This window comes from Clupea harengus, chromosome 17 (genome assembly GCF_900700415.2).
Source record: "Clupea harengus chromosome 17, Ch_v2.0.2, whole genome shotgun sequence".
Lineage (NCBI taxonomy): Eukaryota > Metazoa > Chordata > Actinopteri > Clupeiformes > Clupeidae > Clupea > Clupea harengus.
This window is the reverse complement of record NC_045168.1, coordinates 11,097,265-11,169,353: the sequence shown is the minus strand read 5'-3', so window position 1 is coordinate 11,169,353 and position 72,089 is coordinate 11,097,265. Positions and strand designations below refer to the sequence as shown.

The following is a 72,089-nucleotide window of genomic DNA, read 5'->3' as shown; positions in this document are numbered from 1 at the left end:
TAGAGTGATATGGAGTAATCCTTCCAAACTCTTTTTCAGAGTCAAGACACTGTGTGAGAGCCTGAAACAGAGTGCAAAAGCCTGAGCATGACACCAAAAGCCTGGTTACCCTGCACTGAATAGGTAGTAAGCTACCGCTAGCATATTGATTCTGTTAGCCCTCCCCTAGGCTGTGGTGAGGCATTCAAGACAGTTTTGTGTTCTAGCAGCAGTAACACAGAGCAGTCCAATCAGCATAGCATGTTTAAAAAAAAAAAAATCTGAGAATGGGCTCAGCTGCAATGCCTCATTGATCGTATATTTACATCTACTATCTACAATAACTATCCAACCTCTTGGTATCCTACTCACTATCACATATCATGCCACCTGTCAGAAGTGCCACTGTTTACCTTGGGGATTTTGGTGCTTGTGTTCGATGTCAGACAGCCACAATCTCCAATATGAGCACATTAGTGAATTAAGATTGTTATGACAACAAAAAACAATGAATAACCTGTGGATAGTCACTGTTAGCACAATGACTGCTTTAAGATAGAGTTCAGTGAAGGGTCTATTGACCCTTTTCTGGACCATATTCCAGGAAAAACTGATCTAAATGATCAACAAATATTAGGGTTCTGGAGCAGTATTTAGTACCAAAGAAAAACAATCATGATTATTATTATTGTTGTCGTCGTTGTTGTTGTTGTTGTTGTTGTTGTTGTTATTTGACTTCACCTCAGAAATAGACTGATTGTATTTCCATTGTTATGCCGATAACTTCCAGTCATGTGTATTCATATTCATTCAGAACTGATGTTACAATTCTTCTTCATATTTGTATGGCCTGGAAGGCATGGTCCTTCACACAAAGGGTACAGGCATTCTGGTTATTACTGAGAGAGACAGAGTGTGCAGAGGTAGACAGACCCTACTCTTGAGGACTTTTCCTGTGGAATAATCTCACTAATTCTACTTGAGAAAGGGGGAGGCTTTTCTTTTCTGTCTAGAATTAAACCTGTCCACTTTAATAAATCCTCTGGTGCAGGTCTCATTCCCGAGTCTCTTGTGGAAAGGCCTGTGTGCTTGCTTTGCTTTTCTGCCTCACTGGCATTTGTTTGGGTAGAAGTAGCTTCAAGCAGCATCCCCTCGTGATAGTGTTAGAACCAGAACCCCAGGTGTGGATCTGATGGCCCAGTCTGCTAAGACAGGTCACATGTATGATGCTAGCTCAGACAGATGGATAGATTGATTGCCATACACTGAAAAATTGAACAACCTTAGAGGAGAAAAAAGAAGGATTTCAGTGAGCAGTAATTATTTCCATGAGAGAAAGATACATCTTCTTAATACTCTGGAATAAACAGCTCCATTCTCACAGGGTCCCTTGTGTGTGTTAGTCTGTCTGTGTGTGTCTGTGTATGTGTGTGTGTGTGTGTGTGTGTGTGGGGGGGGGGGGGTAATCTATATCCGGACATGTGCCAGTGGCTGTCTATTCATGTTTGTGTGGCTCTCTCAGCTTCCAGAAATGCCAGTCTCATAATTCATGTCACCTGTCTGAATAATTAATTATGTGTTCTTTTCTTTCAGACCCTAGAGACAGACAGATGGTGAAATTAATCAGTAATAAACCCTCCGATGAGCATTATTCTCCAAATTATTTATGAAGCCTCCATGTTCAGGCATCTGCATATTCGGATGTAAACTGCACAATTCTGTTCCCTTTCGTGCCTGAACATAAAAAAATAACAGCTATTAGCAAACACCGTTGTTTGACACAGCACTGTAACAAGATTCACAGTCCACTAAAGCTAAACATGTTATTACAAAACGGGGAACCAGAGCTCCTGATCACAGGTCCGGAGATGTAAGCTCTCCTTTTCTTGGCAGAGTACCGGTGCGAAAAAGATTTTAAAAAAAACAAGAACTTCTTTGCTGGTATTTCAACTGAAGTGAAATATCAGTAAGCTGCACTGAGCTGAGATGGTGGTGGCAATTACTCCGCTGAGGTCATGTGACATTCTCACACACCAAAAAAAAAAAAGGTTTGGGCTTTGATGGCAACCGTGAAGAGGCCTCTGAGGTTTGGTGACGAGGCTTCACAGGGAGGAGAGGGATTCTAGTGATGTTTTAAGAGTGGCAGAGGTACCGTTTCCCAAGTAAATGAATGGAACATCAAACAAATGGGCTTAGGCTTTGGATTGGTGCTGAGGAGAGATAAAGCAGAGGGGCTTGAAGGGGATTTGCATTGATATCAGTGATGTGTTTGGCAAACAAATGAAGCACTTGTAAAGGAGTGTGTCTGAGTGCCCATGAAAAAGATAATCTTAATTTAGTCCTAATCAAAGGAATTTATATAGTACATATGTGCAGTATCTAACTGTATATCTACCTACCTATCTACCTATCTATCTATCTATCTATCTATCTATCTATCTATCTATCTATCTATTTATCTATCTATCTATCTAGAGATATATGGAGAGATCGAGTGGGGTAGTCAGTCAGGGGGCAAGATGACCTGTAGTATCTGGGCAAACATACATCATTTTTGTCATGTGACCCTAAATTTAGTTTGCATTCTTTGTTATATATAACTTTTATCCCCTGTATATTATATTTCTTCCTGAAAAATAAGTAACATTTTTTCAGTATAAAGCTCTGGTATTAGTCAAAAACAATAGCCATCAATATCAAGAGAACTTTGTGCAAACAGGACACCATCAGGGCTGACTTGCAGTGAAATACAAATCTGACGTGTAGTGCCAGTTACATGACCGCTTTACCATTAACCCATACAGCAAGGTTTTACACCTTAGGAAAGAGACCAAGGCAAGACAAAGGAACAAAAATGATCCAGGTCTCCCTCATATACTGAAGGAATCTGTACGATACCTTAGGTACCCTGAGGATGAACAAGTAGCATGCGTGGGCACCCTCCATTTGCACAGGGAGAGAAATAAACAGCCCGTATTATATGTAATATGATGCTCGAGGCTGTTTCACTGTTGTTGCACACTGCTGGTAATGTTGCAGATAAGGAATTATCCACCCGTACACAATGATAAATTGAGACATATGCTGTGAGATATTTGTTGAGATAAACACTTTCTAAAGACAGAGCACATTTGAAGGAACTTCTTTTCTTCACAAACTTCACAAACTCACACAAAATCTGTTCATAAAAAATCCAAGGCATGGTGAAATGTAAAACAGTCACATGCTATTAGAATTCCTGCTCTGCTGTCACCTTTATACAAGTCTGTATGATTTCCATCAAGCGCAGTTTCCACTGAATGGATCCACTCACGTTTGCAGTAGCCATGGACAAAAATACATGGAAGCTTTGTTAGACCTCTGGGTCCATTTCTGCATGAACCATCCCACAACTCATTATGCATGACCTATATATATGTAAATACGTTTGTATGTACTGTATGCGTGTGAGTGTTGCTGGAGCAGAGACTGCCATAACAGTAATGAGTGTAATGCGTTATCACATACTGTATTGTGCTGTGAAATGCCAAAAGGTAGGCCTGGATATTGCCCCTGAAATTCCAAGGTTCTCTAAACCTGGCTTAAGAGGTAGCATGGTGAGATAGGAAGTAGAAGCATTTTTATACCATAATTATGTCGGAAGCCTAGCTTTTTTTTCTTAACCTTGTCTGAAGGGTAATTAGCAGAAGAAACGTTGAAAGTGGGATGAGGAGGTTAGGGAGAGGACGACTGAAATGATGAATCGATACGACCACCGATTAAAATAACTGAGCAGACGAACAAATTAGTGAGCAAAGCTTCTTAAGCAATCCAGTCAGCATTGACGTCTTACCACCCCCCTCCACCGCAACATATCGGTCAGCAGCCATGGAGGCCTGTCGTCTGCATCTCGCTGTCTCTCTCCACTACTCCCTCTCGCTTTACTTCCCTAATTTTTCTTCGCTAACTTATTTTCCCTCTCGTATGCCTCTTTCTTACCTTTCACCTGGCGAAACCTTCTTTCATCATCCAAAGTCTGGAGTTTGTCAGAGTTTTTTTTTTTCTATCTCTCTCTCTCCCTCTTCACTGTCAGAGCTGAAAGATGTAGATAGGATCAGAGACTGAAAATTGACCTAACAACTGTAATTGGGTGCTCCGTAATGAAAGAGATGAAAATGCAACAGTCCAGGCTCACGCTTAATCGTAATAAATTGGATTGCCCCACATTGACCCAGAGAATGAAATCAAATATTCAGCAACTTAATTTGAGAATTTCTCACAAGCATTTCTTCCCCTCCATCTTTTACTTATTAATATAAAATGTTGCTGGAAGGAAGAGAAGAGATTTATCAGGATTGAACAGCCGCAGTTCTCCAGGCTATGTGAATGAACCGCACACTTCATCTTTATGCAGGCTAAGAATAGTGATGTACTCCCCATCAACAGACACCCGTGGATTTGCATGAAACCCCTCTTTATTTGTTTGCTCCCAGTCTGAACATTTCCTTCTCTTCTCTCATTTTTCTCTCTTTCTTTCATGAACTGATGATGCTCATTATTTAGGTGCCGTGGTCTTTTTTTTGTCATGTTTTGGGTTGAGGGGAGCATTATAGTTTTCAACAAAAGTGAAAGCAAGCTGAGTAAACCATCTCTAAATTGTTGAAATTGGTCTATTGACTTCACAATTATGTTCCAATCCAGAGTCTCCTGTCCCCCCCTGATTCAAAGCTATAGAGGAGGACATAATTCCACTGTAAGCACTCCTGCTGAGTTTACAGCTTTGAAGTTTTTTTTTCTTTTGAGTATTTACACCCAATTTGAAAAGAGAGTGAGAGAGAGAGAGAGAGAGAGAGAGAGAGAGAGACGGACAGAAAAGAGAGCTAGTCTGAAAGTGTGTTAACTACCTGTACAAGAAATGTTTCTGTAAAATATCCATTCCATCAACCAAAAGGGATCTGAGACACCATGTCCCTGGTGGTGTCATGCTTTCATATTAATTTATATATTTGTTCGGCAATGTTATCACACTACTCTCAAAACAAACACACACACACACACACACAGAGAGAGGAAGAGAGAGAGAGAGAGAGAGAAGAGAGAGATCAAAAAGTGCTTTCTTTATTTGCTGTTGCTGCAAAAGAAAAACATGAATTTAAAAAAATCCCATCTATCTCAATTTTCCCACATCCTATCTCAGCCCAGCAGGAATCATTAGTGGCCTACAGCAAGCAGCAAGCAATTGGCACAGAGTTCCAAAGCCGTCCACACGGTTACTGCAGACCACCCTGGGCCCTCAAACACTCCCATATCCCATCACTGCTGGGCCAGCCCTCGGTTTGAGGTGCTGTTCAAACAAAGGTATACGTCAGCGATATCTTAGAAAGAAAAAAGTGTATTGAGAGAACCAAAGTGAGAGAGAGAGGGGAGGCATAAAGATGGAGTGGGGCATGCCAAAACAAAGTAGACTAGGCCACGTCTCCATTGTCCAGGGTGAAAGGAACCTGTTGCCTTCTCTGTTTGTCTGACATGTCAACGTTGTGCTTTTGCTTCTCTCACGAGTGTCTTTATGCTGTGTTCCATTTTCCTCTTAACAACACACTGCGCAGTATTTAGTGCATACAAACACCCTAGCAACATGTCCAATTTCCAACTGTGAACTCAAACATTTCGACTTCCCAGTTCAAATGGAACGCACCATTAAAGGTAAAAAGTTAGAGGACCGAAGTGACGTACAGACACCCGGCAGCGATCGGGAATCGAACCTGGGTCAACCCCACTAACCCTTGCACCCTATTAATAGGGAAGCATAAAACATCATGGTATCATGTTTTAATTATAACTAGTCTTGTTTAGGTTGTGATAACGCATATGTAGATCTTAAGGGTGCCGTCTGTGACTCTAATCCAACACCCAGTGAGTTGCTCCTCACTCTGGCACAATCTTGTGGCTGTGTCTGCCTTCTGAAATAATCTGTTTTGTCACGTCCGCTGTGCATCACCATCCTATTTTGGTCTTTCTCCCCCTCTTTCCCTCCATCTCTTTTAGACAGCCCCCAAATCTTTCATTCACCCTCCCACCCTCTCTCCCTCCTACCCTCCTTCCCCCTCCCTTTCTTTTTTAATGCATCTTGTCAGATTGAGGTGTCACACGGGCACATCTCCCATGCTGTTGGATTATGGAGTCCTTGAGGGGTAGGGGGTTGATGATGATGGGGTTTGCAGTAGGGGAAGGGAGGTTTTGCTGGTTTTCACTTCTCGTTTCTCTCTCTCTCTCTCTCTCTCTCTCTCAATCCCTTTCTCTCTCTCCCTCTGTCTTACTCCATCTCTCTGAAGTCTTCCACATCTCTGCGACTCTAAGCCTCTTATCCAGCCTGGCCCATCTTCCCCCTTCTGGTCCACTGATTGGAGTGAGGAAGTCTGGTGGTGACTTACAGTGGCATCCATCTGTCGGCCCCTTTGGCCCCCGTCGCTTGCCCTCGCTCAGCTGGCACTGATGGGTCCTCACCGTACCTGACCCACAGACAGGGTGGCGGTGGTGGTGGTTGGCACCCAGGAATGTCACCCATCATCCATCCATCCATCCATCCATCCATCCATCCATCCATCCATCCCACGTGCATTCTCTTCCAGGCCTGCCACCTTGGAGTCTTGGCAGAGAGGTCCCGGCAGCTCTGTGCCTTTACCAACGCCAGGAGCCAGAGAGCTGGCCTCTTTGCTTGGTAGTGTCAAGTGGAAACACAAATGAGTCATAATTCGAAGGAAAAATACTGCCACGCTTACTCATATGCCCTCTCTCAAACACACACACACACACACACACAAATACAAGGAGGAATGGTGTATTTTAGACCTCCTACAGATTATGCTTATGACCCATTGTGGCCTCGTTTTGGTAAGACCAGCATGGCATCAAGTGCCCTCCCACTAATGCACATTTGTGTATAAGCATGGCCTAGGTTTGTTTGCCAGTCATTATAATGGCTTTGAATGGCATGGGGTGGTGGGATTTTAATTCTATTAGTTTGTTGTTTAGTTTGGACAGAGAGCCTGATCCAATGGACTGGCATCCCTGTTATAATGATTTGGAGCGGTACAACAAATTAAGTCTCTTGGAAATGTCACTTGCATCACACATCCCTCATCAGTTGATGCATCTGGGCAGGAAAGATGAGCCAATTACATTGAAGGCCAAATCTAAGCCACTCTGTTCAACATCTGTCCAGTGTGATAATAGTGAAGACATATTGATTGGGCTCATTTATATTATTATATTGTGAATGTAATTTACATTTACTAGTACTTCTGTTTATATATATAAATGTGTGTGCGTGTGTGTGTGTGTGTGTGTGTGTGTATGTATGTGTGTTGGTAGCACTACGCATCTGTTGTTTATTTCAAGAACACCACTGGGATGAAAAGGGAGATTCCCCCTTCCTCCTCCTCCTCCTCCTCCTCCTCTTCTCCTCCCTCCATCCAGATCCAGACTCCCTGCCGCGTCTGGGATGTGCGGTGAGGTCTTTTCCACACAACCCTGCTCATTAAACTCATTACGGCTCTTTGCCAGCGAGCGTGTGTGTGTGTGTGTGTGTGGGGGGGGGGTCGCCAATCCGACACGTTGTTTTCTTTTTATTACTATTATCTCCACATTTCCAGATCCAGAGCACCCGAGTTATTCAAACTTACATCAACATAATCCACTTTCTCCTGACAAGCAGAACCGACAATATGCCTCCAAACCCTCTTCCCAGGCCAAGCTATCATTTCACTCCGAGTGAAAACTATAAATAACAAACAAGCAAGAGGGGTTATGAAATTTAAATAACGCATGCCGGGCAAAATCTTCCCAATTACAAATTAAAATTTTCACTTGGTGAGATGCAAAGGATTTACCCCTGAGGCTCTATGGTGATCTGTGGTGATCTGTGGTGTTACCAGTGGAAATCTCACCTCCCTTACTTGTATGATGAACCCTGCATAGCGTCACCTGATCACTTCCAGATTGCTCATTCCTTCCGAGTGCAGTGACACTAAAGTGAAGCAGCAGGCTAACTAAGAAGAAGAAGTCACGGTGGAGATAATGAGGCGTGCGTGTGTGTGGGCTCCCCACCGCAAAACTGGTATAATTTCCTTCACAGGAACAAGTCACAACTCATCACCCAGAACAAGCGTGAAATCTCCACTGAAAATGGCATACACTTGTACTGATTCCAATCAGAATGCGCACATATCAGCCGGCAGAGAACGCACAGTCAAGAAGAAATTAAAACAGCTCAGCTAACCGACACCTCAGGCTTTTTCCATCCCGCGCCACTTTGAAATCACTTTTCCTGATTTCCAACGCTGGTGCAAACATGAGAGGAGTTGATTCTGTTGACGTCGAAACCAAATGCATTCAGCCTCCAACCCTTCGCCACCCCACACACACAAGCATCTCTTAACTTCTGTTCAAGAGCTGGCCAAGTGTCCCTCCCACGTTTGTGAGAATGTGTGGAATGTAATGCATAGTCTTGTACAAAATGGTTCACTTACTTGAAGCTTTTCCATTGACAGGCTGAGTGAGGACATGCTGTGCGTTCATGCCACTGGAATAAAGAAATAACCAGCTTGCAAAGTTCAGGCGTCAAGATCAAATTTGTCTATTTCAGCTCAAATATGATTTGAATAAAACGAAAGGGTTAGAATTTCAGAATGTAAAATATGCACAGTATGCGAGCTGAGAGGGAACAGTATCACCTCAGAACCAGATGAACTCCTGACTGATGACAGACAGAATCATTGTGAAAACTGCATAGTACAACCTGGCTCCATGGATGTGTTCTTTTTTCACTTTCCTACCTTCATAGCTTACGAAGGCCAAATGTGCAGACGTGTGTGTATCTTTGGGTCACAGTCCCAGGAGTTCACATCTCTGCAGGAAGTGCTCAGATGTCCCTGTTTTTCACAGGAAGCCCGTGCTGTCTCACGTGGCTTGATTGCGCTTTCAAATCCCGGCGTGAGAAAGCCCACTGTCATCTGACCCGACACAGGAAGCTCTCCCACCACACCGCAAACTCCTCCAGGCCCACATTACCTTGGAAACCCTGGCGGAGGGGAACATCAGAGCCGGTCAGGAACAGATAAGGAGGGCGCTGAGATCAACACTTCCCCTGGTGCTCACGGTTCACTCTCAGATCTCTCAGCGTGTGGTTTGGGAGGGCTGACGCCCCGACGGAACATCCTAGATTCAAAGAAAATCCATAGTCTGTTATATCTAAATACTTGACAAACTGATGTTAAAACACATCAGTGGCTTATTAAGGTGTATAAATATATAAATGTAGTTTATGGTTAGATGTGTGATTACAATCTCTCAGTGTCTCATTGTTGTTGTCTAGAACTTTTAGAACTATATTCTAGAGCTTTCATTGAAGTGTATTCAACTCAGTGTAGTAGTACAGTGTAGACATACAGTAGACGCATGTTTTTACTAACAAGCTTTTGAGCTGTGCTGGTGTGAGCTATTTCCAGGCTTCATGTCATAGTAGCCTAAGACAGATATAAACCCAAGGGGTATAAACAGGCCAATTTTATAGCTTTTTCTCCACGTGATGCTTAATATGTGGGGCCCTGGGGGCTGTTCTATATCTGCGTTTGGCAAGTGCCAGTGGCCCCTCGCCTCTCCCCCCGGCCCTCTCGCCGTGGGGCCACAAGAGCTCAGGAATTAATGTTGGCTCGGCGCCTGTATGTTCTCAACAAACACTTCCAGGCTCCGTGCATCAGGCAGAGGGAACAGATCAAATGTCCGTGACATTTGTTTTAAACATCGCAGGGTTTGAACACCACTCTCTTGTCTCTCTCTCTCTCTCTCTCTCTCTCTCTCTCTCTCTCTCTGTATGTTATCATTCTCTGTAGCTGGGCTCACACTCAAGAGGGGGGGATTAAGGAGCATGGGAAACGACTTGCCAGGAGCTCTTGAGGAGAACTGGGGGGTTGACCACTTAAACTTCAAGCCTTATCTGGCACTCCCAGCTCAAGCCCATTCCTTTTAATACGGTTGAAACCTTTGTGTGTAGGGCCGTGTAGCTCCCCTTTGGCTTCTCACCCTACTGTCGTATGTGTTTGAGTGAGCCAGCATGCATTAAAAAGGGATGTTTGGTCATGATGGTGTGTGTACATATCACTGTGTATGCGGCTGTTTTAGTTTAATTTACCTGTATGTTTGTGGGTGTTTGTGTGTGTTTGTGTGTGTGTGTGTGTGTGTGTGTGTGTGTGTGATCGCATGTGTACAGTGATGAGTAAGAGGAGACAGGTTTAAATACAGCGGTGTGCACGGTGTTTAATCTGCACTAGCATTATGGGTAATCCGCTTTAGCAAACTCTGACCCCCGGGGCTTACGACACAAGATTGGACACAGTGATCTTACGCTGATAATGGAATAATGGGAAATATCTCTAGCAGAACTATTTAGTATTCCAAGTCCATAAGAGGCAATTAAGAGCCATATAATGGCACTATGACATGCAGCGCTATTTGATCCGTGAATAATTATACCCTCCCGGTCTGTTCCTTTAAGATCCTGTGTAACTGAGGACTGCCATAACACAAACAAGAAGTACCCTATGGAAAAAAAAAGAATGAAGTGTCCACATGTCCTGCTGGGTCCATCCACTCATCTCTGATGTATCCGCAGCTGCGTGAGTGAGGAGATGTGTATCAGACAGACATGTGGGTCAAGTACGAGGCTCTGTTTAGAGTTGATCCCATCAGGTTAAGTGGGGGGTTTGAGTGCTTCCTGTCTCCGGCTCCGGCGCAGCCTGTACACGTAAGCTATATCATAGCTGGTGTGCAACGCCGTTATGACCCAGTCGTTTTTGTAGAAGCACTCACTGGCTGGTACTGAGAGCCTGTGGCTGACACAGCACAGCTCTCAGACACAAGGAGGTCTCTGTGCTGTGGCCTGTGTCCTACTTCTGAACACTGTGCATGGGTTTTTATAAAAGGCTGGATGAGTTTAACAGAGGGCTTCTGGATGTTCATTTTAAAGCTTTAAGGCCTCTCCCACTCAAAGCTATAGCTCTTCTGAAATCCTGCGTTGGCTTCCTCACCTTTGACCTTTGCTGTCGGAGCTCAGGCGGTTGGCTGAGAGGGACACTTAAGGCATGTGTTGCTGACCCAACGCGAGAAAAAATCCGGAGAAAGTCAAATGTCTGGGTATCTCCTCCTACCCCCTCGTTGACCAGAGCTCCTCCATTGGCCCAGGGAGAAAACAAGAGCCCCCGCTGCAGACAGATGGTGTCAGTGCGGGGCCATGACCCGGTGTGCCTCCTCGAGCTTGACCTCGGCCTGCCCTGGCCTCTCCCGACCCGTTGCCGTCAGAGTCAGTTACAAAAAGAAAGAAGGGCCCCTCCCCCTCCCCCTCCCCACTCCAGGGCTTGGCCGGTGTCCTTTCCATCTGGGCGTGACCCACATCTCCCTCCCAGCTAATCCTTTTGTTCCTGTGATCTCTGGAGCACCTCGCCTCGTCTAATCCGCTCGCATCCTCTTTTTCAGACTGTCCAGCAGGTCCGCCCACAAACACACACATACAGACACCCTACTGCTGTCCCCCTTGCCATACCAGGCAGGGGTGTCCACAGGATTCTCGTTCATTGTACGCACACTCAAGAAAGTTGTGCAAACAGAAGTGAATGAGGGCGCCTGGAGCATGGGACAGTGTGAAAAAGACTGCACCGCACAAAAAGCTACATTTGAAAATAAATCAGTTGATTGGAACATTATCTTGTTATATCACGTAGCCCACGCAATGGTAGTTTAAAGGACTGCTCCAGGCAAAACATGATTGGCTCTGATTTTGCCGTAGTTAGGAGTAAATAAACTAAACTGAAAGTTTTTTATAAACATTTCTCCGTTTTCATTCTGTTTTATGTCACTCAGATGCCAGCTAGCTAACTTGCTAACACTGAACCCAATGTTTGCAGGCCAGCACCCCCCGGTTTTGAAAGACATTTTGAAAGAAAGAATAAACGTCAATCAGATAAATAGATCTCCTGAAGCAAATGTGTTCCCTGGTCGCTAGCTTATAATGTGCATCAACAATAACCCAACCCTGGTTTTCCACACTCCTGTTAAAAGAAAAAAAGTTGGCCTACCTTACAATGAAAGACTGACCCTCCTAGCCCCTGTTGTGTCAACATCCCTCGAAACTCTCCCCGTACCACTTTCAATGTCTTTATGAATACTCACTGCAGCCAGTCTTGTCATTATAGCCGATGTCTCTGTCATACTTTTCCTTAGGTGTCTTTAAACGTCTCAAGTAGTCGAGTCAGACATCATCTGTAGATCATCTATGTTGGGAATGTTTGGGTACATGGCCACTGTCTGTTTCAGGATGGTATCAGATCAGAATCAGTTCCGTGCTGCATCACTGTTATGCGCCAGCTTGAGGTCCAGCTTGACATCTGCCAAGTCCAGACTGAGCAGAACCATCCTTACTCAGTGACGGCTAAGTTAGGCTCCTCCACCTGCTTGTTTTTTTTTGCGTTAAAAAACTTTAGTTAAATTACATCACTGTCTTTTTTGTATTTTAAATATTTCAACGTTATGTTAATTGGATTACATTCTGCTTCCGCAAATTCTGCTTCAAGTTCACTACTGCCTTCAGTGTGCTACTAATCAAAACAAAACAGTCCACCCTGTGCCACTGCTGGGGTACGCAGTGTGTGTATTTTGCGTACAGGTGGGGGCGCTACTGATACCAGGATTCACAGTTCTGAGCTGCGCTGAGTTGCTGTGGGTGACGTTTGCACGTTTTAAACTGTTTGTGAAAACCCAACATGGATTGCACCCCAGAGCGTTGATACGATTATCCACGGAAGCTTAAGACCATAGCGACGGAGAGAGAGCTGCGTTTTTTTAAGTTAAAAATACTCTTCTTGTGTGGATTCAGATCCAAAAAGAATGAGGGAAAACAACAGTCAGGGAGAAAGAGAGACAGGCAGAAAGAGAAAAAAAAGAAAGAAAAAATAGAGGAAAGGAAGAGAGAGAGTATTCAGTTGAGGACACTCGCACTGGGCGTGCAGGAGCAGCAGCCAGCCAGGCCGTCATCCCTTATTTAGAGGCTCCTGGGCAGCAGGGCTCATTCCAAGCGCTCAGCAGAGCTCCAGTGGCAGCTGACTGCAGGAGCAGAGGCCACTGCCCTCCATTCAGTCACAAAGCCTGGCTGAGAGAAAGAGGCTGAACAGAAGAAACAGTAGAGTCACACTGACAACAAGGTGTGACAAAGAACATGTCAGGTTACTAGACACTAACAAAAATACAATGTCAGACCACTAGACACAGGCTAACCTAAATGCTCACATGCTAACCTGAATCTGTAAAGAATGTTAGCGCCCTTGAGGGGACAGTAAAGAGCCTAGTTGCCCATGTGAACTCACCTGCTATCATACCGTATATTTGTCTCACACCCACGGTTGGAAATTTCAAAGACATAAAAAGCAGCATCTTCTGCCAGAGATGTAGTATATTCATGGGAGAACCCATACAAATGTAGTCTAGACAGTATCTCCATCAAAGAAGAATTTGATTTACCATAACTTAATTAAAATGCACACCTTTCAAGCATCTTCCCCACCGACTGTAATGTTAACTATGTCACATGGAGTGTCTTCCAAAGCCAGGAGAAAAGGCAGAAAAGACCTTGGGCCATGTCGAATCTCAAAGGATATAGGGTGCCGGAATGTTCTGACACTTAAAAATGCATTATTGTCTCGTAAGCTCGAAAGCGTTTATTTATCATTATTATTACTACGCTGTATCAATATTATTGCAATTACAGTGTTTACAGTGATATAGTAGCAAGGACAAATCATATTATACTCAGGGCGGGGGGTTCCTGACCCCCCCAGGGATTTCCGCCCCTGCTCACATCCTCTATTGCAGGTGGCTCTCGGCTGCTGTGAGACTACCCACAATACCGAACAGGTGTGTATTCACTTACAGAAGAGACTGGACCTTTGCCACAAGACATAGAGGGGAAAAGGCCCAAGGGCTTTGAAAGCAAACTGCAGCACTTTGTTTAACTTCCACTGTGCCTGTCACCTCCAACAGCAGTACACTAAACATTCATTCACCCCCCTCTGTCTCACACTTACAGAAAAGCTTTTAGCGGCCTCCTCACAGGAAGAGCTACGAACAAGATTTTTTTTTTTTTTTTAAGAGCCGATCGCCCTGATCGTTCAGGCCATTGAGGTGTCACAGAAGCAGGTGGTCAAAAAGGTGTAAAAAAGCCCCCAGCACTAACAGCTAATGTGTCTGCTGCTTCTGCCATTTCTGCTGCTGCTGCTGCTGCTGCTGTTTCTCAGAGGGGTCAGTGGGAGGGGGTGGACCTGGGGCAAAAGGGTCTGCGGCAGATGTGAAAGCATTTTAGTGGCACGTTCACACACACCCACGCATTCTGCACATGCCAGTTGAGGTCAAGCAAGAGTAAATATAGTGCCACAAAAAGAACCGCAAGGACATTCATAGGACCTGTATCTATCAGTGTGTGGTGTGTGTGTGTGTGTGTGTGTGTGTGTGTGTGTGTGTGTGTGTGTGTGTGTGTGAGTGACTGACTGTGACTGACAAAGCTGGAAAAAGCCAGTGTCTCACAGATTAAAAAAATTGCAGAAGGCCAATTGAAGGGTGAGTCACGGGCTTGTGTGTGTGTGTGTGTGTGTGTGTGTGTGTGTGTGTGTGAGTGTGTGGGGTGGGGTGGGTGGGGGTTGCTGGGCTTGGGGTTGCTTGCTGGGGCTGGCAGCTCAGTGTCAGCACTTTGCTCCCAGCATGAGGCAGCCCCCCTACCCTCATCACCCTTCCACCTCCAGCCCCTTTCCCCCAGTGTGTGGACACCCCCTCCTACCCCCTCCTACCCCCTCCTACCCCCACACTCTCTCCACACGCCACAGTCTCTCCTCACCACCCCTGAGCGTGTCTGTTCCATGCTGGGAACCGGAGAAGACATTATTGATCTTCAGCACAAAGTCCACTCAGACTGAGGCAAGAAAAAGCAACAATACTGTGGTCTCCCACTCCTCCCCCAGCCCCCTTTTCACAACACATTACCTCACCTGGATCATTCTGGCCCCCTTCAGTAGAAGAGCTTTTTTGTTGTTGTTGTGATCTGCCAATTATGGTCTGTACATCTCTTTGACGAGACAGCTTAGTGAGGTGCCTTGGTGTCTTGAACACTTCAGACATTTTTTCGGATGCTTGAATCCCGGACTGCTTGAGCTGAGCTGGCGTGCACGTCATCGGCCCATGTGTTCCGTGGGAATTAGAATGCTAGCGCCGCGCTCCACCGCCTGCTCTACAAGGCTGTCGGCAGGCTCGTTAAAACGGGATGTGTGGAGGTGGTAAATTGCAACCAAAAAAAAAGCCGACACAACCTGCTGGTGAGCTGGTGGTGCAAATGTAATTAAACGTGTCAGCTCACCTTTGGCTTGCATATGCCGTAGGGGCGTTCGGAGACAATCAATGCACGGCCCCTGCTCCCTTTTCCAAACGAGTGGTTGGACAGCACTGACAGTGTGCTCCGAGCTGTGTGCAGCCAATGCCGCATTTGTGTATGTGTTTGTGTGAGTGTGTATATGTGTGTGTTTGTGTGAGTGTGTATGTGTTTGTGTGAGTGTGTATGTGTGTGTGAGTGTGTATATGTGTGTGTGCTGAAGTGTGTGTGTGTGTGTGTGTGTGTGTGTGTGTTACCCATGTGTCGAATTAATAGTATGTTTTTAATCATGACCCAGGGTGCATGCTAAATGTGCCTGGGGAGAAGCGGGCAGGAGGAAATGGCGAGTGGGGGGGGCAGTTGGAATCATCTGTCCGTCTGTCTCTGCCCCCCTCTGGGGCGGATGATAATGTGGGTTTAAACTGTGGTGCGGGTGGGTAATGGGATTGTGCTCATGCGGCCCCCCCACACTCCCACCCCCCACTGGGTAAGCGCTCTGGATACCGCATTTGACCTCCCCCAGATGCACCACCAGCGGGCGGGGGGTATGAGGAGATATGAGGAGGGGAGAAGGATTGTTTGGGACGTGTTGTTGGGGGGTTGGGGACTGGATGTGTGTGCGGGGATGGGAGAGAGTGAGAGTAAATCCGGGGTGAATGGGGCAGGCTGTGGAGGGGGGTCACTGGGAATGGTGCTGAGCAGATGGGGGAGCCAGGCTTATAAGGAGCAGAGATTGGGAGGGAGATAGACTAAGGAGAGATTTGGCTTTTCAGTATAACACGCACTGAGAGTTACCTCTCCATTACGGTCTGGTTTGGACAACTGGCCTAAGAGGAAGGTTAAGACAACGTTGGTAACAAAATAAGATAACGTGACCAATGTTGCATAGCACATCTATAGAAAGCAAGCAAGCTAGCTTGATATTTATTTAACACATACTTTAACCTTTTCATAAGCACCATGCACTCCAAGCAGTGCGTGCTCTTCTAATTTACAGCAGCGTGTTATTGTCACTGCAGGCAAGGGCTTGATTAAGGTAGGGCGATTATGGTAGGATAACACTTATATAAATTAGTGGTCAGCAGTGACTGGTGATTTCTACTTCCTTGGTGGCTATTGAAAGACTGCTAGCCTGTTCTGACCTTGGCCCCTACAGTGAGCTTATCATTTTCTGGAGTCACGCCGTGATGCCCTTCACCAGTATCCCCCCCACCACCACACCTTCAGTCCAGTGGAGGCCTCCAACCCCCGACCCCAACCTCCGACATGCTTTCACTGCCTGCTCCCCCAGAACGACCAGGCAAAGCTGACCAAGCCTGAAGAATACGACCTGGTGTTATTTATCGTCTCAAGAGGAAGGCATCGGTCGGCCAGATTCACTTCCCTGTGAAAATATGAGCTATGGCGATTCTAAAAACAGGCCCACTGCTCTCCACCAGCCTGACAGCCCATGAAATAGACTTTTTTTAAGCAAGTTAACAGGGAAATAGGGAACTTGTGCAAAGTGTGTGTGTGTGTGCGGGGGATTATTATAGTCTGTCATTTATCTTCACTTCTCCCTTTCTTTCAAACTCATTGATAGACTCTGTGAAGTTCTGCCATGAAAGAGCCTCAATAAGATATCCAGGCCTATGGTACGCCTTGGCAGAGCCATCCCAAAGTCAACTGGTTTCTGTGTTGGTGGGTCTGGATGAAGGAGAGGAGTATGGCTCTATGACACCCAAGCATATCCACCCTCCCTCAAACAAGCCTCCCTGGCATGATAATTCCACAAACGGGTTGGATTTCAAAGGTGGATTTTTAAACAGGGTCGGCCAATGCAAGCAAGAACGGATAAAAAAAAACAAGTGAGGGACAGAACAATTACTGCTGAGCTGCTTGGTAATGCAGACCAGCCCCCCGATCCCCCAGAAACCATTAGGCAAGAAATATGCATAGCTGAGACACCAACATGAACCAGGAAGGCAAGAATTTAGATACTTTTCTCCCCTTTTTTCTTTCCTCCAGTCGGGATGTCAGCATTTTCTGCTTGCTGACAACAGAAGCTAAGACACTGTAGAAAAAAAGGAGGGATTTAAAAAAAAAAAAACGGGTATCATCTTAACTTGTCTCCCAAGGCCACGGGGGCTATTGGGATATGAAAAACATTATTCCAAATCGGGGTCACGTCTGTCAAGGACAAAATGGCCGTCCTCCCCCTGCAGTGTATGCTGTGATTAGCCGGGCTGCTGTCAGGGCAGCGGTAGGTTCATGTTTATTTAAATGAGAGGAAGCAGGGAGGCCTCAGGAGTCAGATTCTGTTTCTGTACCATTTCCAACTGCGGCCACACCATAGGTATTAATCAAGCCTGCAAAAGTACAAGGCAGGGGGCTGTGTGACTGAGTGTGTGTGTGTGTTTGTGTTTGTGTTTATGAGAGTGTATTGGGTGCCAATATACAATGCAAAACCACTGGGTGTGTCAGAAGAAGGAGACATACAATTATATAGATGGAAAAAAGTAGCTTCTCTCTCTCCTGCACAACAGACACACACTCTCTACGGAAGAGACCTGTAATTTCGCCTTGGGCTCGGGTGAGTAGTTCCCAGTTCCGCCTCTTGAACAGAGCACCTCTTGTGGTGCAATACACTCATAGATATACACAAACAAACACAAACGCACACGCACACGCACACGCACACGCACACACCTACACACCCACACACCCACACAGGTCCCTTAACATGTAACAGGTAACCATTTACTAAGAGTCAAAGGCACATCTATGGCAGCTGATTGCTGTGGTAATAATTTTTTTCCCTAATGGTGGGAATCAGTCAGAGTCACTCTTTTAGCGACTGAACAGGGACTCATTTGCAGGGGGCAGACGTGTCCTCACATTAGCCCAAACCTCCAAGCATCGGTGCGCCTGTCGGAGTGAAAAAAGACAGCGGGGGAAAGAAAACCAGAGGCCTGAAACGAAGGAATGAATCATGGGAAAGCACGGGGAGTAAGTGCTGGAGGAGAGCAACTGTGTCGATGGAAATTTACAGCCAATGAACGACAGATTGAGCATGAGGTATAGGGTACTTTCTTCCCCCTGGGCTGGCTTCATCCGCGGTGTACACATTAAACATTGCAAGAAAAAAAGTGCCCCATTGACATTTTACACTTTATTACCCTTCTAAGACACCCTATGAGAATGCCCTTATGAATGAGCCCAAAAGGCAGTCCCTTTCAACAGAAAAGCCAGCACGCATGAGGTAAGTGTGTATATAGTCATTTATTTTAATATTTAAACCCACTAAAAAGTTGTATAGACAACTTTTGAATGAAAGGCACAGTAAAATCAGACACTGCTGATATAATACTCAAATGAAAAACAAAAAAGTACAGTACAAAAGCAGACAGTTGTTCACGCACGTACAACCCCCCCACAACCCCACCCCACCTCCAGCTATTCGCTCCAGAGGACGGCTGAGGATCTCCATCCTGTTGGGAACTTTGACAACAGGCAACTCAAAACTCAGAAAAAAATGTGGAATTGGGGGGGAGGGAGAGAGAAACGACCAAACTTACATTTATTGCTTTTCCAACCCAAGAGGAGTTCTGAGATCTCACTGCAATCGGTTAAAAGACAGAAAAAGCAATAAAAACAAAGTTTGCTCATTTGTGTGAACCGAGAACAAAAGTTTCATTTTTGAAGCTTCCGTGTGTGGAGGTGTGAATGATTATCGGGCTATCTAGGGGCTTCCATCATGCTCCGCTGTCAACACCTTTCTACATAGCACAACCAGCTCACTTAGGATTCTGACTGCTTTAAGTATGAAACCCCTTTTAGCTCATTACCAAAATGTACACACACACGCGCGCACACGCACACATACGCACGCACACACACACACATAAATTTGAATTAATTCATTGGTTCACGAAGTGCAAAATCCAACCCTAATGTGCTAAATCATTAAGAAATTCAGGTCTGGCAGCTTGAAAGCTTGATGGCTGAAACTTCAAATGGAACTCGAGTGTGTGGGGGGACATTTGATGAATGTTTGATTAATTCAATTTGGGAGCTGTGAAATTAAAACGTAGCACAGACATTCAAGGTTTGGAGAACCCTATTTTGGAACACTCTCTTTTCTTTACACAAAAACACATTCCCTTTTCAGTGTCACTTAACGTTACCGCATCTGAGATGCGTGAAGGGAGAGAAGGGGCATTAATTATCATTAGCAGATAATGAATGGACTTCATTACCTCTGTGACTTGATAGCACTGGATGGTTTGGAGTCGTGTTGGATTGAGCCCAATTTAAAATAAAGAAATAAGTTACAACCGTCCAAAATGAGGCTCCACACACGTAGTTCTGCAGAAAGAAGCCGTTTGAACTGGGGTGAAACAGAGAGTTGGGGCAGCACTGCTTCTAAGGTTACGACCGAGTGGTACCATATTTCCTGACTCTTTGGTATATGCAAAACGTCTGCATTATGTAGTCCCTTTTCGTCTTTTTTTTTCCCCCTATGTACAAGTCTCTCATAACCATCTCAGCCTTTCCCCACAACCAAAAAAAAACAACGCTGATTGCCAAATTACAAGGGGGCTGGAAAAAAACAAAACAAAACATCAAATAATGTTTTTTCATGAACCGGTGACAGAAACTAAGACTTGTTTTCCCAGATGTAAAGGGTGGATTTTCACTCACGAAGACACACTTGTTCCCCCACTCCCCTCTTGCCGTGCGCCCCGCTGTGAGGTGACCTCTGAGGCACCTCGCTGAGTGAGTTCAGTTGGGGAGTCCCAGGCGATGCTGTTCTGGAATAATCGCTATACGCTACACGTCTCGCCCCGTACCGTGAGGCTGAACCAGCTTCAACCGCCGTCTGATGAGAGTGAAAATCGGACACGGAATCCGACTGAGCTGGGGAGTATCTGGGGGCCGGCTGGGGTAATCTACCATCCAGAGGGTGGGAGAGGGAGGGCTGTCTCACCCAACCCCCAGATTACCTTGTCCTTGCTTTGTCCACCTTGAAGGACCAGACAAAACTGGGGCACAACACCACATGGGACCAATACCTGGCGCCCCCTGTCCCTTGACGGCATCTTCTCTGGAGGGAATGTGATTGTAAGACCAGGTATGGGTGCACTGGACGTAAACAGGGCTGTGCAATCCCGGCTTTCCGTTCATCTTGACAGTTTTTTTTGCATCAGATGTTTCCAGCAACACCAACAAATGAAGTAAAAAAAAAAAACAAAAAAAAATTCATGAGTACTCACAAAAAAATGTACAACGAAATGATGCTGCCATGCGAAGAAAGAGGAAATGATGTCGAACAGGAGGTCATGAAGGTCGGCTCGTGGAGGGCGGCGTGTGGGTGCAGCCCACAAACAAGATGAAGGCTTAGCTTAGCCTAGCTTGCTGATGCTAACGCTAAAAGCATGGCCGTTCATTACCTATTAGGACCGACAAGTTGAGTGAGGTACTCGCGCAGCTCCTTGGCTGCCTGGAAGCGACCGTAGCGTTTTTTGGGGTTGGCGCACTCGTCAAGGAGCACCTCCAGCTGTCCGGCCACCTGTGGCGGGGGGTCGTGCAGGAGTCCCCCCGTGCTGCCGCGCCACGTGGCGTAGCGCGACAACAGGTTCTGGCAGATGGCGTAGTAGTTGTGGTCGGCAGTGACACGCTGGCACAGCGCATCCTTGGAGAAGGAGAGGCAGGCCTCCTTGTCGCACTCCTCGAATTTGCTCTCGTACATCACGTCATAGTTCTCTGGTTTATCTGCAAGAAGAGAGAGAGAAAGGGGGGGGGGGGAGAAGGAGAGCATTGCGGTCAGGAGAGTGAGTAAACAAGCATGAGTGATGGATGGAGGGCGAAAAACAAAAAACAGCTACAGGAATCGAGGCATTCAGACAGGTTTCAATTTCACTCGACACAGACAGTGAGGATTCCCAGAGGTCGTTACCACTGGGGTTTGTGGGGATGCTTTTCCTATTTGACAGGGAGAGGGACTTCTCTGCTGTACTCTTCCCAGCATCTTAACACAAGGTTATTTATAACAGCCCAGGCCAATCACACTGACTGAGCCAGGGTACACCCCGGGTACACAGAGTACATAATGCACATTGCATTAAAGCACTTTTAGTCCTTCAGTGGTACATTTGGGTCTGGTCATCTGGGGTGCCTACCAACCCAAAATAAGACAACAGTCAGTTTCTTTTGAGCTGCCTAGGTCAGAAGATATGCGATTCAGCAAGCCATTAAGATTTGGGTCGGCCTTGAAAGTCACAAACTGTGCTCATTACAATTATACCGCCCCCTACAGCTTTATGCTCTATCTACGCTATGTGTACCTTCAGCCGTTTAGCACTAGCTAACTCTAACAGCTGAGGTAATCATTTTCTAGTTATTGGGGCAGGATCCACAATACCGTTAGCGCTATTAGTTTGTTAGTTCAATGTCTGTAAGATGAACCTTATCTTAACAACATTCTTAAATAAAGTGAGATTAAAATGAGAGAATAGGTGTAGGGGTTAGGGACATCAGCATGTGCTAGGAGAAAATATGTTTTACGTTGATCTGTAGTTTGGCAGACGGGCACGCTTTGCAGTGTGTGGGGATGTACGTCAGCGTGTGTGTCACTAGTAGAATGATCAGAGACCTCACCTCAGAGCAAACAGCCATATAGCTGCAGCAATGGAGCATTAAGGAGTGTAATTTGAGTACATTACATGTGTATATAGTGTAAATAGCATGGATATTTCTGTAAAATAGTTGTCTTCTCCAAAAAGACATTCCCTTGTGAAAAGTATTTTACTGTTAGGATGGGGAGAGTTTTCCAAGCCCCCTTCTGCAAACACATGGTTAAAGGCCATTAGCCCTGCCATTGATACCTTTTCATGCTACAATGAAAGGGTCATAAATCTTAGATGGCCATTTACGTATGTGTTCATGATTAAGAGTGTCTATGCTTACAGCATACCCAAGACCTTAAAACAGGGGTTTTCAACCAGGGGTCCGAAAATACACTGACAAGTATTATAGGCAGAATATGTGTGCGGGAGGAGGGGGCGTGGCGGCGGCGGTTACAAACATGAAAAAGAAGGGTACGGGACTGTAAAATGTTTTGGGAATCACTGGCACATCAGTGGGCCGCGGATTACTTTCTGGTCAGAATGGTGGTCCCTGAGACAAAACCAGTTGAAAACCCCTGCCTTAAAAAAAGCAGCTGAAGTGACCAAAACAGTTTGTCACTGTGGTTCAGTATAGCAAAACAGTTTTTCACTGTGGTTCAGTACAGGAAGGGGGTGGGGGGTGGTTCTTTATTATTAGCATGTCATTAACAGGCACTCAAGCCAGCCTGTCTGAACAGAGCCGTTTAGACAGGGGTGAAAAGGGTGCTGTGGTACATTATCCTTATCTTTGTGGTATGTTGACCAAAGCATTTCACAGACATTTCATTAAGAGCCCGAGGAACCGTGTCAACTTGTGGAAACGGGGTATGTCTCCTTTAACAATGGCAATTCTATGAGTGAAAGAAATGAGAAAGTAGAATTCAAGAGGTGGAGCTTTACCCTGAGCAGTACAGCAGAATATGTTTCCTTTCGCCCTTCCATCCTGAACAGCTTAATCTAACTTTTCTTCAGCCATCTGACAGCTAAGGACTCATACAGTGCTGGGGCCTCCTGTACAAAGGCCAAGCTACGCCTGTGTTCAAATTGAAACAAAATGGCCAAAGCAAGCAGCAAATCAACCAACGAGGACATTTCCGGGCGAAAGCAAGAAGGAAGTGCTCTTATCTGATGTAAAGGCAAGACAAAAAAAAAGATTTGTCAATTTGTCATCTGGCATTAATAACACAAGTAAACAGTGAGTCAGAGTGTGGCAGTAGCTATACATGGGGTGGGGTCAGAGTATCTCACGAAATAATCCTTCGTCAGAGGATTATAGATTTACAAATTATGAATTAAAAAACATCTGACATCAAATGAATGTGTCCCATGATGCACCCTGTCACCTTCGGATAAATTAATCATGAGATGATCCAGGGCACCCTGCCACAATATTAGTCAGTCGCAGTTCTGGATCACGGATAGATTTGTACGTTGATGGAATGAGAATGCTTTCTATTAAAAGTCAAATTCTACCTCAGATGATGCCTTTATGTGTGTGCAGTCAATCGCTCTAATTACATTGGGGAAAACGGCTCTCACTGCAAAATGCGCTTTCATGTTAGCCTGGTCCACCACACCATATCGAAACCTGATACACCTGGAATGCCCCTGTTGCCAAATAGACCAGTGTGGTAAACTGAACCCAATTCAGCACAATCTGAAAAGGTTGATATGCCAGTCATCATGGGCACATGAGGCTCCTAGGGTACAGGATGCATGTTCACACACACACACACACACACACACACACACACACACACACACACACACACACACACACACACACACACACACACACACACACACACACACACACACACAACTCCAATCCCTCCAGCTAAATAGACAACCTTGCTGTCCCCTGAGCACAAGTGAATTACTGCACCAGAGCTTCAAAAGCAGCTGCACACCAGTCTGGGACCTGCTGTGTGTGTGTGTGTGTGTGTGTGTGTGTGTGTGTGTGTGTGTGTGTGTGTGTGTGTGTGTGTGTGTGTGTGTGCTGGAGTAGGCTGGAGTAGGCTTCCTAAACATGGCACAGCTGCACAAACACTCATACACCCACACACACCCACACACACACACACACACACACACACACGTCTGGCAGATAATGGTGAGAAAAAAACATCTGAAAATCAATCAGAACTAAGGAAATAATATAGCTATTTTCATGCACCTGCATCACAGCACTGTAAAGCCAGATGATTTGCATTTCAGAGGCAAATGCAGGCCTTTGCCATGCAAAACAGCAGCGCACACACCACACCACACCTCAGCTCAGCTCAGCTCGGAGAGGAGAGGAGAACATTAACCCTGATTTTCTTGTGGCCCAGTTTACTGGGAAACACACAAAATACACACTCACACGTTTTCTCTCTTTCACATACACTTTTTGGCACGCGCACACACACACACACACACACACTCTCTCTCTCTCTCTTGCATACATATACGCAAACACACACAGGCTCACACACTCCCATTGGCTGACAGACAAACACACACACACACACACACACACACACACACACACACACAGTGTGCTGCATGTCAGAGCAGACCACCCATAAGATGGCTGAGCAGTCTAAGGGCTTGTTCATATTTACTGGCCTCCGGCTCAGCAGACGCTTGTGTTACCCAGCGCCAGCCGAGCAGAACCCTTCCTCGAGCGCAGAATTCAACCGCCGCTGCCGCCGCCGCTTCACCCTGCTTGGCTGGGTTAGGCAAACATCCTGCTCTCACTCTTTCTCTCGTAAAAAAAAAAGAAAAAAGGAAAATGAAAAAGGCCCCCAGGCCGGCCTCCGTTAAGCAGAGATTTCTGACGCGTGCTTCTTTGAAGGTCTCCGAATTCTCTCGCCTGCCCTCTTGCCCCCAACTCCAGTCAGGTGAGCCGATGCATTTGAAGCAGAGGAAAACACGGAGTGTTTCATTTAGACTGCTTATGTGAGCGCGCGTGTGTGTGTGTGTGTAGGTTGGTGTGTGAAGTGGGTGTGTCTTGACTCTTAAATTAAAAATGCACACTTGCCTGGCTGCTTCTTTTGGAATAAGCAATGCGAGGTCGGTGTACCACAGATGGAGGGCGCAATTAGATTATTTTTTCGGTTTCTTTTTGTTTTGTTGCCAAGATTCGCTTCGAGGGTTTCTGAATATGTGAGTGGTTATGAATGTGATTTGGTAGATTTAGCCTAGCGAGCCACCTCCACTTCCGGATCCTTCTCAAAACACCCATTTAAACCACCAGGCACGTGGGGCGTTCTCTGTTCTCACATTGTGTTTGAAGGACACGGCCGTAGCCTGCACATTAATCAGAACTTCTGTCCCAGGCGGTGTGCTGATGTTAAATCCTCTCCAGAGCGGAGACATGGTGAGCAGTGGTTCAGTGCACTGGCAGAGAAAGAAAGAAAGAGAGAGAAAGAAAGAGAGAGAGAATGAGAGAGCGAGAGAGAGAGAGAGAGAGAGAGAGAGAGAGAGAGAGAGAGAGAGAGAGGGATTGAGTGAGAGCGGGAGAGACTGAAAAAGAGAGATGATGGAAAGAGAGAGAGAGGGACTCATCCCTGGGTACGAGGAAGAGGCTTGACCTTGGAGCCGCTCGCTCTGTCTTCAAGCAGGCTGGTGTGACAGCTAGGCTCTGTGTGCCTTTTGGCTCGGTGACAAGCCTCCATTCAGGAAGGTGGATGTCACTCTGAAGTCCACTGTGAAGCCTCGACTCAGCCTGGGCTTTGACCAGGCGCCACGCCACTGTCAGTGACGACAGAGACCCGAGGGGGGCTGAGATCCCGCGCAGGGCAGGGTCAGTCACAGTGGCTGCCCGGACCCATCGCCATGACAACTCCTTCTTAGTTGCGACACACGTTATTTATTGGAGGGCTTTGCCCGAGTTGAGCGGTGGCTATGACAGCGGCGAGTGCTGAGTCTAAAGGACAAAGTCGCTGTTAGCTCGGTTGACTGGGGGACCTGGGAGGCATCACTTTGACAGCAACGTTGTCCGGAAGTGAAAGGAACATTGTTTAGGGAGACAGGAAAAGTTGTACAAACATCCCAATTCACAAAAGAAACACACCACACACAAACACACACACACACACACACACACACACACACACACACACACACACACACACACACACACACACACACACACACACACACACACACACACACACACACACACACACACACACACACACACACACACACAAACACACACACAAACAATCCTCCTTGCCTTGCTCAAGATCTAGTAAACAACAGCTTTTGCATGTCTCTTTTTTTTGGAGACACAAATACAAGCAAAACTAATCCCCAAATCCTAATCTAGTCCTTTGGAGGTCTTAAATGTGCAAACGACACAATCTGTTGATGTCACAATATGCGTCAAACCCAACCAAAAAAAAAAGGCCTCGACCTCCCACAGTCTGGCTTGAAGGACTAATGACGGAGGGAGAAGACAGAGATGAAGAAGCACAGAGGAGGAGAGGTGTGGCTGGAGGCGCATCAGAGAGATTACCTACACTTGTAAACCTCTTAAATACTTGTCCTTGATCTGGTGTTGCACTTGATTGCTGTTTTCATTGGGTTCTACTCTCATTTAGTTTTTCTTCGGGGGAATGCCTATGATATGTTTGCTTTGGATTTTGTTCGTCTCACCCCATTTATAGTAGTTTTGATAGTAAACCACTTTGTTCAATCCTAATTGTAATCATAATACCAGGGTAAAGTAAGAGGGTGTAGAAAGTTAAGAACAAACAAAGAAATTGATTGAGGAGCCAAGGCAAAGGCAAAAACCAACTCAATTAAGTAACTACACACATTTCTATATAACTTGCACAAAAAAAATTAAAGAAAGGTGAGAAAAGGAACAGTGAGGTGAGTTTGTGTCTCATCTCATTTTCTTTGAGGACATGTCTATGTGACATTTTCTCTGAATTTTGTTCCACTCCCCTTTTGATATTCTTCTACCGTTTTGAATTCAAAAATGTCTAACTTCATGCTACAGATCTTATTCTTCTCTAAGTCACGCTGTGTCGGTTTTCCCCCTTTCCTTTCGTGTGCTATGCAGCTTATTGTGCATGTAAACGGTCTGCAGAGTTACAAAAGCCCAGTACACGTAGTACACGGCAGAGGAAGAAACAGCTGCCTGAACTGCCTCATTGGAATTCCAGCCTTTTCTGCTGTTACATGCTGTTACATGATGACGCAATCTCCTAACACAATCTTTATTGCCCAATGGCAATGTTATTGTCTGCAGAGCTGACCAATCAGAGCACACTGGGCTCATAGGGAGGAGGGGGGTCTTAATGATAGGAGCTCTGACAAGGCATTTCAGGCGGAGGGTGAATAGAAATTTTCAGTGTGAGAAAAATAATGTGTTTTTGGATCATTGAGGCACATGAATCTATTCTAGTAGAACCCATACATAACATTATAAACATTGAAAATGAGCATAGGAGGTCCCACAAAGAACTTAAAACATGCTATATAACAATTCTATAAATCCCCAAAATATTCAAGAGGGGAGAATAAAGACAAGGATAAGAGGAATAGACTAATTGAACTCTGATTGGCAACGAAGCTCATAAACAAAGTCTAAGGTTTTCGGAGTTACCCAAACCAAAGCCCCTAACCTAAATCTGTGTGATAGGCGTGTTACTCGAAACTATGTGGATGAAAGACCAAAGGAACACCAGCCTACCTTCAGGGCCCTGGGCCAATCAAAGCGGTGTCTCCTCCGGAGAGAAATAGCCCAAACATGGAGCTCAAGCCTCCCAGCTCCCGGGACATTCAACAACTGGGCAAAATCCCAGTAACAAACAAGACAAAACGTGCACAACACAAAAAAAAATCCAACACCCAGAAAATGGATGGAATCTGACTGAACCACGCCCGAAACGTCCTCCATTAATACTGCTTCAGGACTTTATATAGCTGGCCCCACAGGTGACCATGGAGCATGGAGTGTTCGTGAAAGCACACCTGTCTAACCTACAAAAAGCTGGTCTAGCTGGTCAAAGGCAACACACCTTAGCACAGCCATGGAGCAAACATAGTGTACAGATTGGGGACTAAAATAAAGATAACGAGAAAGAAATATCTATAGAAATAAAATAAAGTTAAATAAAAAGACAGAAGACAGGGAGAGGGCGAGTTGGGTCGTGACTTACTCTGTCTGATGAACCGCTTGTCGGCCACCAGCACGTTCTCGGCGTCCACCACGATGACCTTGCCGTCGCGCGGCCCCACGGCAAAGTTGTCAAAGCTGACGTCCAGCAGGTAGAGGGCGAAGTCAAAGTCGTTGTTGGTGAGCTGCTCGGCGATGTCCATCAGCTGCCGCGCCAAGTCCACGCGCGTCTCCCATGCCGCGTTGTAGAAACTCCACAGCTCCTCACCCACGTAGTTCACCGCCACCATCCGCCCGCATGCGCCCAGGTACTTGGCAAATGGCCAGCCCTCATCTGATGGGAAGCTCTGCATGGGAGAGAGAGATAGAGATGTATGTTAGCTGAAGAGGGTGGCTGAGGAGATATCATCAGCTTAAAAACAAGTACACACAAAAACACTGATACAAGTAAGAAAAGGAAAGTGATAGAAGGAGAGAAGGGAAAAAGAGAAATGCAAGTCAAGCGAATGGGAGCGAGATAGCATCTGATACATGGAGCTCACCTCACACACACCCAACTGCAAGACCAAACACACTGCGCACTCTCACCTATAGTGTTGCCAATGCAAACAGCTCAGGTACCTGCCCCCCCCCCCCACCACCACCTTATTAAGTAGACCTTTAACTGCCCTCCTTGTGCATTCCCAACCCTTCATGCCCTACACGTTAGCCCTGCAGACACAGACCCTAAGGAGAGAGGCCAGCGGTCGTCTCTGGTGGCTGTAGCGTCTGGATGAGGAGGGGAGCCTGGCTCGAGCGGGACTGTGATGAAGTGAGGAGCCACACCTCAGGAACACTCGCACCCCTTAAAATGTGGCGTTAAAGCCTAATGATGCGAGCAGCGGCCGCCTCACTGTAAGTGATTATCAGCACGAGGCCACGCAGCTGTGTCTTGCCCGCGTGGAGAGAACACAGCGACAGCTCGCGGTGGCGCTTAATGGCCCTCTGGTATCACAGGCATTTATAGACACACGCACATGTACATACGCGCACACACACACACAGATATACCTCAAGGTTCTGGAGTTATTGATGCAAATGGTGGCTGTATGAAGTAGCAAGGGGAAGAAGCCTCAATATCAAGTCCATCTGTATACACAAACATGCCAGAAAGGACCAGAGGTACTGGCAGAAATAGCGAGCGCAAAAAGTGTGTGGAAAAGCCATAAAATCAAATCCACCACCCCCCCTTAGCAAATGGCACACAAACAGACACACACACACACACACACACACACACACAAACACACACAGAGAAACAGAAGGGGACCCGAAATGAAAGGAAAAAGAAGCAGCTGTAGACTCCAATTCAGCTAATCCTGAGGGGAGGCAGTCTCTGGTGTGTGTGTGTGTGTGTGTGTGTGTGTGGTATTTAGGGAGAGGGGTTTGAGAGACAACCTCTCATTACGGCTCCCCTCTCCTCCACTTCAAAAGGAGGCTGGGTGCCGAGGCTCTCAGACGCAGGGGTCGGGCCAGGGCCATTTGTTTGTGTTTGGGACGCTGTGTGGCATCAGGGCATCTCAGCTGCTGCGTCATCCCAACTCCACAACCCCATACCCATATCAGGCACAGCCACTTCGTCTCTCACCCTCAGCCGTCTGCTGCTCACCAGACAGCACATCTCTCAGCCTGCCTCCTTAACCAAGGTCACTGACACGGATAGAACCAAGAGCCATGTCTCACCCTGCGTGCGTGCGTGTGTGCGTGCGTGCAAAAGTGAAAATGACTGTGTGAAAGAGAGAGAGAGAGAGAGAAGAGAGAAAGAAACAGACAGACAGAGAGAGAGAGAGGTGGATATAAGGTGTGAATGTTTCTCTTCACAGCGCCTATCAAGCCACCAAATCCAGCAGCATTCCCAGCCCCACCCAATCACACGTACAAGGCTGTGATTAACAATTAATGGTGCTACGCATGAATAATTAAGGGTGAGGGGAGGATTCAGTGGAAAATGGAAGATCCATTCAGGAAAAGAGGCTGGAAAATAAATAAATGAACAGCTACATAAATTAATTCCAAAGTGAAATGAAATGTCTGTCATTTAACACCAGCTGCCCATACGTCACACTTGTGGTTTGGGGCATGTTGTTCATGTTGCCCCGCTTCTGCACCTCCTTGCTCTGCTTCCATCTGCTTCTCTATCACTTTCTTTGTCTGTATATGCCTTTCTTTCTCTTTGTTTCTTTCTTTCTTTCTTTCTCTCTCCCTCTCTTTCATTCTGTTATTCTCTCAAACTATGACTGACCAGGGTTGATATGAGGGTTCGAAGGTAGGTTTACAGTAACAAGAACAATAATATATAAATGTGATAAGGCCTCACCTCACAGTGCAAAAACTGGTGTCAGCCTTAAACATGACAAGTCATTTTCACTTGTGCTCTCTCTCTCTCTCTCTCTCTCTCTCTCTCTCTCTCTCTCTCTCTCTCTCTCTCACACACTAACTCACTCCCACGCCCCTAGGGCTGACTACTATCTGAAATAAACTGACGTTCATGCTCATAAATAGATATCCTGAGAGGACGCTCAGACTTTGGCTGAATAAACACATTCAACGGCTAATTAAAATAATATCGCCAAACAATGTGAAGCTATGGAGCTGCCTAACAGGATGAAGTGAGCAAAGCCTCGTCGATAACTGACAAGGAGACGGAGAGACTGTGAGAGCTGTAAAAGGAAAGGGAGTTTGATTAATGAAAGGTTGTGCTATCGAGCTTCAAAAACCAGCGCTCACTCCCAACAAGTCCCCGGCTCTCAACAGCACTTGGCCATGGGAGATTAGGCCAGCACCTTCTCCTGTTGGCTCCAGCCCAGCCAGATTCAGCCAAACAAGCCCAGCACCGTAGGATTAAAGCGAATCCCATTAGGGGCTAGCAGATCCTCTGCGACGCGCGGGGGGTGGGGGGGTCTTCGCTGTATTGCAGAGACAAATATAGAAGAGAGAAGGAGAGACAGAGAGGGTGGGAGAGCGAAAGACAGGAAGAGAGGTCGGGCAGCTGCCTGTCTGATAGGCGAGAAACTAGCAAGCAAGCAGGGTAAGCCCCCGGGCCAATCTCTGACGCTGTCAGCATCGCTTGCGCTCATAAAGATGCCTTCATGCTTCCGCTAAGGCCCACCGTGGTGGACAGGCCCGTCCAACTCGCTCAGCATATCTGCAGGCCCTGGCGCAAGCCAACACGCGCCAACAGCAGCTAACATAAGCACCGTACGCATCTACCGCGGCAAGCTAAGCGGCTAATTCCTGATGACAAAACAGCCTAGGGCATGACACTTTGCCACATTTAACCAGCCATAACATTATGGTAAGCGGAGTGAGATGAAACTGATATGTTCTTTTCATTTTTGTGAAAATCGGTGCGTCTTCAAAATTGACTGGACGTCTCAGGCACACTGTGCAGGCCAACACAGGCCACATAACGGTCTTTATGAAGGTTCATCTCCGACCTGATGTGTCCATGGTGAGAGACTCCTTCTCAAATTAATAATCCTATTTATTTACGTCAAGTGGGGTTGAGTGGTGGAAACTTTGCAGAGTAAAAAAAAAATGAGAACAGGAGCTCTCCACCGGCATCAAATAAACGGTCCGCCATGCGAAGCTGGTCCCCCTCCCTGGGCACGCTTTAAAAACCCGACTCGGCAGAAGTCATTAACGCTGGCGATGAGGCGTTGAAGTGGCCAAATAAATTGGAAACCTGAGTCTCATATAACATCCACTGCACTTTATTTAAAGGGTAGGGCTGTTTAAAAAAAAAAGAAAAGAGGCAAGACTGACTTTTTTTTAACACTTCACTTGATCCGGGCAGTGCTGAAAATGAAGGGAGAGGGAGAGGCGGCCACTGTTAGCAGATTTCCCCCACACTGTCGGCCTCTCCTTGAAAACATGGCATTGAGAAAGTGCTGAGGACACAGAACCTCAGCAGGAACATTACCGTGGGTGTCAGAGGAAGCAATCACGGAACATTTCCATGGTCCCTCCGTCACCTTTTTTTTTTTTTTTTCAGCGACAGTGATTCTCTCTTTCCACCCTCAATAGCTGCACATGTGAGTGAAGAGTTTAAGGAGGAGGACAGCATGCATAACGAGGTATTCACACGTCCTTCACTGCCAGGACTATCATGCATAAATGGACAAGCATGTACTGAACAAGGGGCTTGAAGTGTCTCTATCACAGACAGACACACAAATGCAGAGGGCTGATTGACAGCCACTGGACAAAGACAAATGAGTCTGAGTTCCTGCAGACAAAACCCAAGCATTTTCCCGCTCTAATTGAATAAGAATCATCCGGCGGCCTCGTGCAGTCTGACAGGGAGAAACGCAGAGGGGCCTGCTGAAATTGAACACACCCCAACCCCCCACCACCACCACCACACGCAGAGACACACACACACACACACACACACACACACACACACACACACACACACACACAGAGACAAATGGCTTGCCTCCAGAGGCAAGGATGAAACAAGTGCAGTGAAATCTGCAGGAGTGTGCACCTGCGACCTGACATCTGCTCACCACGGTCTACCCTTCCAAAAGAGCCACCCACGGGAGAGACTGGGCATGCGCATGTGTGCGTGTGTGTGTGTGTGTTTATGCCCAATGACTTCAGTGTGACCTGGCTGGCGGGATCCATACAGGTGCCAAATGTGGATGATTTGATCCCTGTGCATAGTCGGTCCAGTTTAAAATGGGCATCTGTGTGCTCTGTGGCAGTGTGCAGTGGGGCGTGTCACTCCTATGATGCCTGCATGCACTACAGTATGGGGAAGTGTATGTGTGTGTGTGTGTGTGTGTGTGTGTGTGGTATGTGTGTGTGTGTGTGTGTGTGTGTGTGTGTGTGTGTGTGTGTGTGTGTGTGTGTGTGTGTGTGTGTGTGTGTGTGCAAAGATCAGAAACAGAAGTAAAGCAAACCACATGATACTTAAAATAAATAAATAAACGTCTCAGTGGGAATCGTTCTGGACAATGGCAATTAGCAGCTAGCCAGGGGTCTGTTTCATGTGTACAGCCAGCGTTTTACCCAGCCCCGCCCCACCCCCGCAAAACCCCAGCACTTTAAAGAGCCTTGGCAGGGTGTGGTGAAATTCTCAGCATTTTCTCCCCCCCAGTCCGTCCCTCCGGTCGACAACAAAACGCGTCTGGACAAGCACTTAGCATCGGAGGATCTGAGGAGCGCATACAAAACCTGACACAAGGTTGCCACTGCACAGGGTGAGAGAGGGAGAGAGAGAGGGAGAGAGAGAGAAAGAGAGCGAGACCAGCGGAGAGAGAGAGACAGAGGGAGACAGAAAGAGAGTGATAGAAGAGAGAGATGAAATGGCAAAAGTAGTGTTGTGGGCAATGACGTGAAGCATGAAAAAAAGAGGAAATGAGAGAAAGGATGCAGGGGGGAAAAAAATAAAAAAATAAAGCAGTGACTGTGAAACACACATTACACAGTCCAGCAAGCCAATTAAAGGGTCCTCTAAAAATAATGTAGGCTACAGATCGCTTGAATCCACCCAACCCTATGGTCCAAAGTAAACCTGGGAACGTGGAAGAGGTTTGAGATGTCTGGTCTATATCACTCCAGTTTTTATAAGACCAAAACTAATGGGCCTTTTCCTCCTTCGTCTGCCAATGACCTTGGCTGTGTGGGGAGGAGGAGGAGGAGGAGGAGGAGGGGGGACGGGGCACCTCGACCCGCGTAGGGTATTTCGCTGGCCATTAAAGTTTAAAAGCCCGGCCGGTCCACAGAAAGCCCTTCGTCACAATAGGGAGGCTCACTAATTTGGCACCCTGGAAGGCTGCGTCTCTTCTAAAGACATCTCCTCCTCCAACACACACACACACACACACACACACACACACACACACACACACACACACACACACTTTGTGTGGTGGGAGGGGGTGGGGGCGGAGGGCGGAAGGAAGGCTGAAAACAGAAAGAGACTGATGACGCATGTGTGCACCCTGAGGTAAATGTCGGAAGTGAGTCTGTAGATGGGTGAGGGAGCAGTTCTCTTTTTCTGTCAGTGTGACATACTAATAAACAGAGCTGCAGAGAAGCTGGCACCGGCCGCCATGTTTACAGGTGAGCTCCTCCAAGCCCAGGGTGCACCAGTATGCCCACTCACATCAGTGTGCCCTTTCCGACGTCCCTAGAGGTCAAAGTTCATCAGTCACTTGACGCCAATATCACATCAACAGTGTAGGTGGCATTGTTGATGACGACCACCGCAGGGATGGAGAGAAGTTTGAAGGTGCAGTTTGTGATTCTAATCCAATACGCTGTTTGTCAAAGTCAGCTAATTGCTCCTCACGGTCCTCTCGCTGTCCATCAGTGTGTGCACTTAAGAAAACTCTGGTGTTCGTACACGATCCTGGCTTTGTAAACTGGAAACATAGTGGCTCGGACTGAGTCATAAACAATTCCAGCCAATCAACACATTGCTTCAGGAGCACAGAAGGTAGGGTGTAATTTAATTGGCTGTTGAGCTAAAATATCAACAACCATTAATCAGAATTGCAAACTCTAACCTTTAAGTTTGGTTCCAGTCATGAAAGCTGAGAACCTCTGGCTGAATGCTTAAAATCAAACTGAAAGGAAGTAGCACGTCTCTCAAGGCCAAAAGAGGGAATGGAATCATTAAGGGAAAACAAGTAAAGGGAGCATTTGACAGGAAATACATTGGTTTGATGTTATGACTTTGTGAATGAGACTGAAAATGACTGAAACTGCACTGGACTGGGGATTTAAAAATAAATTCTCAGTGTGTGAGGTAGGGAGTGTGACTGTCCCTCTCTTACTGTGAGTCTGTGTGTGTGTGTGTGTGTGGGGGGGGGGAGGGGGGGGGTGTATGTGTGTGTGGCCTGGTGGGAGCTGAGCACAGGAGGCAAGCATTGGTGAGCAGAGGAGTTGGGGAACAGCCACGGGCATTTACTTAACCAAACACAGCTGCCGTGTGTGTGTGTGTGTGTGTGTGTGTGAGTGTGAGTGAGTGTGTGTGTGTACGTGCTAGCGTATGTGTGTGTGTGTGTGTGTGTGTCTGAATGTGTCCATGTGTACGGAGCGGATTAGGCTTTCTAAGCGGCCAAGCCCATTCACAGCAAACGCAAATGGGAGAATCATCCACCAGACGTGGCCACACACACACACACACACACACACACACACACACACACACACACACAAGCTCTCTCCACAAGCTATCATCTGGGAGAGGTCGGCCAAAGATGACTGGTCCCCGATCATTTTGCCTGTCTTATGCTAACAGGATTCAGTCCGCAAACAAAGGCCTCGCCTCCATAATGACAGGCATTGAGAGTTGAAGGCTAAAGCTAGGTTAAGCATTGGACACAAACCCCCCCATCATGTGTGGGAGCCTAGTCGCCACAGGCCGACACAAAGCAGCTAATTACAGACGAGCGAGTTTGAAACGACCATTTCCAGTACCCCCACCGCCCCCGCCCCCCCAACCCCCTCCAACCACACACACATACACACAACCCGCCCACCTCTCCAAAAGTGTGCATCAACCAACCAAGGAAACGGATCTCGCCAAGTGTGACAACACCCAGACTGAAAGTGGAGCTTAGCCTCTGCGCAACATTCCCTGTGAGTCGAGACGCGCAGGATTTAGGCGGTTTAATGCAGCGCGTTCTCTAAATGAGATTATTTTAAACATGATATTCGTTAGCCGTTTCAAAAACGCGAACACGAATTCTGGCCATTTCTCTGCGGCGTGTTTGCTCAGATGCCACCTCTGCGGCAGACTTGGGTGTGAGTTGACTCTCAAAGTGTGTGATGGACAGGAGCTTTCTTAGTTTGGGTGAGGGAGGGAAAAGAAAAGAAAACGAAAAGAAAAGAAAAAAGCTTGCCTAACACCTGCCCCTTCAGCTGGCTAAGCTGACTGATCATGAGGAAGGCTTTCGAAGCATGAAGCATAACTTCAGGTTGCAAGGGGGGGTTGTGTATGTGTGTTTGTGTATGTGTTGGGGTGGGGGGGGAGCTGTCTTAACAGGCGCAGTTTGGAGTCTGGGGCAGATAAGCACACCCTTGACTGGCTTTGCCCCGCACGCCTGTCGGGTCCTGTTTGTCAGGCTCAGCGAACAGAGAAGCCCACATTCTCTCTCAGACGCCGCTAACGCTAATGCTAACTCTGCTGCTGCAGCTACCAGCCGCCTGCCCAGTCACATGCTAACTGCTGAGGAAGGGTGGGAGAGGCCACGTCTCAACAGAGCTGACCTGAATATCCCCATGGCACACACACCCCGTTGAACAGGAAACTTACGTGCCTGTGAGGATTAGGCAAAGCGGGAGCTCACTCGCGCCGCGCGCCGCTCCCCCCCCCCCAGCAAGTTTGAGCACTAAGAGAGCAACGAGGTGAACTGGGAAGTTAGCGAGTATCTTGGAAACTGTTGGGATTGTTTTTCCTCCCTTTCCTGAGGAAAATCAATAGGAGCAACTCAATAAAAGATTATTACATGTGGTGGTGAGAAGAGGGGATGTGGTGAGAACCGGGGGGATTGACGTGAAAATAATAACAAGCATGTTTCGCTCGGGTCAGCAGTTGGCAAACGAGCCGCACTGCGCTCTCAACGCAAACTGTCAGGAATAAAGTTCCCTGTGACAGTGAATATGTGTCTTCTCCCACTGAAGAGCAACAGAAGCCATGTTGTTGGACAACGCTAAAACAACACGGAGGATTGTGTTCCCACAACAAAGAAGGTCCGTTTTTCTCTCTCACACAAGGAAAAACGAGCTTGTGAGATGAGCATTGCCAGAGGCTTCAAAGCTGAAAATAGGGACAGCTCAAGCTCATCCGAGAGAATTAGATGCATGAATTAGAGACAGTCGGCCCTGTTCCTGCACCCAGAGATGTATAAACAGTAAAACCACTTCCACTTGTACAAAAACACTGATATGTCATCATGTTTACAACTGCAGAAGAAAGAAAGAAAGAAAGAAGAAAAAAGAACATGAATGTGGGGACACTTCAGCCATTTTTCCCAGTGCAGTCTTTCAGCTTTGGCACTGGGAATGAGGTTGCACCGTCCGGGGAAAACAGACTCCCAGAGAGGACCTGTAAGAAAAATGTGTCTGACAGGGAAGTTATGAAACTGGGCTCTGTGGAACATCACCATCTTTGTATGGCTGTCTGTGCAGCAACCATTAATTCTTTATGGCCTCGCTGGAGACTCGCCCCTCTCCCCACAACCACTTCACCCTCATCCTCACTTCCCACACTCCTCTATGGCATTCTGTTCTAAATTCTTCTTCTTTCATTCCTAGACTCCAGGCTTGTTACAGCCAAAGGCACTCTCACACCCCCTTAGGTGCTATTCCCAGAGTACTGCGTTACCCACAAGCCCCTTGGTCTTATGTTCTTTTCAGAGGAGCCCGGCAAGTGAGGATTTCCCCGGACCCCAGTAAGGGTTCAGAAGTTCAACATCAAATCAAGTATTCATGAGAGTTGGTCGACACGCAAAGGCAGATAAAACTGTGTTGTTGCCTTGTGTGTGTGTGCGTGTGAGTGAGTGTATTGTATCACAACATGCGGCAGCATTGAGGACAGGACGTAGTCCATAAGCACCACCCTGATCAAACACAAGTACACTGATTAATGGTGTCATCCACACTCGTCTGTAGGAGAAGGGTGAGGAAGAAGAGAGAAAATGAGAGCGCGAAAGATTGAGGAAGACCCCACACACAAAGGCTAATCAACTTTTATAGATTGGCATCACCGAAGGGCTGTACCCGCTTTTGTCTGCCCAAATGCCTAGGGGGTTTCAGGTCCTCCACTGAAAGACTGGAGGTCAGCTCAGATATCGAGTGCCCTCACACACCTGTTCCTTTGTTGTCCCAGGCCTCCACGTAGGACCAGTCAATGCTCAATGAAATTGGAATTGATTGGTCAATTGTAAATCACTCTAGGAAAGGCATGGTGCCCTTTGATAGCCTTTACATCCATTTCAGTGGGATGGATTTCCTTCAATGATAGATGATGGCACACCGTGTTGTATGACTACTGAACCAGATGTTGAAGAATGTTGCGTATATAGCGTATGAGTTTGGCGCCCTTTGGTGATCTGATACCAAACACCATCCATAAAGTTTCTCCCGTTAAATGATCATGCTGACATGAGCCACAATAAGGGACACATGGGTCTTTGTGGTCACAATGGTCTTTGTAATTAGAAGAAACTGCCAGGAGAGTCACCATCTGACCGCTGAGACCTCTACAGCTTTAAGGCCTGAATAATTCAAAACGCCAGAAAACACAAAACTATCGGGCAAATGCTTTCACTTAAACACGACAGCCCTAAGAAAAGCCTTCCCAAGCAAGATGACTACACAAAAGGAACAAAAGACCACTTTAAGCTTGAGCCTTGTGGCTGTTACCAAAACACATTGAGCTAAAGGAGAGGAAAAATATCCTCCATGTAATAACAACACTTCTACAGTCTTAAGGCCAGTCATTTTAGAGCAGTCTTTCTTTTCCCTAGACCACTCAGCAGACCACCTAAACTGACAATTTTTTTATTCTACTGGCAGGAAACATCAAGGGCAACTGAAGCGAAGCATTTTGATCAGGTTGTATTACCACAGGCAAAAGATCACAGACGGTGCACTTGTAGTCAAGGGAACAGGAGGAGACGAGCAAACATACCTGCAGCACCAGAGGCTCCGGGTTGAACGCCAGCGTCATCAGCAGCTGCATGCGCTCAGTGTCCTTCAGGTTCTTCAGGAGGAAGCTTCCAGAGTCCTTGGTCTCAGCGTAGCGCCTCACGACGCGGTCGAGCAGTCTCTGGGAGGGGCAGTGGACCAGGTCGGACCAGCCCTCCACCACCTCCGGTGTGAGGAGGCGCACGTCGCCGTTGAGTCGGGCGAATTCGGTCTTGTACATCGCCTGGATGAGGTCGCAGCGCGGGCGCCCCGTGGCCCGCTTGCAGATCTTCTGGTCGATGTCGGCCAGCTCCTGGCTGGAGCCGAGGCGCTTGAGGACGATGCGCCTCGTGCCCTCGCGCGGTTCACCGTACTGCGCGAAGAACACGTTCTTGACGTTGAAGACGTCGAGGAAGCGCAGCCGCCCCCACGCCTCGAAGGACACCTGTCCGTTCATGAACTTGCGGCACCAGCTGGTGCCGAAGCAGGCTGGGCACTTATTGAGGTTGATGAAGCGGCGGTCGGTGAGCTCGTTCTTCTGGAAGGAGGCGAACAGGCTGTGCGTGTTCATCAGCACGACCACGGACAGCCCCAGCACCAGAAGCAGCTTCGCACAGCGGTACACGCGGCCCAGCTTGAGAGGGAGGAAGCGCAGCATGGTCGAGGGGGGTCACGGGGGGTCGGGAAGTGGTGGTGGGTGGTGGTGGTGAGGATGGGGGAGAAGAGGGGGAACAATGGGATGGAGGACGCGAGGGGTGGAGAGGGGAGAGAGAGGGGGGCAGTGCGAGGGGCCTCACTCGCACTCCGACGCTTCCCGGCGCCCACTCATGGTCTCCTTAGAGCTGCAGCCAGGGGAGATGGGCAGAGAGGTCCCCCTGTGTTAGGGACTGGAGGGCCCTCCTGGACATGCTCTCGGTCTCTGCTGAGAGACAGACAGACAGACAGACAGACAGACAGACAGACAGACAGACAGAGAGAGACAGACGGGAAAGAAATTAAAAAAGAACTATGATCAGTATCTACCAGAAACAAGGAATATGAACATTACAATTCTCCATGAAAAAGATCACTTTCCATTTCCCTGCCTGAACTGAGAAACTTATGTGCCAAAGTACACACATCCATAAAACAAAGACTGCTTTTTGTGGCATTTCAAATCGTCCCACAAATTGGAATTGCTCCGGTCATTTGAGAGAATTCATTACTTTTTCAGCAGAAACGAGATGGATTCCTGCCAAAACAGTAAAACAACGAAAGGCTGATTTGTTCTCCTACTCGCTCCGTCTCTCTCTCTCTCTCTGTCTCTGTCTCTCTCTCTCTCTCTTTCTCTCTATCTCTCTGGCTGTGTCTCTCTCTGGGAAATAACTTCTTATCTTTCCCCCGATAACAAAAAGTGATAATAAATTAAACAATGTGAATGAGAGAGAGAAAAAAAAAAATAATAATTTGTCGCTGAGTGGAATGTCCATCTTGCGCCGCTGCCATCAATCAAACATGCCACTAGCGATGTGCAGCACTGGGGAACATCCATTAGAACACTGCGCTCATGGCGGAGGAAAGCAGACGTGTTGCCGACGTGGTGGAGAAGCTCTTCTCTGGAAACCATCTTCTGTTTTCTTTACACACACACACACACACACACACACACACAGCTCTGTGCTTTTGGGGGGGGGGGGGGGGGGGGAGGTTGCGAAGCAGCTGTTTAACCTTTGATCAGAATTGCCCTGGTACATTCTAATCTACCTTTGAAGTCAACTCTTTGAAAAAAAGAGAGCACTACTTGTCACTGATGTAGTGGTAACTGAGTGTGTGTACGTGCGTCTGGGGAGAATACACTCCTGATAAAGCGCTGCACGTCAAACTGTCTGTAGTTCATGTAGGGAATCGGAGATGCACGCTCAAAAGAGCGATGCGGCACACGCGCAAGAAAAATGGTACAATGATAGTGAGATAGCTGCCAGAGAGAGATGGAGCATGACAGAGTGCAGGGCGGAGAGGGAGAGCGCAGAGGAGGAGAATAAAGAGACAGGGAAGGGGAGTACAGTAGATAATAGAGAAAGACAGAAAGAAGGAGAGGAGAGGAGATAGACAGACACAGCCTGACCTCAGGAAGCAGGAGAGGAAGAGAGCGGAGGAAGGTGGATGAAAAGAAAGCAAGTCGGAATCAAACACGAAGTTCACGAAAAGTTTCAGGACAAATGCTCCTCTCTTTCCACAGTCCCGTGTCAATTTCCTGTGTCACTACCCAAGTGGCCGTGCTCAGCATCCCTTTGTGGGCTGAAAGCCCATTTTCAGTTTAAACTCGTTACAACATGCCCATTTCACCACAGCTGCTTTTCAAAAGACTCCAGTTAGCAGCAAACAAGCTTGTCTGACCCGTTCGATTTCTGGCTGTACCTAAACTGACTGACCTATGCCCGACCCAAAATGACACCTAAGGGAACGGCAAGAGGTAAACGGACTAAAAAGGAGACACAAGCAACCGAACCTCTACCACCTAGCCATCCAATAGCGCATTCATATTACCTCCACTCAAAGGATATTGAAAAGTTTCACCCTCTAGACATTTCTTCATTCATTAGTTCAGCACTTTTCATTAAATATTAGCAGCTTACTAAATTATAGCGAGGCATATTTCTCATGGTCGCCTCCCTCCCTGGACTAGGCGAGGGAATTCATTTAAGCTGTATAAGGACAACTACCCACAGTGGTTCCTCATTTGAAAAAACCTCAGTGAATTGAACAGGGACAAATTAATTGTGTGAAGTCCTGCAGCTGGCGAGTTAATGTTAGTTCGAAGAATTCCCAATTGTGCGAGCACGGGACGTGAACAATGGGCCGAATTTCCTCCAATCCTTCAAATGGACCACAGAAAAGCAATCAACAAGGCAGCGGGGTGGTGGTCCCAACACGTGGAAGTTTATTACATTTTTGAAAAGACTAACTTAAGGTCTATTCATAAGCAGCGCACACCTAGGAGCGGAGCTTCGGAAACTGAACCTGATAAGACTCGGAGCTGGCGCTCTTTTTATTACTCACACAAAGAAACTGTATATTGTTGAGTGAACAATAGCAGATCTTAGAAAGACAGGAACAATATGATCTCTGCTCAAGTGTCATTAGTGTACGTCAGACATATTCGTTTGCAAAACAGAGGGCTGACGTATCTGGTTCAAAGGTAGCAAAAAGGTGAGTGCTGTGCTGTCTGGAAAGATGCTCGATTCAGCTTTAGCCGCGAAACAACCTGCGACATTAAAACAGACAAGCAAAGACAAGACCAATCACGAGCATTGGCGCACACGCATGGATGCGCGCACACACACACGTGCAAATGCGCACACACAAGAATAGTACAATTTGGCTTTGTAAATTTCCAATACACAGGGAGCCAAAAAGAGCAATGAAAAAGCTCCCAGGCAAAATGACCAATACACAAAAACAGCACGGAACAAGAAAAACAACCCCGCTTTTGAGTGGTGGGGCTGTGGATAAACTCAGCATGCTCAAAACACCAAATGTGTTTAAGCCGAGCAGGAATCGACTTGATCCCCCTCCTCTTGACCTTTAGAGGGATCACACAAGTCTGGAACAGCCAGAGGCCAATGCTCCCAAAAGCACGAGTGAGTGAAAAGACAGGGCTGTGGATCCAGAGGAATTTGTTTGTGACAACAAACACAACTGCTTGGGCTGCCAAACTAAGGCATAAACATTACAGACAGGATAAAACGGGCTCCGTAGAAACATTCATATAGATGCACGTGTTCCTTGCCTGGTGTGTTTAGATTAAATGAATGGTCCCTCCACCCCCTTTGCAAAGGAGAAAAAAAAACAGCTGCTTTACTCAAAACCACAATGTCCCGGCCACGGACGTGTGTTTTGGATTACAAGAGCGTTTCACCCTCGTGGCGACTCCTCCCAAAGTTCAAGCAGCTAGGGCGGGCAGGCAGGCAGGCGGGCAGGGGGGCGGGCGGGCAGCCCCAACCATGCCCAGAGCTTGGGAGCGTTTCAAGAAGCGTCATCCAAGAAGAGGCACCGTTTCACTGACAGACTGCCCAAAAAACACTGACGTTCAGACACACGCCACAAGCCGGGGACTGAGAGCCCTTTTTTTGGATCAGCCTTTTTTCTATTTTCCCTCTTCCTTGAAACCGCACAAACCCTTCAAAAAGGCGGTTTAAGACCACGTTGGGGAGCAAGCTGGAGTATCAAAGGGATGCGCAATCACGCACAGATGAATGATGAAATCAGTGAGGAGAGCTACGGGTTTGGCTAGGGATTACTAAAATACAGTAGAAAAAAAACACTGGGGCAACATTTGAGTTGAAGAGACATGCAGCCAGTCAGGCTATTGAGATACACACAAGTAGAAAATCCCAAAGCAAATGTTCAATAGCTCACTCCTGGCTAGTGAGTGAAGTTTAAAGACAAGTTTTTGATTGTTTCTCTCTTTCTTTTCAGAGAAGTTCCACTCCTGACAGCTTGTGCAATCCCTCTGAACAAAGGAAAGATTCTGACCATAAGTCTGTGTTTGTGTTTCATCTTAAGGTAATCTGGCGCAGATAAAAGTGAAATCTGAACGCATGCCAAAGCTCACAGTGCCTACAGGGTTACAGTTCTCATCTCCACAGAATGAGGGCAAGGCCAGGAGGAGAAATAGGTTGTGGAGGTACCACGGTAACACGCTGCCACGAAGAACTAGTCCGAAAGAGAACACGGGAAGACAGCAACTTCAAAATTGATTGTGCAAGTATATTCAAGTCTCTGTGATGATATACAGCAAGCGATGGCCAGAATATAGTGTGGTCAATTCAAACAGTTCACAACACAGTTTCTGCTCCGACATCAACCACACTTGGGCTCATTGTGTGGTAATGGTGAGAATGAACGACTGCAGTTATTAAGGTTATTGATTGTGAGGAGTCAATAATGTTTGATCACAAAAACATGAATCCACATCCACATGTCATCATCTCTGTCCAGGCAGGGAAATAACAAGAAGGGATGAGGTAAATGCCAGGGGCATGCACTCATCCAATAAAAACTGGACTCAACTATCTTTATAAAACATTAAAGACAAAAAAAGTCCTTCAAACTGATATGCGTACCGGTATTCCTTTTTACTTAACATTATGCAGCAACCCATATGTGTATTAAGCGGCTCTTCATTTCACACATCCTCCATACAGAGGGGGTTCTGTTTTGAGGCGTATGTACAGTCAAAATCACAGATGCTAAATTTACCTTCATGTATTTCACAATTATTGGTCTATACGCTTCTCTGTCCTTCCGACCCTGCATATTTCACTCCAGTAGTAGATTCATATACTTTCCTGATGAAGACAGAGGTCCTTTGAGCATACTGTGGAGAACAATGGCATCAAATAGACTGACCACAATGTGTGCCTTGTTTGGAACTGTTGCACTGACAGACAGTAAGACTGCCCCTAGGCCACTACAAATCAAGCCTGTGAACACAAAAAGTAATATTTTCTACAATCTTTCACCACACTGTGGCAAAATGCAACGTCATGATGTCATTACAGTAATGCTCTCCAATACTCAAGCCTGACCCAGACAAATTCAGTTTCGGGCTGAACCGCTGATTCCACTGATCTAAAGTGATGTACAACACACTTAACCATACAATGCCCCTTCCAGCTACTGCAATTCAGACTTATTGATAAGGAGACCCAGGTGTAAAGCATACTGCTAATGTGTCGCCTGGTAATACGCGCACATAGTCAAAGTGACGAACGCTCAAAGCACATAAGGCACACAGTTTTACAAACTCAGCATAATGAATCATACCCCAGTTTAGTTTTCAAAATCATAGCGGCAGATATCGCAACCCTGAAAACAACAGAGTAGGTCTGTCTCAGAGGAAAAGAAACTGTAAAAGTTTCACAGCACAAACACAATATAAAATCAATAACAAACTGCTCTTGTCTCCTGCACGGAGAGAAACACACAGGGTAGATTCATGATTGAATTCGAGGTCAGTTCATAAGAATCTTGTTACGTTGTTTCTAGTGTCTGGAAATTGTGCCAAGAAATATGAAACCCAATGCTTTGCAAGTTCTGCGCACGACCTGTTATGCATCAGGCACCAAGCAAGCTCTCGCCACTGATGCAACGTTATCCTTAGAATTGGTTTGAGATGAGTGTGGTAGCCGTCTGGACTGTCAAACGTTCAATCAATCAATGTCACAATGTACAGGGGCGCATTCATTGCACTCTGCAGCGTTCTTAAAGACAGAAAGCTCGTCGGTTATGAAGTTGAAGCTGCATAGTCGACAAGGTTCTGGTAAATCATATGATCTAGCAGACATCCAAACTCGTAAAAAGTAGTCAATCTACTGAGCTGTACTTTAACGTTTCGATGGGTGCATGTAACCCAGTTTCCACGAAGCACCGACAACTAGAAACCGATGAATAAAGCCTTTTTGTTGGCACTTGGCATATTACGCCATCCCACTTCCTCGGCATTATCCTGGATAGGTGAGATATCTAGGTTAATGCTCGAGTTCAACGTCTTCAAAGCTGTAAACTAAGATCTTGTGTTATTAAACATACGGTTGCACCATAGTTAGTCTAGTTCAGCATAAATGGGAATTGTAATCATCAACATCAGAAAACGGCACACGAACCTGTAAGACTTTCTCCCCCCTGTGTCTTTAAGAAGTGTTCCTCTTAGCGTTTAGTTTGTATCATTCTTCGAAGTTGCAGCTGTCAACCAGACGATGAACAGTTACTTTGTTGCTGCCACTGTGAGATCAATGCGATGAGATGTAAATTCCACGCACATGATGCATCCTTATTAAGAACACTTGCGTGGTCTTTCCATTACGAGATCGTCTAGAAACTAGCTAGCCACCTAGCCATAGTAATAAACAGTCTGATGTTGGATCTTAACTCTTCGTCGTCCGGATCTTTCCGACTGCATGTAATAGTCCCTTTTTCGTGCGATCATGTGCGATGCCCTGCATCAGTAGCCTATGGCTTTACACTACCCGATTCGCGAAGCACCTTCGGGAATATGTAGGTTGTCTGATCCCGACAGAAAGGCTTACTGCTCTTTGCCACCACAACGGATTGTACTCCGACTTTTTCAACACCAACGATTACCGTTTACGACCGCCCCCATCGCTTTACGTTATTGGTTTCTAGGCAATAATTTCAGCGTTGTCTCCTGCCATACCCGCCTACTGTTGATAACTCTTTACGCGCTGGTATTCCTTTGATTAAGTAGATACATGTAACGCTGTTGATATTAATTTGAATGAATAACCTTGTGTTAACCAATCAGCGGCATATGCGTCACTGTTTATTCGATTTCCCCACGTTCTTTTCGACTGTAGGTTACACTCCATAATCTAAATAATGTAGCCTATGGGCTCTAATACTATAGCCTAATATAATGTCTGTAATGACAGTTTGATTTGCCAACGACGTAATAGATGTTCCTATTATGCACAAATCGAATGTCTGCGTAAACAGACAATGTAAAAAAGACAGAAAATGTACTGGAACCAGGAAGATAATTTGGTGTCACTTTGAGCTACCATCTAAACTACCAAAAGAAAAAAAACATTCCTTGACAGACTGTCGGCTGTGAGCATGTGGCCATGTCCCTTAAGGAAGAAACTGGGCCAAAATCGGGAGTGGCAGTGGTAGAATTGGCCACACTCCCAAATAATGTGGAGAGACCAGCCTGCAAAAAATAGTAACATCTGCGGAACTAGGGGAATGAAAAAAAGTGAACCAGCAATGAATGTTTAATTAGGTAGCATGCCTACGGCTAGTTAGATCTGTTTGCTTGGAAATATAGGCACATTTGACTCAGTACCAACAAACTCATTTTGTTTGATATTACTCGACATATGGCAAAAAGGGGGAAAGTAGTCTGCTTCATCCTTTATTCTCAGTGTCTTCTTCTGTTCTATCTGTTTTCGATGTCCACTAATTTCCCCTTTCTCTTTGAAGTGAAAGCTCTCCATGTGTTGCTCGGCGATATGCCATGTTTTTGGGCACAAGTGTTTCTTTTTTAATGAAAGTTTTGCTGAAGAGCATCGAAAGGGGCGCAGCTCATTTTAGAATAAAACAAGACTATAGTTAGTTCATCACTGTGATTCATTTTCAAAGGTCGTCTCCATATGCCAGTGTAATACATGTCTGTGATTATTGTTCAATAATAATATGCATTTCTTCTCAAAGTATTGATTCACTGCCACCTAGTGGTATTATTGACAAAGGGCACACACTACCCAGACCATTTATGTGTCTGTATAAACTTAGTAAACATTGGATCTCAGATCGGCAGGTATTTTGTTTACTGGAAATGATTCCCTTTTACAAAGTTATTCAGAACATATTCTTTTGTCATAACCATGTGGTCTCTGCCTTACCATACCACACTGAAACCGAGATTGATATGTTTTGTGCATTCAGGTTTGATTAGTGCTCAAGTTTATGGGTTACTTTAATAACCAACGTTCAATAATATCCCCACATGGATAACAGTGGAAAATTTGTCTCTGATACTATTTTGATGTTTTTTCCAGACCCCAAGAGAGTGGCGCTGTGAAGTACCCAAGAGAGGGTAATAATTAGATATTGATTTTCAGCATGCTGTGTACACATTACACATTAATTCTGAGGCATATAATAGTAAGCGTTAGTTTTTGTCTGAGTCTTTAGATGAAATATTAGAGTTGTTGTTTTGATCCAGGAACACAAGGTCGTCTCGTCTCTTGTCGTGCAGGAGATGATGGCCGGGTGATTGCCACTTGAGGTTGGTGGTAAATTGGTCTGCAGTAAATTGCCTTCTCCTCGGGGTCTCCTCCATCAGGGTCACTCCAAGGACCATCTAGTTTTGGGCTCTCGCCACTCTCAGCTCTCGAACTGATCCTCTCACTAGTTCCCGTGTAACTGCCCCCATAACTGCCCCTCCACTATGTCTCGATTTTAAGAGCAAGTGTCATTGTTGAAGGGCTGTTTGTATAACAGCCTGAACAGCGATATGTTAAAAGAGACATCCTGTCATATTTACCACCTACTGGTTTGATGTACTGGGGGTGAATGAGGAACTCTTTCATGAGTTGTTTTATTCTGCAAAGGAAAGGACATAAGAGATGCATGGAGGGGCGTCACTCCATCCTGAGGTGAGCCGTAAGTGATCTCCTGAATAAAGCATGAAGATTGAACTGCATATTGTTTTGTCAGATGAAAAGAAGTTCCCTTCCCAAATATCAAAGTCTTTTGCCTTTTGCTGTGAGGTGTGAGGAAGTGAATTACCACAGGCTGCCCTACATAGTCCCTTGAGTCATTCCTGCACATCAGTGGTGATATGTCATAGCATATTATCTGAAATCCACACTGCTAATCCTTTTCACTGTTTTAATTTCCATTTTTAATTTCCAAGTAATGTGTTGCAATCTCAGCGATGTGCAATGTCTTTATTGTACGATGTGCGAGCAGAATCTCTTAAATGGATGAATTATGAATTGATAGTGTAATAATGCTAACATCATGTGAACATAATACTAAAAGAAAGTTTCTTTGCGTAGTCTGTAGTAATCATTTATAAGGTGGATTTGCTGCAAGGTCAGAGTATAAAATATTAACCACCTTTCTGAAGAATGTAATTTGTCTTCAGGCTAAGGAAGATATTGGGTGCTTTAAACACAAAGTTGAACCAGTGTTGCCCATCAATCTGCTCATTTTACTAACTCAAGTAAACTCTTTTAATATGTCTTGTAATTTAGGCCCTCTAATTCAAATGATACAAAAAATATTCAGAGGGACTTTCGAACATTGTCTTTATAATGCATTGTGAGCACATTAATAGTACCTTGTAGTGAAATAATGATATCTTCATATGATAAAACTCAGTTTGCTTTATGTAGCATTATACAAGTTCCTTACGAGCCTATTTATTGCGTTATTGTAATGCATTATAATTAATGCATTATGAATGTTCCTATACATGAAAAGCACATTGGGACAATGCAGGGAATATTTAAAATCTTTGGTGACAAAGTATACATTTTTCATGCACATATCCAATGGACAAATGAGAGACAGAGCCATCTTAATAAAACCTTTAGAATTTGTACATACGTTTGCCTACACAATGGCGTTTACCAAGACATGTTGTGTGACCTGTGATAGTGAAGGTGATGGAGCGTCTCTCCTTGCAGCCCCAGTTCCCTGTTGATTCCATTTGGTGTCTGGTGCTACTCTTTGACTGCCTACAGGGGTTATCCAGCGAGCACTGAGGGTTTTATTTATTTTTGTATATTCATAAGAAGAAACCTGAGCATGGAGGTTCAGAATGCAGAAATAGGATCAAGAGTGCCACCTGTTGGTGTGATATGGTTATGACTGTCAGTACACAGAGGCATGGGACAACCTCAGCCGATTGTTGGTAGTAACGTTCAATACAACTTCACTTTTACACAATAAGTATGTCCCCTTCGACAATATAAACAAGAGAAAGGGTATCAAGGTTATTTGTCAACAGTTATTGTTATAAGTAATTATGTATTTGTCAACAGTTATTGTTATGTTATAATTATGTAAGATTAAGTGTTAAGCCATAAAAAAAAAGATTGAGACTGTCACAAAACTTTTAAGCAGTATGTTTGAAACGAAAGATTGTCTGCTCTGCTCTGCAACCAGTGAAGTTTTTGGCTTCAAGAGGTAATAGTCATCCTTGCACTGTACTTGACACTGGCACACTTGAAGTGAGTGCACCGTCAGAGAAAAGCTTTAATACATTAGTTCCTAACCAGACCAAGTAGACTAGTTGGCAAAGAATTCGCTAAGGAGTGAAGTGTAACAGATTATCTGCCCAAATGTGGGACTCAGGAGCCGATGCCTCACCCAGTCCAGTGAGGAACTGAATAGTGTGTAAAGTAAACTGTGGTCCACTCACTGCCTACGCCTCAGGTTTCACTCAATATATCTGTATTTTACATAGATAAGTTCATTTGCTGCTATGGTGTAAAACGAGTATTGAAGGCTTTGAAGCAGAAAATGATGAAAATGGCTAGCATTGTCTAATCCTTTGGCAGCATTTGACAGTGCTGATTAGTATTGGCTTCTCTTTATGTCACTAGAAAACTTTTACCTTTCTATAAAGATGACCATAAACAGGGTCTAAAGAATTCAGAATGTGGGAAATGTCATCAGCTCTGTCAAGATTCATATCAATAAAACCTTTAGTTCAGTTAAGTCTGTTGGGAGACGTGACACTTTTTTGTTGAACATCATTTAACCTCCCTCATCGGACTTTAATGGTGTACTCATCAATCGTTATATTACAGTCTTTTTGTCTGTTTGATATTCCTTGAACTCATACTCGACATAGCCTATTTCATTAAAGCCACAAGCCTATTCTTTTCATCTACACACACTGTTCATTTATATATTTTTAAAATATTTTTTAGTAATACACAGGAGAAGATAAAAAAAAGCATAATGAATAATTCCGCATCCTATTTCAATGTGATGTACCAGGCCAGGGTGTCAGGTCACCTTCTCTCTATCTTCCAAACACAGTTAAACTGACTGTAGCCTTTTGACAAACCCCTTGACATCATGTTTGACATTCACAGCCAAATTACCCCACACTTTTGTAACCCAAAAAAGAGAGACATTGTCTGGGTTATCTCGGTCTTGTCTTTTGTCCTCGGGCCCCTTCACCACGGGCCTCCTCTATATCTTCTTTACAACGGGCAGGCGTGCGGGTCAGCCCCTCTAACCCGCACCAGCAGACAGATCTAATTACCTCGTGCTGTTAGCTTGCCCCAGTAAGCAACCCTCATTTATTCTTTTACTGTGTGTGTGTGGGGGGGGGGGGGGGTAACACGGGGGGGACGGAGGGGATCAGGGCGTAGGAGGCACAGTGAACCTGACAAATTCTCATGGGTGCACAAGCAAGTCTCGTCTAATAGCCTGGCCTTTTCTGGCCCGCAAATGGTGGGGTCTTATTAACAATCCAATGGAGACCACTACGAAGGCCATTAGGTGAGCGAGGGTGTTCAAGACCGCCTTTGAGTCATTAAACCTGATGCATATGGGGCCCTAGCGGGAGAAAGATAAGGGTTTCATTGCATTACCAAGTCCATTAGATGGCGGTCGTTAGGGAGCATGGCACTAAAACTTGCGGTCTGATTAAATTCAGTGCCGCTCAGTTGAAGAGGCAATTAGTGTCTGCAGCACATTGAGAACTTTGTGCACTGTTGTGGCTTTTGAAAAGAAAACCTTGCTGCAATGTGCATATCTGACCTCCTGCATTAGTAGTTCCTATTAGATAAAGCTCTGCTGGCAGTTGAAATGTACAGTTAAGAAATACCATGTGGATAATTGCAGCAAGGAAAAATAATTTGCCTTAAACAACAGTAGCACGATGATGTTATCTGTTTTGCCCAAACAGCACTTTCCCTTTTGAACTCCCAAGCTAGTTTCATTGAAATAAATTGCAATATCTTCAAAGACTCACTCAAACTCTATTGTTGTAAGAGTATATTTAAAGAAAATGAAATGCCTCCCTGTATAACTTCTGAAACTATTGTTCTGGTTCACAGAATGGCAGGCATTTCAGCTGCGGAATGAGGCATGAATCCCACTGTGTCTGAGGCTGCGTGTGTTTTTATGGAGGACCATCTGTTGGCGGAGCCTGTGCAGTTAAACCCGGAGCTCTCTCCCGACTGGCACTGATGAACACGGGGAGCCCCACCTGTAAAGATCAGTCTGGCTAATTGGAAGGTTTTACAGACCAGTGTTTTATTTTTCCTGCAAAAGCCTGACCTTGGTCAAGTTATTTTAGCCTTCAATCTGTGGGGATTGTAGACATTTTAGTTCAGATTTTGAGTCAGCCATACAATTGTGCCTAAAAGATCATGTTATTGCAGCAAGTTTTAAGATTTCTGTTGTAAGATAAAAATGGTTTTAGTCTGAAGTCTGAGGGGACAAGGGACAATTTGATATTGTAGTCCTCAATATGTCTCTATGCATTTTACATTGGTGGTGTTTATTCTGCATTTGTTGATAATTTCATATGGGTACAGGTGCGCATCCATACAGTAAAAGGACTGAAACAAGGAACATTACATTATTTTTTACATTGGTTTACATTGTGATTTTATTGTTTCTTCAAAATGATATCACTTCAAGTCAAGAAGCACTTCTGTTGTTTAGACAACAAAACCTACTCACTGCAGATGTTCAGACGGTCATGGTGTCATTCAAGGCCATGCTAAATGAAAGTAAAGTATGCTCAGAACAGACAGACAGCGAAAAAAAGAGGTTGCCAGGCAGCCGTCAACTGAGACATGCCTTCAGATCGCCATTCATGCGCAGTCTGTCAGGTTTCATAAAACGTTTCGGTTTGTGTCAAAGCTGTTGCGGAGCTGTCATGGACCTGTCATTCCTGAAAGAGGCACCTGTCTCTTTTACAAATGACCCCCTGGTCCAGATGTCCCCTCCTATCAGTTCCCCACCGCCCGTCATGTGCGGAGCCGCTTCTCGCTGTCTGAGTCGCGAAAGAGCAATGATGATGACCGTCACTGTCCAAACAGCCATTGGGATGGAGGGGAATGATTGGTGCCAAGAGAAGAGGAAGAATACAAAAACGTCCAGTGACCCAGACACAAGCTTAGATCACTGCATATGAAGCTAAGTCTGCCTCCATCAGAAAAGATGGCACTAGCCATTTAAGTTGATGATGTCTATGTTCTCTCCCTAAGATAGGTGGCGTCAGATACATGCCAAACCAGGACCAGAGTCAGAGGGAGTGTGTATGTGTGTGTGTGTGTGTGTGTGTGTGTGTGTGTGTGTGTGTGTGTGTGTGTGTGTTCCCAGTCAGCTGGAGAGGTTGTGTGTTCTGTGCAGTGATGTAAAGGTCAATCAAGGAAAATTACACAAATGGCAAATTACACACTGTTGTAACTATTCAGGTTACAGCTGTTCAGCCCCGTCTCCATCGTCAGGTTTGTGGTCATGCTTCTCAATCGGTCCTTTGTGTGGTATTCCAATCGGAAAAAAACGAGGTTCCATTTCAGTTTCACCTTGGCCTCACTTCTCAAAGAAAGTAGAAATGTTGAACATGATTCTCACTTGCATTTTATGTCTAAGTTCATAAGCCCCTGTGTGGATTTTTCCTTTAGGACTAATACTATTGTAAGTTACTTCAGGCATAAAAGAAGGCTTTTCTCATTATCATCCATTAGGGGGCGCCAGCTGCTTACGGATGAACTCCAATATCGCCACTACAGCGTGAGTTCTATACCATTTCAGTACTGCAGAGTTTGTGGTTCTTTTGTGGTTTAATGATTGATTTCACTGCCTAATGGTGTGACATGATCACCTTAATATTAAAGCATATAATTTATTTGTCACCAGTGTCCAAGTTGATTTTCTCCCTCTCCCTTTCAGATTCAAGCCCACACACAGTATACATTGAAAAATGCCTCCCTTGGTGAAGACATGCCGCCTCAGCTTCAGAGTAAAGTCAGAGGCTGTTCCCACAATCATGAGACTGTGTGCCAGGCGGAGGTCAGAGATGTTATCTTCCCCCTCCTCTCCCCTCCTCTCCCCTCCCCTCCCCTCCCCTCCCTCCTGCCCCCTGGTGCCCTGCTTCCAGGGCAGCTCCTCTGGGAACACACTCTGATGTGATTACACAGCATCACATGCATTTCTTTTTTCGTCTTTAGAGTAGACATTTCCAGCTATCCCCCTGTGTGTATCGGCTGTCGAATCAACTGCCAGACTAAAGCTTTCTCTTTCTACCTTTCCATTCCTCTCTCTCTTTCTCGCTCTCTGTCCTTCCCTCCCTCCTTCTTTATCTCTTGCAATGACTTATGGTCTTTCCCTGGTTCTTTTTGTTCCTTTACATTATGTCATGAACCCTGAGGGCGTTCCCAGGCGACAGACTGTTGTTTGACTCTTGACATCTGTCTTTCAAAGAGGGAAATGGATCCAGAGCCAGGCTGTCCCAGCAATGTTGTGTGTGAAATACCATACAAGCTCCTGCTTGCACAAGTACTCTACTCACACACACACACACACACACACACACACACACACACACACACACACACACACACACACACACACACACACACACACACACAAACCCTGCTTGTTTCCTCACTAGTTAGCCCTCTGTTTCCTACAGCCCCGAGGCCCTGAAGGGAGGGTGTGTGACTCTGTTGCCATGGTTGCGAGGTCACTGGGAGGCTGGGGCCCTCCACCAAACATGTCCAGTGCAGAGCTGTCAATCATTCCAGAGCTTCTCCCCCCTCAGTCCTCGACATCCTCTGACAGACATCATCATCAGCCAGGAATAAGCATGTAAATGGCCGCCCCCTCAGCGGGCGTCTACACTACACACCACTCTGTTTTAATGCAGTCAATGCAAAACAAGCAGAAGGAGCAGTATGAGCCGAGCTCATTGGTCAAATAATACTGGTCTCTGGTCTACTCAAAGCCTCTGACGTCATTTAAGCCCGAAATCTTGGGTTTGGACACCCTGCTGCAAACGTTGCATCAGAATCCTCCATCCAGAAATTAACTTTTCCCCGTTTCTCTCTGAGTTCTTCAGTTTCTCTTCCCTTCCTACATTCCCTGCTTCCTTCCCTCACTCCCCCCCCCCAACACACACACACACACCAACCCAGGGAGGCTCTCAGCAGGTTATTAAAGCATGTGGTGACGTTCATGACTTCACTCTAATATCACTCGTCCTTATTTACGGTTCATTTGCCCTTCAGCAGAGTCCGCCACTACTCATCTATCACGGCTTCTTTTTGTAAAAAAAAAAAAAAATAGAAAAAGAAAATGGTGGGAACCCATAACTCCTGGCGCCGCTCTCGTGAGTCCTCATGATGCCGTCATAAAAGTGAGATGCGCAGAAGGATGGCCGAAAAATGGAGCCGCTGGCTTTTATTACCTGGGGATAACTCAACTAGTTTTATTAACGTGCGTTTGTGTGTGTGATGGTTTCATAGCGCACGTGCACATGTGTGTGTGTGTGTGTGTGTGTGTGTGTGTGTGTGTGTGTCTGTGTGTCTGTGTGTGTCGGGGAAAGAGAGAGAGAAATAGAGCCTGTAAATGTAAGGATGAGTGCAGCATGCCTGCTTTCATTTACGCCACCATGGTCTTCAACAACAAGAAGTGACATTTGCCTGCAGATTTGAAAGGAATGCCCAACACTGGTCATTAAGTACACTACAGCTTTACCATGTGGTTTGAATCAAGCAGGATCTTCAATAAGAAGCCAGTGAAGCAAAGGAGGGAAAGGAATATAATTATGTCAAAGAAATATTGTTATATTAAGGAAATAACAGTGTTGAAGATAATATCTTTATTGCTGTAGACCTAAAGTCCACTTACAACCACGTCCATATCAGCTGACCACTAAAAGACATTCCTTTCGCCTTAGGGCTCAGCTAATAGGCCAGGCAAATTAACCCTTTTTGGAGCCAATAATAGAATTAATTGTAAAAGAATTTTTTTCAGCATAGATCATTTCTATGAGGTGTCCAGAACAACATACTAAAAGTCCTAAGAAATCCTAGTTGAGGAAATATGTTTAATTCTCATCAATCTGAGATGTGTGCTAATAATGCATGGCAAAAATACACCTCAAAAATGTAATTTTTTTCCTTTACTCCTATCAAAATTAAACTTTACAAAATGAAAGTACCCATGAAAAGTAATTTTTTTTGTATTACAAGTTTCTTTGAAAATGAATTTTAATATGCAAATGAGCTATACACTAATCGAATATGCCCAAAATACATCCAAATAGGCTTATTTTTTTCCTTTACTCCTACCACAATAAAACTTTACATAGTAAAAGTATACATGAAAAGTAACTTTTTTTGTATTACAAGTTTCTTTTGAAATTAATTTAAATATGCACATGAGCATCACACTTATTGAATATGTCCTAATTGCATAGGCAGAAACACCATACCCCTGGCAGGTACTACCAAGCCAGGCAGTTTTCAGGTTAGAGGCCAGTCTAAAAGCAGCATTGCCATCTCCCATTGGCAGTAGGATGATTGGATGAAGATTGGGCCGATGTATTTGTCATACATATGAAGGTGTTTCTGCCTATGGATATATTCAAAAAGTGTGGAGCTCATGTGCATATTCAAATTAATTTAAAAAGAAACTTGTAATACAAAAAAAGTTACTTTTCATGTATACTTTTACTATGTAAAGTTTTATTGTGGTAGGAGTAAAGGAAAAAATAAGCCTATTTGGATGTATTTTGGGCATATTCGATTAGTGTATAGCTCATTTGCATATTCAAATTAATTTCAAAAGAAACTTGTAATACAAATTGTTTTACTTTTCATGGGTACTTTCATTGTGTAAAGTTTAATTTTGATAGGAGTAAAGGAAAAAAATTACATTTTTGAGGTGTATTTTTGCCATGCATTATTAGCACACATCTCAGATTGATGAGAATTAAACATATTTCCTCAACTAGGATTTCTTAGGACTTTTAGTATGTTGTTCTGGACACCTCATAGAAATGATCTATGCTGAAAAAAATTCTTTTACAATTAGTCTGTCGTAAAACGCTACTTTGCCTGGACTATAAACCCTACATGGGCTTTATATGTGGGGGAAATGCAAACCTCCAGAGCAGTGATGCTGTGCTTAAGCTCTACCCCACAGTGTCACCCACTCCTGGCCCATATGACTAATGGGTCCTCCCTGATGGAGCCACAGTGTCCTTCTCCTTAGCTAAGGTGGAGTGTGGGCGACTGTGATTGTGTCAGACTGAGGGAGATGGAGGTTAAGGGTTGGCAGGTTGGTGGATGAATCTCACCCTGCATAATGGTATTTCACCCTCAAGGACATCCTTTACAGTAAGCCTTGATCCCTACATAAAAGTGGCCTGCTCAAACAAGCACTCTCACACCACTTGAGCGGAATTCCCGGTGTCGACCAGGTCGACAGGGGGAAGTTGGGTCAGTTCAGTTCATTTAACCTTATATTAGTCTCAGACTTTTTAATCACCAAATGTATTCACACCAATATCTCTCTTTCATGCTCAATACAATTCTCCATTTATACGAACAGCCTGCGTGAGCATTTGTTTTTCTTTATAGATTGGAATATACCAGTGGGCTATTTAGTATTCCAGCCGTCTTCAGCGTTCTCATTTACAAGCAGCTCCCTGTGCTCACCTGGCTGCTGTAATCTCCTCTGAGTTTCTCCTGCTTTTCCCTTTGAAGGCTGGATAATTCCCTACAGCTGCTCGCTTGACGACACTAGCCTCTCATTAAGGTTCTCATGACTACCCAGCCCGTCCCATGGACGTGCCTCATCTTGTAGCCATATTAGCTTTCTCTATTTGGTTTTCTCTCTCTTGTTTTTTTTTAATCACTTTTAAATCCAGGACACGCTTGGAATTTGAACTGGAGGGAAGATACAGGCAAGCAATTTATGTGTGAATTATACATGCGATACAATTGAAGTGAACAAGTGTAGTTTCTGTTCGGCATTATTTCAGAAATGCACATGTTTGGCCCTTGTACAGGACTGAGAGGCCATTTCAAGTTGCAAAAATGGTCAAGTTTCTCATGGTCATTAACCCATTTGCCTTTAGCCTATTAACCCGTGAGCCTGTCGGAGACGGAAGAGGGCCGCAAATCTCTCCGTGGCCTCAGCGCTGATGGGAATCAAGGAGAGCTGGGTGGATGGGTGGGAGGGTCAGTGGGGAAAGTTAGTCTGTTGTGTCTGGGGACTCTCTCCATGTCGTTGTGAGGTCTTGAATTCCTTTTGCATTAATGGAGCTCCATTAATATTTTTCCCCGTCTGCCGTGCATGTATCAGTATTCATGAGGCACAGCACCCGTTGTGTGTCCTTGCTCAGCTCGGCTCGGGCTGGCTTTGAAATATTCCTGCTCATGCCCGGCTGATGGAATAGCAAATGCAATCTTTTTGTTCATATCATAAGCTTAGAGCAAACCACAGATGATGCACCCAAGGCCTATTAGGCTACAGGATGTTTCCACAAGTACTCACACATGTTTGTTTGAGATCTGAGATTTCTTTCTATCTTTCTGTCTGTCTGTATACACTCACAACCTTCCAATGAGCAGAGAGAGGTGAGGGTCACATGACTGTCCCTGTGTCCTATGACAGTATTCAGATAGTAAATGCGCGCACTTAAAAGGAAGAAAAACCCAGGAAGCAATATATATATGTGTGTGTATATATATATAAAACTTTGTGTCAGTTTCACAGGCAGACATCGACTCACATGGACAAATATAGAATATCTCTCTCTCAGACACAAATATACACACATATCCACACACACACACATATATACACATGGGAGGAAACAAACACTTATCCGGTCCCTCACTATCAGTTTCTCTCCATTTATCAGACATGTACATTCCGTACATTTATGCTCTGGACTCACAGTAATACCCTCACTTCCTCTGCCCTGCATGTGGCCCCTACTCTCTCCCTCTCTCTCCCTCTCTCTGCCTCTCTCTCCCTTTCTCTGCCTCTCTCTCCCTCTCTCTGCCTCTCTCTGCCTCTCTCTCCCTCTGCCTCTCTCTCCCTCTCTATCCCTCTCTCTCTCTCTGCATCTCTCTCCCCCTCTGTTCATTCTCTCTCCCTCTCTCTGCCTCTCTCCCTCCTAAATCTGTGCTAAGCTCAACTTCTGCTTCCCTACTGAGCCTACATATAAGAAAGTAGAGGTTAAACACACTATGTATCTATGTATGCATGTAAATATGTGCATACGTGGTGTGTTTAACCTCTACTTTCCTTGTATCACCAGTGAGATATTACAGGTCAATGTATGTCAGGGAATAGGGAACTCCTGCGGTTAAATTGATAACACACCAACTCAACATCAGCAACACACGCACACACACACACACACACACACACACACACACACACACACACACACACACACCTACAAATACACACATTCCTCTTTCCTTCTGTTCCCACTGATACGCCTGGATGTGGCGCTTCTAGCAGCCCTGTCTCGGTGCCTCTGTGTGAATGACCTCTCAGAGCTGTAGCGGGGGCGAGAAGCAGATGGATCTCTATGGATCAGCATAAGGGCTGGAGCGTGGTGTGCGTCTGGAGTTGTCATGGCTGTCTTCCTCTGTACTCTGTACCCCCCCCCCCCCCCCCCTTGACTGTTCCAACCACAGAGAGATGATTCAGTCATACACTATGAATGATGGGAAATCCCTCAAGCTGCTGTGTATGTATACACAAACCCACACAGGCGCACATGCATAAACACACACATACACACACACACACACACACACACACACACACACCAATGCATGAACGCATACACATGTTGTATTCTCTTTGCCTCCAGACAGCTGTTCAGATGACTGTGTCATCCATGTATGAGATTACTGTACGATTACACTCCACAATTATGTTTCTATCAAAACCCTTCAGATGTTATATTACTGAAATAATGATCCACTCTTGCCTTCTCAACGCCGTTACTGTGGAAACTGATGAATTCTTGACAGCTGCGGGATGGTGTTGCCAAGGCAACACGGCCATCACGCCAGCTGACGGTGAGAGCTGGGGAATTTTCTCTCACTGCTTCTCTCTCTCTCTCTCTCTCTCACTCGCTCAATCTCTCCCGCTCACTATTTATGTCTGCCTCTCTCCCACTCTCACTTGCTCTTGATCTCCCTCCCTCCCTCCCTCCTTCTTTCTATCCCCCTCTCTCTTCCCCTCTCATGCTGCTGTTATGCAGGCAGAAGTCTAAGGGAGCGCAGAGAGCACTGCAGGAGCCTCAGAGTCCAGCCTCGTCTCTCTCTCTGCATACATAACACATACCTAGGTCGCTCTGGGGCTCAGCAGTGTGGCAAGACAGGGTCCCAGTGCAACCTCTTTCGGTGGCCTTCACCAAGCTCAGATCACAGGGACAGACTTATGAAAGGCCTCTGGATGTGAGGCTGCATGTTCCAGTTTCTTCAAGGCCCGTTTCATCAACCGGGAATTAAGGTCTGTCTGATATGTGCACCAAATAAAATAAAATAATATGACTTGGTAAATAATAGAAGTATTGTATTATTTCTAAAAATAATATAAAAAAAAATGAAAATAAAATGAATAGATAGGTGGTTATTTGACTCTGGATTTTCAATCGTGTTTTTCTCAAAAGTGCACTTGGACCTTATTAAATCAGGTATATACCTACCTATATGTGAAGTTTTTCACAGATTACAGACCATGGCTTCTTCTAACAAAGCGTGGCTATCGTGGTAGTGTTTGTTCTTTCTATATAGACCTTGTCCTTCACTTTTATTTTCAGTGCAATATCTTTCTTTCTTTCCCTCCCTTAATCCCTTCTTCAGTAAATGCTGCATCCGCGGAAGCTTTCTCCAGGGGTGGTTTGTTTTGGCATGGCATGTGGGGCAAGGTCTCTGTCTAAGTCAAGTCCATTTGAATACTGAATTTGAGATGTTAATTTCATTACACATCTTTGCCACCCCTGTCACCTATTGTTCTCGACACTCCTAATTACCATTAATGATATTCTCCCCTCTAACTGCCCACGTTGATTATCAGAGCCACCCAGTATTGTGCCAGAGAGTGCAGCGCCAGTCAGGCTCCGTGATGCCATCTTGTGTCGCCCTCTGCTGCCCTCCCGTCTGGCCCAAGGGCACGGAGCTCACACGTGGCTCATGGCGCCCTGCACGTCACTCCGATGAACCACGGCTCCCACTCGCTCTCCAGCCAGGCCAGGGGTTTACCGCAGCCAGAGGAGATGAGAGGGAGAGGCCAAGACATTATTCACTGTCACAACTCATGCTCTCCTGTAGATCTGTTGTTTTTCTCCAGGCATCCATGATTTCAGGTTTGCTGTTGTAACAAATGTTATTCAAGTTGAAATGGTCCTGTTCCTTTTGTAATGTCTCCCAACACTATCACTGATCTTTCTTTACTGGCCTTATGTGTTCCTTTGATTTCTGAATAGACCCATTACTCCAGTCATGCTCCTTTTCTCGTGGTGCTTCTGCTACTGAATTGCACCTACCAGCTCTCTATTCTTATTGATATTTATTGATTTCACAGCTGGTATTACTACTTACCACAAATCAGTCAGTGGAAAATTGTTCCATGCGTAACAATTGTAGCACCAAATACGGCCAGCAATTATAACAGAAACGTGCACGAGTGTGCATAATGTTAATCTACTTCTAATGGTAATTGGGGCTCAGTACTTTGTGAGAGCTTGTCCAAGTGTTTACATGCAGCCCAAGGGGAAATGTTTGAGACATGTTGGTTGGGCATATCTGCAGCAGAGGTCCTCAACTTGGGAGCCTCCACCCACACCACCATACCCACACCCTCACACCACTCCACCACCCCCACCACCAGAGAATCTCATTTTACCAAATTAAAGCTGAATATGACGCAGAATCTGAGCGCGACAGAATGACATGGTTCATAAATCAGCCTCACACCCTCTCCTTTATCATACTCCCCCCCTCCCCACACCCACACACACACATACACACACACACACACACACACACACAGCCCCAGGAACATTATCATTACCATCAATGCAATGTGGACCTGACTAAATGTAATTATTACATATGTTGCTTGAGTATGGAGTAGAGAAATTTCACTGTTTTTCTTTTTTTCCTCTGCCATTTCTTTCACTGGGGCTAGTTCCCTTGCTAACCCTGGAATGTGCTGTGCCAGCACTTAGCAGTAGGGGTTCTTTCCCTCCTTCAAGTCTTCTGGAACATTCTCAGCGTGTCATTTCTCAGTGCCTAATAGACTCACTCTGCAGGAAGGAAACATGAGGGAGATATCTGTCTTGGGGATGAAAAAAACATAAATCCAGAGTACTGCACTGCTGAATATAAGAATAAGTGAATGATTATGTTTCTCTTCAACCACAAATGACCATATAAGAGCTTCGTGGCAGGAGTATCCTTCTTAGTTGATGGGTTCCACTGTATGATACTCACTCTCTCTCTCTCACTCTCTCTCTCTCTCTCTCTCTCTCTCTCTCTCTCTCTCTTTCTCTCTCACTCTCTCTCTTGCTCTCTCTCACTCTCTCTCGCTCTCTCTCTCACTCTCTCTCTCTCTCTCACTCTCTCACTCTCTCTCTTTCTCTTTCTCTTTCTCTCTCTGTGTATTGCTCCGATCCGTCCCTTCACATTCATTTTTTACTGGTGATAGAGCAATGGGCCATTTCTTTCAAAATATATAATTCTTTCAGGATAGTCAGATAGCCCAGAGTATCAACACCATGAGAGGTGATTGTGTTTTGTAATCACAGCATCTGCTTTTTTCATCCGACTTTTCATTCACTTTTAATGTGGCTGCATTGTTTTCCTGGAAGGTCGTTGATTTTAACATCAGAGCTTTTTGAACGTAACTTTTTTTTTCAATTTAATTTACCACAGGCAACATTATCACATACCAACACCCGCACCCACATACACACACTTATGTGTGCTTGCAAACACACGTGCACGCACAAGCGCACGCACACACGCACACACACACAGTCAACAAAGCACATGCTCTGGGACTTTTCTCACTCAATGAAAACAAAACTCATTCTGATGTTCTTTCCATCCAACTGTCTGTCTGTCTGTCTGTCTGTCATCTCAGCTCAGCGGCTGTGCTGTCTGTAGCAGCAGGGGCTTCAGTGAGCATGCTCAGTGCGATGCACAGGGGGCACGCCCTGACAGACCTCTGCATTATTTAAGGCACTCTGCTCTGCGTTGCAGACTCGGCTTCTCCGCTGCAGACTTTAATTGCTTCCTTTTGGATGTTTTAATCAGCCTCTGCATCCTCACTCTAATCCACACCCACTTTTATTCCCCACTGGCTGTGCTCAGTATCGGTGTTGTGTGTGTGTGTGTGTGTGTGTGTGTGTGTGTGTGTGTGTGTTTGTGTGTGTGTGTGTGTATGTGAAAGAGAGAAAGAGAGGTGGAGAACAGCTGAGACAGCAGCACTCTACGAAGTTTGCAAACTTCCAGCAACAATCTCGGGATCTGAGGCAATGCCTCCTCTTTCTCATATTGGTTCATGTTTGGGAGTGTGTTTTTGCAAGCACCACTACTTTTGCAGAAAAAAAAGTATCCTAATTCTAGGCTACATTTATTCATACCAATTTTGCAAACCCACTGCTTCGCCCACACATGATCAAGTCTTAAACAGCCTTGTCAACGTAAACCAATGTAAGTGCAGAGGTCAGAATGCTTAATCCGCATAAAAATGATTGCCGTTATTCAGCAGCCACTCCTGATGTTTGTAAAAGCCCTTTGAGTGGCTGGTGGAGGCAGTCCCTCACTGCAGGGCCCACACAAGCTCATGATTGCCCTCCTCTCCACCTCTGGTCAGCTCACCTGCTCCATTCACACCCTCCTCCTATCTATCTCCTCGTTCCGAAAGGCTTGACCCCATAACACAGCTCCACTGGGGGTTAATTGACTGGCTCCCTCCCCTGGCAGCACAGGGTCGGGGCAGGTCTCTGGCTGGGATGGTAGTGGGGGTGCTCTTGGCCTGGTGCTCTTGGCAGGAGCTGGTTCTCCGTGCCAAGCGCGCACGGGCGGGGGGTGCCGCCTTCAGATGGCTACTGCATGGACATTGCCAGGCCTTCATTAGAGAAACTCCTCAGTCAGCCTGATTATCATGTGCTCGCAAGTATGCCGGACACAGTGGCGTACTGTTGGGCAGACTGCTACACTGCTACAAACAGATGAACAGTTACATTCAACCACCATACATTGGCGATCTGTCTCCCATAAACATTGCACTGTTGCACAAATCTTGAACATTTGGATGATTTAATACAACTTGCACACACATATGGCAACTCTTACACCCATACATGATAAAGTTCACTCACCCACGCACACCTAAACCTTTATATTCATCCAAACTCTCAATTGTCAATGGACAAAAGACAAACAGAGGCAAAGTAAAATAGGAGGAGAGGAAACAGATGGATGGACAGAAGATGAGAGGAAGAATAGCTCACATTTGATGAGCTTGGGAACAGAAAAATAAATAGTGAATAGAAATCCCCCTCCTCTCTCTCATTTTCTGTCCACACCTACACACACACAAACAGACTAATCGGCTTGAACTGTGATCTGAGATGGCGGAAAGTCCTGATAGAGAGTATAGTCTGGGTAATGTGAGATCAGCTTTATTGGAGCATACACACACACACACACACACACACACACACACACACATAGACACACAGGGCTCTGTATCTGCCTCTCCCCTCGTCCCCTCAACTCCACCCCCTGTCTCTAGCCTGGCTGGCAGACACTGGTGGCTCTGGTGCCCCCCCCCCCCCCCCCCCCCCCCCCCCCCCCCCCCCCCCCCCCCCCCGACCCTGAGGCCTTGCCCCGCAGTCTAGGGACAGCCCTTGTTAGCGTGCGGCACAGGGCCCCTGTCAGAAGAATTTTAACAAGCTGCAGAGGCACTGAGGCCTGTGCTAACATGCCCCGTGTCCCTGTCCCAGCCCCAGCCTCAGCCCCAGCCTGGGAGCGAGGGTTCCCAATCGTCCTGTAACATATGGAGTCGAACCATAATCGGAAACTAAAAGACGCGTTCCCTATTGCACTGATGCGGGATGTGCTTTGTTCCGTATTTTTGATAATCAATTCAGTGCAAATCTATGCGAGACAAATCTTACAGGTTAGACTATTAAGACTTGTATTTAGGGCGACAGTGGTACAGTGGTAGAGAAGTCGTTTAGTAATCAGAAGGTTGCTAGTTAGATTCCCTGTCGAAGCGTCCTTGAGCAAGACACTGAACCCCTAATTGCTCCTGATGTGCAGTGTGCCATCAGTGTAAATGTAAAAATGTAAAATGTGTATACATTGTAAGTCGCACATATGTAAGTCGCTTTGGATAAAAGCGTCTGCTAAATGACTAAATGTAAATGTAAATGTAAATTTGTATGAGATAGAAGGACACCCTGCTGCTCTCCCTCAGCCTGTCTAGTATGTGCCCAAACAGAGAATGCGTGCTTCTCACTGGTGGTGAGACCGATTGTATTTGGGGAGGGGGCGTGGCGGCGGCGGTTAGTGACATACCCTGACAATTTCACAGTTTTAAGTGTTGTAGGCTGAATATCTGTGCAGGGGGAGGGGGCGTGGTGGCGACGGTTAGTGACATACCCTGACAATTTCACAGTTTAAAGTGTTGTAGGCTGAATATCTGCGCAGGGGGAGGGGGAGGGGGCGTGGCGGCGGCAGTTACAAACATGGGGTACGGGACTGTAAAATGTTTGGGAACCACTGCCTTAGGCCACTGACTAGGGCCCGTCATAATAGCCTGCATATGGGCCCGTCGTAACTACGTTACGCCACTGTCCCTATCAAAAGTAGAATTGATTTCAAAGTACTTCTAACATTCAAAGTTCTAAATGGCCTAGCCCCAAATTCCGTAAAGGAATGAATTGCCCCCTACTGCCCACCAAGACCCCTTGTTTCCCAGGGTATATGTCTTATAATTCCTAGAGTATCAAAAAGCATAATAGGAGGCAGAGCCTTCTGCTATTCTAGCCCACCCCCTCCTGTGGATTAATCGTCCTGTTTCTGTCCAAGAACTTGAACATCTTCAAGTCTAAAATAAAAACATTCCTCTTTAGAGCCTCCTGTGTTCATGGATCATGATGAATACAAATGTGCGTACGCCCTCTCACCCCCTGGCACCACTGTGGGGAGGAGGCTGTGGGGATGTGTGTGAGGCTGTGGGGTGTGTGTGAGGCCGTGGGGATGTGTGTGAGTTAAACCCAGACAGGCTTTTTGGAGATGTCTCGCCCAGACAGGCTTGCTCTTCTGCTCTCACTCCTCCTTCTCACTGGGGAGGTCAGTGTGGTGATTAAAGCCTTATATTTACCTGTCCACACACTTAGTCTATTTTCTCCCCCTCCTACTCTAGACTATCTCCACTGAGAGATGCTGCTGCCGCAGTCTTTCCACCCTGATCTACCGGCAGAAACCCTCTGCTTACAGCTACCCATTCCCACCAAACTAATATGCACAAATTCAGCTCTGCTTATCATACATACTGTATACCAGCCTATTCAGCACTAATATACACAAATGCAAACATTAACATTGTTTTCTGCTTTATTGTTTTGTTCATCCTTCTAATAGTAGCCTTATCAGGACACTGTATACCCACTAAGCTGCTCGACAACCAATGCTTTGAATGCTGGCTCTCTCCATTTTTATCCACTATTAGTTCTGTATATTTCATGTATATACCTTCTTCTATATTTCTTTGAATCATGTATGTATCATGTACACAGGGACGTGCACAGGAGGGGGCTAAGGTTGCCCGGGCAACTGCCCGTCTGCCCTCCTCGACTCAAGTTGCCCCTCCGAAGGATTTTATAATTATTTTTTAAAACAGTATACGGCTGCAGAATTTCATGTAGGCCTAGATAAAAAAAATTGCGGAATGTGCGCAGGGGGAGGGGGCGTGGCGGCGGCGGTTACAAAAATGAACGTGTTGCCCCTTTTTTCCAGGACAGAGCAAAGGCCCTTCAAAATTCCTCTGCACGTCCCTGCATGTCCATATGCCGTATGTGTGCTAATATGTTTTATCCTATGACACATGTATGAATCCATCTGCTTGCTCCTGACTCTCTTCCCTTCCCTTCCCTTTTCTTCAGCACAACAGCAGATCAATGAAGTTGAACTCATGGAGCAGCAACACAAAGTGCAGTGTCTGCCATAGTGGTCAAAAGGAAGATCAGTTCCGTAATCAGTCTCATAAAATATACTAAACCATCAGTTTGGATCTCTGACTCTGGGGTTGTTAATAATTAACTTAACACTTCCAACCAAAATGACCAAATCAATAAATAGTAAAGGTTTAAGGTATTTGGAGTTCTGAATAGTGGAGTTTGGCCGTGTGCAACATTCACCCGTGTGCAACATTAGGTGGACCAGCATACTAGTGCGCAAGTCGGGTGCACGCCAGAAGACATGTGTGTATGCGTTCATAGCCTCGCTCGTAAACTTATTTTCTCAGTTAACGGTGCTTAGTTCTTAGCTGACGAGAAATCTTAGACGGACTCTGACTTCGCTGCCGTAACAAAAGAGTTCAGTGCAAAACTCAGACCTCGGTGCACAGAGAGAGGTGGCATGCAGAGCGATAGGTGCAGAATGAGAGAATAAGAGGGAAAGAATAAGAGTGAGAGAATAAGAGTGAAAGAATAAGAGTGAGAGAATAAGAGTGAGAGAATAAGAGGGAAAGAATAAGAGGAGCAAGAGAGAGAGAACAAAGGAGACTTGGGGTTTTGTTGACCAGGTCAGGTGATACAGTTACAGTTACAGGAAGTGACTGGAGTAGAGGTGCAACTGTTTATGTAATGGCTTATGTTTCATGTTATGTATGTCACTCTCCACACAAAAGTCTCACCATTCATTATTTTTTTTAACTGCCCTTAAATAATTTCACTGCTGATAGGTGCTGTTTGTTCAGTCACACTGATTTTCATGGGGTATCAGCTGTCCCTGGGTCTACATTTATTTTGTTTTAGCAGGGGTATGAAGTATATCAGCCGATCAATGAAAAGCTACCGCCCAACACTAAAAAAAGGAAGTGTAGCAGGCAGTCTCTGGGCATGGTAGCTTATAATGGCCTGCACATGGGAACTTATTTATTGCCATTTACATGTGTTGCTTCAAAGGAATTGTGTTTCAAAGGAATTGTGTCACTACAATGTGCTTAATGGATCTATACTGTATTGTTAAGGTAGGTGCACACTGTTCAAAGTGGTGAAAAAAAAATTGATATGGAGCAGCACACAGTTGAATCTCGCTATATTGTGTTAGGAGTGGATTTACAAGTGGCAGTTTGCATTGGAATGCATTTGTCCTCATACATGTGAATGACATGTAATTTACAACGATTGGCTGAGGTACTTCATGTCCCTGGTAATACACAATACATTAGAGCAACCCTGTTTTTTCAGCATCACAAGGCATTTTTCATGGCTTTCTCGTAGGCATACAACCTCAAACACATTTATGTACACACTTGTCTTTATTGTATGTTTATCTGGAGTGAAACTGAACACATGTGCTTGTACACATAGGAACACACACCCACACACACAAGTCTGTCATGTGAACAAGAGGTGGGGGAGAATGAAAACATTTGTCTTCCCTTATTTACTGTGAGAGTTTACTTAGGCAGTAATTGTGTGGGGGATTGTTTTGTTTTGTTGGTTTATTTATTTTCTGAGCCAGTGACTCCTCCGTTGAGTTTTCCCACTGTCCCTGTGATAGTGTCAGCCTGACAACGAGAGAAAGGAATAGTACATCCGCTCCTCCTGCAAACAGGAGCGTTTAACATTCGTTTATAGGAATTCAAAACCAAAGGGAATGAGGGAAAGGAAAAAACAGACACAACAACTGCTGTCATCACACAAAGCTAGAGAATGTCATACACCAGGCAGTAACACAAATTTCACTGGTGACGTTCGGCACTGTCATATCAGACTCTCCCTCTCTCTCCCATTCTTTCTCTCTCTCGCTATCTCTCTGTCTTGAGGGTTTGTTTTTCTGCTTTCGTGTGCACCCCTTTTCTCTCCACAGTAAATATTTATGACTTTGTGAATAGCATTGTGCCACCCTGCCCCCCTACCCCTCTACCCCTCAAACAATGCAGCGGTTTCCCACTAAATAAGTGTTCCTGCAGAGTTATATGTTCTGGGGTGGAAAACGTTCAGTTGGAAAATAATGACTTGGGCAAATTCTATATTATTTGCAGTCTCCTCTACTATTGTGATGTTTTTCCCATGCCTCCTCCCCACTGTTTTAATATGTCCAATTTAAAAGCCCAGCCCTGCACAAAAACAGTCCTATTTTAGCCTCACTCTTATACCAGTGGTTTACCATGCTCAACTTTCACATTTTATTTTGACTTTGGACTTGTTGTGGGTCATACACAACTCTTCACCATAGTGCTCGTTCTTTCATGACGTTTTGCGCTCCTTGTTTCCTTGTTTCTCGTTACTGTGTTCCATAGACAGGAAAGATGCTAAACGTATCATTATTTGTGCTGACTGTACAGATGCTTGTTTTTAGCCATAAGCATCAGTGGCTATTTGAATGTAGTCTACCCACCTTACTCCTATCCCTACCCCTCTTCCAGCCATCCTTCTCATCAAGCCAGAGCAAGGGATGGTCCTCCCATTGCTGTCTGTCTGTTATTGACCTCAGACAAGCCACTCCCATGGCACAGTAAAGCCTAATGCACCGTCCAGCTAAAGGTGCTCACAATTGTGTAACCTGTCACTAATGGCGTCTGGCCTCAGATTAAAAGGTCTTCCATCACTGCACTCGGTGTCTGATGAGGTTTCGACCAGCTGTGGAGGACCCATCCAGCCTGCTCTGTAGTTAGAGATCAGTTCCGCGGAAGACATCATCGAAGACATTGGTAGAAAAAGTACACAGTTGCACTAGATCCTAGATTTGTAGAACAATCATATGTATCTCCTTGTCAGATGCAGTACATGCATTATTTACATTTTTTGGTTTGCATCCAAAGGGTTTTGATGTGTTTTGCACTCAATCCCACAAGCCACCACTTTTTCTGAGAGAACACAAGCAAGGCACTCCCACTAAAAACCCTGCTGCCAAGAATGATCTCAAAAAGATCATGCGTGTACCCAGTGCCTGCCAGGGCGAACATAGCATGTAGGAGGCAACAAAGACTTGAGTGGGTGGCGAATAGTGAATCGGAAACAGGGAACAGGAACCATCTGACGGCTGACCTGATCTCCCTCCACCATCTTGTCTGCAGCTTCCCACAGACACCCCTCTCCTTACCTCTCTCGCCTCACTATTCTCCCCTATTTCTTTCTCTCTCTCTCTGCCACCCATATTTAACCACTTCCGCATCTCATTGTTGACTGTGACGATACAAATTTGCTCGGCTTTTTGGCCGCTGCTTTGTTTAGCTTGAAAAGCGGCCATCCGCTTTCAACAGCCCTCTTCCCTGGGAGGTGTAGAGCACCAGAGGCGAGCCTGGACTTCATTATGTGGGGGAAAACCCTCCAGGACCGCCACAAAAAAAAGTGAGCTTAGGTACAGAATGTACAGAAAAAGACCAGCTTTAGAAGTGGCTTCCCAGGACCACCAGTAATACCCTTCCACCAAAACAGCTTGTGTCAACATGTGGTTGTTGCTCATGTGACCGATAAAGTTGAACATGGCAGTCACATGGCCGGGGCTTGGTCATCTGTTTCTCCTCTCTGGCCCTGACACCCCCTCAGAGTAATTCCCATTCAGGGTGTGTGTCTGGGTGTGCTGCTCCGGCTGGGGCTATCATTCTCTACCCCCGCCTTTTCCCGGCTTATCGGCCAGTTCCTCCCCTGGCTGCGGCCGCCTCGGGGCTCATCTTTCAGGGCTGGGCCTGACCTCATCTGGGGCTGGAGAGACGAGTTGAGATCATGGCTGGAGGATCCAAACTTGCAGAGGGGGGAGAGGGTGGGGGGGTGGGAAGGAGGCTAGGGTAGGTGTGTGAAGGAGGTCATGCAAAGTTGAAATCTCCTGGAGTGAGCATCTCCCGCAGGCGCATCCCAAGACGCAAAAGGCATTTCCCTAGAGGTGCCAACGCTGGCAGGCCTTTGCCTGTTTGGGACGCCACGCACAGCTGGGGGAAACAGGCAGGCGAAGATGCCCCCAGGCTCCCTGTCTCCAGCCCTGCTTGACATCAGCCCTGGGATCTCCAGCTCCACTCTATGTGGCCTGATCGGGGCCTGTCTCAACCGCAGCCCAGAGGATCAGCATGGCATCCTAACGGGACGGGGCCTCCGGAACCCTGTGTATCAGAACTGTCTCTTTCCATGTCACTCAGCTGAGAGGTCGTGACCTCTTTGATGCTGCCCTTGATCTCTGATAGGCTGCATGCTAATAGCCATCATCACAGAATCAGTGGGAGTCCCCGGGGAGCAAGGCCTTCCCAGAATGCCAACCATGGCCTCAGTCTCAGCCCTAGTGCAGCACGAATATGCATACATCACTTTTACTTTTAGATTCTTTACTTTTTCCAACAAATTACACTGTACAATGTTAACATACGCAGGGACGGTCGGCTGAAAATGCTGTAATTTTGGGGGGAATTTTGTTTGTTTTTTACGTTCTGTTCTCCATCCCATGGGAGCCCTTGTTATTTTATTGATGTTAATAATAATGGCTGATGGCCTATTAAAACAGAACAAGCACTTGGTCTCATGTATCCTCTAGATGCAACGGGGGAAATTACACCATTTGTTATTCGCTCTCAGAACTTCTACACCACACAGAGGTGGACTGGGGCCGCAGTGGGATAAGATCCTGAGGATCTTGCATAAGCGTTTTGAACACTGCAGTGGTTTCGCTCTCCTCAAACCTGACCTAGATTCACATCCATGGATCCAATAATGCCTCATACTAGTGTTTGGTTTCTCAAGCCATTGTCACGTCTATGCACGGAGAATGAGATCATGGTGGTTTTTTGCCCTGCAGTGCATCTTCAAGAAATCAGTGATTTTCCCAGAGTGATTCTCCAAAGTGCACAAAATCAAGAATGCAGAATGTGAGCCCACCATCCTCCACTCAATACTTTCTCTATTGCATACACACTCCCATGCACACACACATACACACTCCCATGCACACACACACATACACACTCCCATGCACACACACATATACACACTCCCATGCACACACACATACACACTCCCATGCACACACACATATACACACTCCCATGCACACACATATACACACTCCCATGCACACACACATACACACTCCCATGCACACACACATACACACTCCCATGCACACACGCATATACACACACACTTGCATACATACAAGAGGGTGGAAACACTCATGTATGCATAAATAAATGCACATACCAATATAACACAAATGCTTCAGCATTCATGCACATGTACTGTATATAATGCATGGGCATACTTGGGCACACCGTAAGCCATGCGCAGGCTGCAATGACAAAATCATTTCCTGCCATGTAACTTTCTCTAATGGTGTGTCCACAGGTGTTAATTGGTGTGATTTAATGCCAAGGAGACTTCCAGGGACTGGCATGGCCCAGGGGGTGACGGATCTGGCCACCTCCCCTCCCTCTGTCCTCCAGGCTGCTTATTATG

General features: G+C 45.8%; 1 protein-coding gene across 2 annotated transcripts; it reads right to left on the bottom strand.

Annotated features, from left to right (window-relative positions):
* Nucleotides 1–18,660: 18,660 nt before the first annotated feature.
* dipk2ab (divergent protein kinase domain 2Ab) lies at nt 18,661–46,072 on the bottom strand. 2 transcript variants are annotated; one of them, XM_031583792.2, is made up of 4 exons: nt 45,520–46,072; nt 38,877–39,794; nt 28,227–28,530; nt 18,661–21,172 (listed from the first exon to the last, which is right to left on the bottom strand). In XM_031583792.2, the coding sequence occupies exons 2-4, from the start codon at nt 39,528–39,530 to the stop codon at nt 20,847–20,849; spliced, it is 1,284 nt and encodes a 427-aa protein (XP_031439652.1). In that variant the 5' UTR covers nt 39,531–39,794; nt 45,520–46,072; the 3' UTR covers nt 18,661–20,846. The 2 variants fall into 2 exon arrangements, with proteins under 2 accessions (XP_031439652.1, XP_012670696.1); XM_012815242.3 differs by having other exon boundaries at nt 38,877–39,791.
* Nucleotides 46,073–72,089: the final 26,017 nt, after the last annotated feature.

Bases quoted from the DNA above. Each gene is read 5' to 3' on its own strand.
- dipk2ab (XM_031583792.2), bottom strand. From the start codon at position 39,530: ATGCTGCGCTTCCTCCCTCTCAAGCTGGGCCGCGTGTACCGCTGTGCG. The intron at 28,531-38,876 runs GTATGTTTGCTC...TCTCCCATGCAG, and splicing joins CGGAGCCTCTGGTGCTGCAG to AGCTTCCCATCAGATGAGGG. The intron at 21,173-28,226 runs GTAAGTCACGAC...CTCTTCTTGCAG, and splicing joins CAAGCGGTTCATCAGACAGA to ATAAACCAGAGAACTATGAC.